Consider the following 72,089-nt stretch of genomic DNA (forward strand, 5'->3'; position numbering starts at 1 on the left):
TCCTCGGGATAAATCCATTTTAATTTCTTGCAAATGGAGATTGATTCCTTTTGGCAAACACAGCAGTTCCTGTATTTTAGGCTGATTTCCAGTGTAATAGCCACAGCTGACGTCACATTTCGCTCATTCGAATTCGACTTTGCCACAAAAAATCTTCTCGTGGTTCCTTTTTTTTTTCCTATAGTTCTTCTGGTTCCCGTGGTTCTTCTGGTTCTTGTGGTTCTCTGGTTCTTCTAGTTCTCGTGGTTCTTGTGGTTCTCATGGTTCTCTGGTTCTTCTGGTTCTCGTGTTTCGCTGGTTCTTCTGGTTCTTGTGGTTCTCTGGTTCTCCTGGTTCGTGGTTTTCGGGGTTCTCCTGGTTGGTTGCCCTGTTGTGCACTAGCTGCCAGATCTCCAGCGATTGGCACGACATGTGACCTTTCCCACTCAATTTCAAGATGGCTGGCGAGGAAGAAATTCGTTCCGTTCAGGATCTTGAAAAAAGGCTTTCCAGTGTTTCGTTCCCATTCGAAGAGGTCGTTCCACAAAGTGTTATGGAGTGGTTCGATATTTTAGCGAGAAGTCATGGCACCACCAGGGAGCTGTTGTTAGTCAGTACACTCGCATCGACGAGTGCTTTGATCGGCAAAACAACACTTGAAGTCTTTCCGTCCTACGAGGAAAAAGGAAACTTGTTCTTCATTGCCGTGGCACAATCAGGGTCCGGAAAATCACCCGCATGCTATCACGGGTGTATTGATCCCATTGTGGAACACTTGGAAGCTAAACTTGGGAAGAGCATCGTCCTGGACGAGACCTCAGCGAACGGTTTATTCAATCACTTCGTGTCTGGTGACTCAGTTCCAATATTGTGTATTGATGAGGCACATTCGTTTTTGACCAAAATCTCCGGTGCATCTAAGTCAAACCAAGTGAATTTCAGTATGGAGAGGCTTTGCAAATGCTTCGATGGCGATTGTTGGTACATCCTAAAGGAAAGCAAGGGCAAACGTAGCGGTGTTTCCTCTGCAAGGGCCTCACTTATTGCGTTAACTACTCCGCGACAGTTTTTTCAGAAAGCTTGGCCCAAAATTCTCGACGCAGAAAATGGACTTGCTGAAGGATTCTGTTTATTTACCAGAAGCCAATATCAAAGGATCTGGAAGAGATGGCTCAATTGTATGAGAAGCTAAACGACTTTCCCGTGAAATCGTTGAAGGTTGTGGTAGAGCAGGTATATAAGCTGAGCACAACAATGACATGACAATAAAATATTCGTTAAATGCTAGTAGTGCTCGGGGTGTTTTCAATGAAGCAATTGAAGATGTAATCCACGCATTATCACAGCCCAGGACAAGTGATCTACCAAACAGCGTGTCCCAGAAGGCAGTAAAAAAGCTCATCTGTCAGTTCTTAGTTCCCAAGACAAATATTTCCACAGTCAAGGCATTGAGATGGCGGCTCTTTACAAAGAAGCAAGCCAAATCAGAACGGCTTCTACCCACATTAGCCGCATTGCATCAGGCCATTCTTCGTGCCCACTATTAGTTACCAGTATGGAATAGTGACAGGAACTTCAACCCAGCCTTGCCATCACTGAAGGACTTCGGGTGTGAATGGAAAGAAGAGGACAAGGCGTGGATTCCCGACATGACAACACTAACCCCGCACCTGAGGCCATCATCCATCTTGTGAAGTACAGGTGTGTCAAGGAAAGGTGTACCACCAAGCGCTGCCAGTGCAGAAAGGTTGGAATGAACTGCAAAGACCTCTGTGGCTGTTCTGACATGGGTGAAGATTGCGAAAATATGCCTGAAGACGTCGGTGGTGACTGATTCTGAGGATAATTTGGATAGCAAATTTGAATAACATATTATTGCTAGTGAACTTACATTCCGCTCCCAATGATAACTACCCATGGTGATGCCTTATCTCCAATAATAGCTGTAGCTCCGAATTTGCAGCCATTATACAACGTTAAAACAAAAGACTTTATTATATCTTGCATCAAGTGTGAGTATTCACATGAGATAAAAACAATCTTAAAAAAAACAAAGGTTCTTCGAATTTTTGTACTTACTATTTTTTATAGGAACGAAAAATTGTGCTTCTCTAGGTTAGGTTACCTGTGGTTTTTCTAAGCTCTCATGCGAGAATGTTTATTATGAAAACAGGAAAAATGTGTGACATTCCTAAATGACCACGCTTAATAAGAATGGTTTTGTTTTTTACCCTTGCAACAAAAGAGCCAGTTGGCTAACGCAATGATGTAACCAATTGAGATCCCCCGCGATTAAGATTCTTTGTTTATTGCATTTGCATTTTAATGTAGCATTCACATTTAAATGACATGGAAATACTTAGAACAAAACATTTTATGCCCAAAGGATTTGAATTGGGTACAACATAAAAGTTTTCTCGATTTTGCTGGCATTATCGACTTTAGATCAACTACTCAGAGCCTCATTTTCATGTTAAATTGATCACGTGACCAAAAACAATACGTCAGATCGTATGTTATCGCATACTTAACACATTCTGATAATTTGCGGAGATTTGAGCCATGTGTATCGAAGATATGATACGGTTTTATCAATAGCCTCGTTTCCATGCTGAGGGTTTAACGTAATTTTTTTAAAACATCCCTTAAAACTCCTCCGTGCGAGATGCAAAGGTGGCAACATCACTTTTCTTATTATTTTAAGTCCTCTGAACACAACTAGCCTAGTGGCTTGCTTTCTTCACAAATAGCCCACGGGAATACATATGCTCCCAGACTATTATAGTTATTTATTGTGTTCTGCACAACATTTCAGGCTCCCAGGAGATTTGTGACTACTTTCAGTCACTTGAAAAGTCTGTTAGGCTTCTAATACAGCTTGTTACCGGCGTTGCCTAGCTCTTTTAGCTTCTTTTATTTTCACGTTTTCCCAATGGAAGAAGACTCGAAATCAAAGGGACAAAAGAGAAAATACGGTAAGTTAATGTAAAATCTTCGTGTAATACATACATACATACATACATACATACATGCATGGATACATACATGCATGCATGCATGCATGCATCCATCCATCCATCCATCCATACATACATACATACATACATACATACATACATACGTACGTACGTACATACATACATACATACATACTTGTATTCTGGGTAGAATGTGTTTCGTAGAGCGGTCAATTCGTTTGATTGAAGAGCAATGTATAATTCTTGACAGAAGTTCAGGCTTCAGGAGTTTTTATCGTTTATACGATGAAAACTCCTGAAGCCTGACCTTCTGTCAAGAATTATACATTGCTCTTCAATCAAACGAATTGAGCGCTCTACGAAACACATTCTACCCAGAATACAAGTATTTACATACATACATATACTTTATTTATCCTCGAATTTACAGAGTAGCTTTGAATAGCTAATATCTTCCTGTAATGTGTAACGGCCTGTATATAGTTTAGTAGTTTATTTGGGGAACAGAAACTTTCCTTGGCGATCAAAGTACCAATCGCCGCTATCTCAGGGTCTTATAGCCTGTTAGCTCCTGTTGAAATATCTGGGCAATGAACAAAAGTTCGCATCAGAGCCAGCATTGGTATGGACATGGGTTCCATGCCGACAAAAACTCCGCAAACTGAATTGAAGAATTAATAACCGCACTGGGAGCTACTGGGGAAAGGTACAGACTGCAACTGTCAATATTATTCTGTGGTAACTTGTAAATGAGTTACATGCAGTGTAAATTTTTGACCCACATCCTGATCAACATCTTTCTCTTGACCTGTCGTCTGTTTCTCGTAAGACGGCGTTGACTCCTCAAGCTCAAGAGAAAATGGTGATTGCAATCTCTGCGAGGTGTTCGTTTCATTCAGTGACTCTCTATTATTACTATGAATTTGGTCGCCACTTAGCACCCGAGGATAAAAAATATTACAAATTGTGATGCTGTTGCCGAATAAAGTGGGGAATTGCTAGGATTGTCTACGTCCATGGATGACAAAGGAAGAGCGCAATCCCGTGCTTTTCCTAATTTTATCGCCTAGTTTTATCATTCTGTCTCGTCTCTCAAAGATTGACAGTTATCGCCGTGATCTTTATATTGTTGAGCCTGATTTTTGGAAAATCTCGCAGTCTCTGCCGATTTTCACAGATAGCTACAAATCGTGCAAACCGGAAAAATAAGGGTTGCACTAGGAGCTACTAGGAGAAGTATTTTTTGACAGCTATTTTCCACAAAGTAATTAAATTTTCGCAGAAATTGGCTAATTGCGATCTAGTTATGTTAACACCGACAACCAAGTACGGTGTAGCATTAGCTAGCATTTGTTTCACGAGGGAGCTCAGTGGATGAACGGCCCCCTTTGTAACTCTTTCAGTGTCAGTTAGTCTGCTGTCGTGTCATGCTGTGGCTTAGCACAATTGAAAAAAATTAAACCTATTAATTTCACAACCAGAAAGATTTATTTTTGATCTGTCAAATTACAGTGCGTAGCGCCTTATCGGGGACAGGAAACAAATTTTTTTTACAAGTTAGCCTATCAGGATACGTTAATTTGATTAATGGTCACGCCTCCTTGCAAAGTCCAACAGACAAGTGATGCAACAACAAATTATTGCGCTTCAGCTGAATACAACCGAGCCTTGACCTTGATATTGGAAAAGACTCTGAATTACATCACGAGATTAAATCAATCAAGGACGCCAAATTTGCTTCTTAACGTGATGAGGTGCCGTTTAACTACAGTACTGCCGATCAAGCTCCTACCCTCACAAGAACGGTAGTCACCATTCCTGGTGACCTTACTCTCAACAATGCTGAGACCTCGGTGCTTAGCAAGGGTCTTACATTTGTTCCTGTGAACAATACGACCGATGAATACGAGGTTAGAGCCGACTGTGAGAGGCACTTCCGCCGTCTGCGCCTCAAAGCCCATTTCCATGACAGGGAGGAAGTAAACCAAGAGCCCGATGCTGATGATCCATTCAGTAAGTTTAATAAGAAGATCTCAACATGGACCCCCCTTAATGGAAAATTCTCTGCGCTGGATCACTACATTTATCACTGCCGCCGTGGTATTTCCGCACAAAATTACACGAGGCATACCAACATAACTAATTTATCACAAGAAGAACAGCAAGCCATACGAAAACTAAGAGGACGCAGTGACATAATAGTTAAACCTGCAGATAAAGGGGGTGCAGTGGTTGTCTGGTCGCGCGACTTGTACATTCAGGAAGCCAATTGCCAACTATCTGATGATCGATTTTATCAACGTCTTGAAGCAGATCCAACACAAGATTATCAAAAAATCGTTAAGGACACCCTGAAGGACATGGTCGCCACTTGTGAGCTACCACCGATGGCTCAACACCTTGTGGTCACAACCCCACGTACTTCGCGATTTTACATGTTACCTAAAATCCACAAGCCGGGTAACCCTGGGCGTTCAATTGTTTCTGCATGCAGTTGTCCTACAGAGAACATTTCAGCGTACCTTGACGAGGTAATGGCTCCATTTGTCAGAAACCTTCCTACTTATATCAAGGATACCAACCACGCTCTTCGTGTTTTTGATTCATTCAGTTTTGATGATTTGGACGCTCGTTCTCGTTTTCTGTTCACCATGGACATTAAGGCCCTATATACTGTCATCCCTAATGATGGTGGACTTGAAGCTCTCGCTCATTTCCTGGACCAACAGACCAACAAGGAACCACTGACGCACACACTGACCCGTCTGGCTGAGCTTGTGCTGACTCTCAACGCATTCTCTTTTAATGGGCAACACTATCGTCAGACTGGTGGAGTGGCCATGGGTACCAAGATGGGTCCAAGCTATGCTTGTCTATTTGTCGGGTTCGTTGAAGAACAGATCTATGCAAACTACACTGGCTTTCTTCCCCAGTTACACAAGCGCTACATTGATGACGTAGTTGGGTTGCTCAGTGCACTCGCCTGGAGTTGGAGCAGTTCATCAATTACGTCTGTAATTTTCATTCAGCTCTCCAGTTCACATTTACCATTAGTGAACTGGAGCTGCCGTTCCTTGACATCAAGTTGTCTATTAATGGCAGAGGGATACAAACGTCGGTATACTACAAGGAGACTGACACACATAACTATCTTCACCACACATCATTCCACCCACAACAGTGCAAACAGGCAATCCCTTACAGCCAGTTTCTCCGTCTCTGACGGATCTGTTCTAATGACGACGACTTCAATAACAAAGCGGAGGAGATAAGAAGCTTTTTCTCAAAATGGGGCTATCCGGAGCAGCGCCTGAACAACGATCTACAGAGGCTCGGGACCATCTTGCGGGACGCAGCTCTAAACCCAACACGCCTTGGCGAAACTACTGACAGCAGAGTGCCTCTCGTATTGACCTACCATGCTTTCAACACTGGAATCAGAAAGATCTTGTTGGACAATTTTAACATCTTGTTGACGGACCCTGAAACATGTGGAATCTTCCCTGAGCCGCCCCTCATCTCATATCGTCGTGACAGAAATCTCAGAGATATTCTAGTGCATTCCACTGATGACCCTACAACGCCCTCTGCTGCTGGATCCATTCCCTGCCGTCGTCCCCGTTGTCAGACATGCCAGTACATAACATCTCAGACTGTTCTTCATGGACCCAAAAGCACACACACCATCCGCGACTATTTCAACTGTCAGTCTGAGAATGTTCTGCACTGTATCACTTGCCGCCGTTGTACCACCATGTACATCGGAGAGACTGGAAGGCGCATACGGGAACGCTTCAGTGAGCACCTGCACAGTATTTGCAATCGAAGTCCTGGGCTTCCCGTAGCTGAACACTTTAACTCCACCTCCCACTCGATAGACGATATCATGGTCTGCGGCGTCAAGCAGTGCACAGGGAACAAGCTCCATCGAAAGCGGCAGGAAATGAAGCTTATCTTCACGTTTGGCACACTTTGGCCAAGCGGACTTAACATTAGTTTTAATTTCTTTTAATTTCTTTTAGTTTCTTGTATCTATTTTTATATTTATTTTTATTTCTTCTTCTTGTGCACGTATTCCACGTGTGCGCGCACGCGCTTTACAGTTACGGTTTAAATGTAATTTATGAGGATTCTTTTATGTGCGCACTACATTAATGGTTAGCTTTTTGGATGGCGCAACGCACCTTTTTCGGTACACTGATGAAGGGCTCAGCCCGAAACATTTGTACTAATGTACTCAGTTAACACTTTATTAACGTTTTAACGTTTATTTTCATATATTATTGAAAACATGTTGTTTTGTATTTTATGAATAAGGAGGAAGATATTTTGATTGGCTAACTTGTAAAAAAAAGTTTGTTGGGTGGTCACTGTAAGGTGCATCGCACTGTAGGAGAAAGATGGAGATTGTTTTAGGGATCAAAACTAATTATTACTATTATTATTATTATTACTCTCCGATGTTTGAGCAAAAATAAATCAGACATGGATAGTGCTGAGAAGGCTAGTTCGGGTGATAGCGAAAGTGAGAAGGTGAAGAAGGTGAAATGGAGGAAAAAGAAGTCGCGTAAAGAACAAAAGGAAAAACGTAAAGACGGTAAGTTTAATTATTACGGACCAAGACAGCTGATAGGGGCAATAACTGAAATCAGCCACTAAGAACACTTTATTGCCACGCAAATATAGAATTTAAATATAGATTTTAAGTATCGGACCAGGTAAAGTATCTAATCATGCCCAAAGCTCTAATTCGATAATAAAGTCGTGTTTTAAATCTCCTGGTAACCAATGTTACTCAAGACCGTACTGGGAGGATATCGCCCACAGTTCTTTTCTGTATAGATCACGTTGCGCCCTATGCATTTTGTCAAGAGCTAGGGCTGATCCTATTCCAGTACACCCCTCGTGCTTGGTTAATAAGAATACATAGAATAAATAATTACCGCATATTTGCAGTAAGTCCCTAAGTGCGCCATCATTGACTGATTTACTGATTTACTGATAGGGTACGTTTTAAAAAAAATCTGTTTATATCAATAACCGGAAAGTCGTTATTAATGGAGCTTGTCTTACACAAAAGCGTATATTGTTCCAGAAATATTCTAGAAGCTTTTAGATCTGGGTATTTAATTATGAAAATCACATGTCAGCGTGCACTAAAACCTAATCATCCTCCCAAGTAATCAAGATAGCAGTGAGGTCATAAGTACATGCACGTTTGTCAATGGGTAAAATCAAGTGTAAACAAAATAAATTAAAGCTAGAACACTGTTTTTATCCAGCAGCCTACAGGTGCTAAACAATTAAAGTATTTTTAATTTCATTTGCAGGAGATCAAAAGAAAGACAAAAAGAAAGGAAAAAAGAAAAAAAACCTCAAACATACCAAAGTGAACGACAGTAGTGAAAGTGAGGTTTCTTCCGTCGTTCCGGAGATCAATAGTATCACCTGTGATGGAACTTTCAAGTTTTCTAAAGTTGGAAAGGCGTCCCCATCTCTGGAGTTCACTACAATTCTCCGGCTGGATAAAAATGTGCCACTTAGTGATCTCCATTCGGACCTTGTGAAGCAGCATATGGTTGGAGTGGACATCTTCAGAAAATTTCCAGCCTATGATGTACATATTCACGTCGTAAAAAAAGATAAAAGATGTAGTGCACATACACCGCAGCAGTGGCAAGAAATCCGCGAACTGCTAACACGCAGTCTCTCGATGATAGGTAGGACAATAAGATACGACATATTTTCTCTATGCCTTTGATATTATAAACTAGCTTGCCATCACACTTTACCTTATACACTGGCACTTGATTATCGTGCTCGTTAAAATGATGTATAGTTTTTTAAAAAAAAAATAATAATAATAATTATAGCATCTTTCCAACTGTTATGCGCATGCTGGGAGAGCCTCCCGTAATTTACAGGCACACAAGAGCTAACTGCCACTGCAGGTTTATGTTGTTGTTGTTGTCATGCCGGAAACCCCCTTGCGAGTGGTATTAAGCAAGGAGAGGCAATAAATCTAAAATTATTATTATTATTATTATTTTGTCCTATCTAGTTGAAGTCAAAGGGAGACTATTAGAAGGTACGGCGAAATTTCCCGCATTTCACCGAAATAGGGCTTCCGTCAAGGAGAGGACAAGGAAAAATGATGAATTGGAGAGAAGGTCGAAAGATTTAAACCGCTTGCAAAATTCAGAGGCCTTTATAGACAGAACCCTACAGCAAGAGAGAGCATTGTTGAAAAGAAATTTCCCCAAGCGTCTTTAATCAATGAGATGAAAATGGTGTGCAATGTTTGCAAAATGACTATCCACCTCAATCGGATATACTACGCGGATTACTTTGAAAAAAGTAAGTGGAAGTAGTCAGGGTCAGTTGTACTCATAAACAGACATTTACTAAGAAACAGTATGGTATTGTTTTGATTGTATCAAAGAAGTTAACTATTTGCTCGATCGATCGCGTCACTTGCTTCAGGTCTCTAGTTTCATCTCCTCGTGTTCTCTGTCGCTCGTGTAGCTTTCTTCGCTCGTCACAACCATTGTAACCCTTTACAAGCATCTTTTATCATGTCCGCCGACAACCCAGTGAGGAAAACGCACAACAGTAGAAAGCATCTCGCTACCGATTTCGACTGGGAAGGCCTCGAAGCTCTAACACTTCCCACAGCCGACGACCTTTTCCCTGATCTTCGCGAACCACAACTCCGAGCCGCACGTCTCTCCGCTTTCTCACCGCCCGGCGAAGACACATCCCTCGATTCTCGCCCGCGAACTAAAGATGGCAAAGACCTTGGCAAAGCTGTCAAACCAAAACAGGAACTTCAGGATCAGTCGCCCAACAGGCCCATTCTCCCAGTTCTCCAAGGTCGCTCAAGCGACCTTCAGCGACTGGCACTTGTAAAACAGACGCACGAACTCGAGATTCCGAAGCTAGAACTGCAACTCGAACTTGCTAAACTAACTTCAGCTTCCCCACCCGCTTCCAAACCATCCACCTCTGAAGATTCTTCTAAATCTATGGGGGATCTCAAGGCTCCACAGAGGACCCGTTTTCCCCAGCCTTATCCTCACATCTTCGCTCCAGGTGAGCCTCAGTTGTATTCTGATTTATCCCTTCCCGCTTTTTGTGCCGGCTATATTGCCATTATGCAGCAGCACAAGGACAAACTAGCCCTTAACGAATCCTACATAAGCCATTTTCAAGATCTAATGGTGCTCTCCTGCAGCTACAAATGGTCAGCGGTTCGCGCCTATCATTATAAGGTTCTGCGTTCCATCGAATTGGGCCTAGTAAAATGGGGAGACTCTGGTCCCAACGCTTTCACCTTGAGAATTCCCGTTCCCTCGGCTCTTACCATCCCGGAATGGCGCTCCCGGCTTCGCAACTACTACGACCTCGAACTGTGTGATTTTCTCGAGTTCGGCTGGCTGGTCGGCTACGTTGCAGCCGATCTCCCGGTTTCATCACACCACAACCACGAATCTGCCCTCTCCTCTCCGCAGACAATCAATTCTTTCTTATATACAGAGTGTCATCTCGGGGCAACTTGCGGTCCCTTCATCACCAACCCCCTTTGCGTCGATCTCGTCACCAGTCCCCTTCAAATCGCCCACAGCCGCTCGGGAAAAACCCCTCAGCTTTCCCCCCGGTTCCTCCGTCAACAGCGGCATTCCTTCAGACACTTATCTCGGCACACCTTTTGTCCTACGGCTACCTGGCGTTGACGCACTCGTGGACATCATCCGTTCCAAAGGCGCGTGATGCCATCTTTTTAAAAAAGACTTAGGCCGTGCATATCGCCAACTCCGCATTGACTCTCACGACGCCCACCTGCTTGGCTTCCGCCTCAACAATCACCTCTACATTGACCTCGCCCCACCTTTCGGCCTCCGCTCTTCGGCCATGATGTGCCAACGGACAACCAACGCTGTCTCCTACCTGTACAAAACCCTCGGGTTCAGCTGCACCAATTACATCGACGATTTCGGCGGCGCAGAAACTCCTGACATGTCCACCCAAGCTTTCAATGCCCTTGGTAACCTCTTGACATCCCTGGGTCTTCAGTCATCGCCCGACAAAGACTGCCCGCCGACAACGTCAATGGTTTTCCTAGGCGTCCAACTCGATACTCTGGCCATGTCAATGTCCGTGACACCAGAGCGCCTTCAAGAGCTTCATCAGCGTTGCTCTTCCTCGTTTTCCTCCACTCGCATTTCGCGCCATGACTTGCAGTCACTCCTCGGTGTTATGCCTTTCGTCACAGCCTGCGTCCGTCCTGCTCGTGTCTTCATGTCCACTCTTCCCAACACCCTCCATCTGTCCCACGCCTCGCGTTTCTGCTTTCTTTCAGAGGACAACAGGTCAGACCTCCGCTGGTGGTGTCATTTCCTTCCACTCCACAATGGCGTGTCGCTCATCAAATCGGCCCCCTGGCTCGATGATCCATGGCATCTCTCCACCGATGCTTGCAACACCGGTGCCGGCAGGTATTTTAATGGCCAGTATTTCCACACACCATTCCCGGACTCAATTCTGCAACGTTTTGGTGACGACATCAACATCCTTGAGCTCCTCACTATCATGGTGGCCTTAAAGCTTTGGGGCCCCGCTCTAGGCGGCCAACGCTTCATTATTCGTTGCGACAACAACAACAGCGTGCTCGCACTTAACTCTGGCCGCTCAAGAACACTCGGCATGCAACTTTGCTTGCGCGAGATCTGGTTCTTATCTGCACTCCATGATTTCGAGCTAACTGCTGCGCATATCCCTGGAAACGACAATACCCTGGGAGACCACCTCAGCCGCTGGCACTTGTCTCCCTTTCACGAGGCCCAATTTCACAAGCTGACTGCCCACACTCTCACCACACACTTGGCTTGCCCCGCGCGCCTGTTTGACTTTGAAATCGTTTGCTAACTGCTCCTTTTATCCTTTCCATAGACATCAACCAGCCTCCCACGCCTACCAACCTAGCAGCCCTCCTATCTTCTACGCAAGCACACGCCTACACCCCTGGCACTGTCCGCAACCTACACTCGTTGTGGAAGTCCTTCTTGAACCTTTGCACCAATTATCGCGTCACTCCTTTACCCGCCACACCACACACCGTGGCCTCCTACGCATGTTTCCTCGCTGGAAAGACCTCATCTTACCAATACATTCTCAACCACCTCAACGCCGTCAGGCTTCTTCGCCGGTTTACTGGTTTCCCGGTTGACGCGTTCGACAGCTTCGACGTTACCTTGACCAAGCGTGGATTGAAACGCCTCTTGGGTACAATGCCTCGCTAGAAACATCCCATCACTCCAGAAATCCTTCTGCAGATGCGTCGTTACTTAAATACCAGCCTCCCTTCTCACGCCGCGATCTGGGCTCTCTTCTGCACAGCGTTCTTCTCTTTCCTACGCAAATCCAATTTGACAGTCACCTCAGCCAAGTGCTTCGACCCCACCCGGCATCTTGCTCCCCACGACATCAAGTTCACTACGACCGGTGCAGTTCTGTGCATCCGTTGGACGAAAACTCTGCAACACAAAGAAGGTCTCCTCCTAATACCACTTTCCAGCATCCCCGGATCTGCCCTTTGTCCCGTCTCCGCCATAGTACACTTCTTTGCCCTGGTTCCCGCTCCAACATCAGCACCACTGTTTTGCCTCTCCGCAGCTTCCAGCTATCGTCCCATTACGTTCTCTACGTTTACCGCTGGTCTGAAACGCCTAATTCCCAAAATTGGGCTAGACCCAGCCAACTACTCTCCTCACAGTTTTCGGCGTGGCGGCGCTACATTCGCCTTTCAATCTGGTGTGCCGGAACATCTAATCAAACTCCATGGTGACTGGCGTTCCGACGCTTTTCGTGCCTATCTGGCTCTTCCAAAGACTTCTCGTACCCAGGTCGCAGACATAATGGCCACTGGGCTGTTGCCCTCAAAACAGTGACTGCCTTCTGAACGTTCTCCTAGTTAAACCCCCCCCTTTTGTTTTTTTTTCTTTAATCCTTTCCATCGTACATTTTTTTTTTACTTTGTAATTTTCTTTTAACTTCCCACGTTTGAGCTATTTTTGGGGTCAGATTATCATTAAACTTCAATTTTAGCCCAAACGTGCGTGTCTTTATTGATTGATTTTTTCGAATAATTGTATTGTTTTGATTGTATCAAAGAAGTTAATTATTTGCTCGATCAATCGCGTCACTTGCTTCAGGTCTCTAGTTTCATCTCCTCGTGTTCTCTGTCGCTCGTGTAGCTTTCTTCGCTCGTCGCAACCGTTGTAACCCTCCCCCCCGCCCAGGGTCAGATTATCATTAAACTTCAATTTTAGCCCAAACGTGCGTGTCTTTATTGATTGATTTTTTTCGAATAATTTTGACAATAGGTGGCAGGTCAACTTTTTATTCTTGCGATTCTCATTTAATCTTGCAGAAACGCCGCGATTTAAGAAACAGATCGTGGCAATTTACGAAACTCCCTTGGATCTTCACACCACTGACCCTAAACACACATTTAGTTATCTAAGAATTGTAATAATAAACCTGCAATTTCACGCATTTTTCGGTATTAATAGTTATAAAGTACCCTATTGTATATTAATGCTTATTGTTCCCGTCAGAACATGTAGCCAATGGGCGTTGCAGCCACTTACAGAAAAAGACAAAAACGAAAATGGCACCATCATCAAGTGGGCAGAAATCCGTAATGTCCTGGCTCACACACACAAACTAATTTGCGATCGATTTCCGTTTTGTATGTAAAGCAATTCTTACAATTTTTCATAGCCAGACAGAGTTTTACATGATCACCGGTTTTGTGACTAAAATCTAGTTATGACATTTCTCTTCATGAATGTGGACCTAGCTTTCAAAAAAGTATATGTTTAGTGTTTCTAATATGCTATTTTGTGCAGGACAGTTTTGTCAAAGAAAAATGCCAGATGAGTTATTTTGTCAGTGTTCCGCAAAAGCTCTGTTGTCATATCATTTTTTTGAAGATACGTTATTAAAGAGATTTACAGAGCGAACACTTTCTTACATTCTATTTCTGTGTACTTTAAGATAGCTATCATATTTAAGATTAAAAAAGCTTGCAACCCACTCCCCCAAAAAAGGTCTTGAAAAATAAACCCCACTGTTCTTTCCCATCCAACTTAAAATCACTTGTACCAAAGACTACTGCGCAACAACGAATGACTCCACAATTTCGTGTCAGTGAAGACATCTCATAATTCAACCTGTGTTTTATTTCTGTTGTTGTAACAGTTCAACCGATTCAGAACAAGAAGGGTGGGATGAAACATCACAGTCTAGCACCACTTCAAAAGGTGAAACAACGTCAGATTCCAGCAGCAGATACGAAATTGACCCCTATCTAGTTGCAAAGCTCCTTGACGAAGTGGTGTGCTCAGGCCGGCTGCTAAAGTCTCATTTTTTCTATCGCCTTGTCCTCAAATTTGCTACTGAGGTAGGAGCCACTGAGCATGACCCCCTTATACGGAGTTTCTGTGACACCATAAAGTGAAGTGGCCATTGGCGGACGTTTAACCTCTTAACTGGAAAGCTTATGCTAGGCAAGGGCCGGGGATCATCCCATCAATTCAACTGGGAAGACTACAATATTCCCCTACCTATGCCATCTAAGAAGACCCACGGCTAAATATATGAAAATGGCCTGATCGAGATTATTTGATATCTTTTCCTGAAATGGTTTTTAGTTCAAGGAGTACAATGATGCCCCTTTTATCAAGAAACAAAATTCAAGTTGTGCCAGTTTCGTTGGCAAAAGATGGATTTGCACTTACGCCAGGGTTTCAGGTCGATCGCAATACCATGGTGATAGTGGGTGGCTAAGAGATGTTCTCTTTGGAGTATGTCAAAGATAACCCAACCTTGCCACATGAGTATTTTAAAGACAAGTTTGTCACAGAAGTTCAGATCTTCATCTTCTTGCAGAGTCTTGAGCCATCCTTTAGTCCCTATGAACGTCTTCGCATTATCGCTCACTATCAGTCGTGGGGCACCTCGTCTCGCCACAAATTCCTTCAATGCTTGTTTAAATTGCTCAACAGTCATGTCCGTGCACAATCTTAGGTGAATGGCACAAGTGCAAGCACAAATGAATAAGACTACATATGCCTTCCCAGGGTTAATCCCTTGTGTCTTGTGGTACAATGGACCAATGAAATCCACTCCAGTTGAAGAAAATGGATCAGTAAACTCTGCTCGAAATGACGGTAGAGCGGCCATCGGTGGTGCAGACAATGCCCCTGCTCTGAACTTCTTGCAGTGATTGCAGCTCAACCTTAGCCTTCTAGTAATATGTCGCAGTTGTGGAATCCAAAACCTCTCTTGCACCTTGTTCATTGTGGACTGAGCTCACCCATGCAGATTCATCTGGTGGCAATGTTCCACGACCAACTCTGCCAATCTGTGCTTTCTTGCCAGGAACATCGAGTGGTAGTCTGGGACTCGCCCATACCAACACCAGATCCCCACTGAGTCCTTCTTGATGGGAACTTTGGTTCTTTGCCTGTGTTAACTTGACCCACCACTGCTCAGCTTGTTCAATCTCAAAAGGGTTAAGGGGGCTACGTGTTTGAGCCACCTTCCAGCAGTTGCCAATAAATCTTCTAATGAATGCTGTGATCTTTAGAAGCTTCCAGTACTTGTGCTTCTGCATAAGTTCCTCGGTCCAAGTTTCTTGTGAGCTCTGATTTCCCTGTTTTTGGAGAACTGCAACATCCTTTTCCGGTAATGCTTTAGTTTGAGCTTCTGCTGTCTCCTTGACTTCTACATTCTCCGATGCTGGTCAGCCATTTAGGACCCTTCAGCCAAAACTGATCAATTCTCGCGGGAGGAACCCCCCTGGTTCCTAAGTCACTAGGATTCTCTGCTGTTGGGACGTCAGGCCACACAAGGATTCCAAGATCCCGTATCTTTGCCACTCTGTTCCCGACGTACTGTGACCATTTGCCCTTGTCTTCCAATCAGTAGAGTACAGTAGTGCTATCCACCCATGTGTGGGTCTCAACAAACGTGTTGGGGTCAAGTGCCTTAGTGGTATGATTCAGCAACTTGGCAAGAGTGAGGGCGGCAGTGAGTTCTAGGCGTGGAATCAACATGTTCTTAGAAGCAATTCTCGACTTGGAAACAAGAAGGTTTTGACTCACAGGCCCATCCAAGTACTTAGCAACAACGTGTCTGTCGACTTGTCCCACTGAGTGCGTAGTATTCTGGCCCTTTGATCCTCTCTCTGTGATCCCTTGTTCTCAGGTGTACTTTCAAGGCTGGGTACATTGCTATGCCACTGTATAGTGTGAACCCTCCTTTGTGCATGATCTGTGTTGCTTCCTCCTTAAACCGTGTGAGGGCTTCCACCTTGTTGCTCCCATATTGTATGTCGTCAACGTAAGTGTCATCCAGCAGCACCTTAGCTATGTCTGGAAATTCTTCATGATGTGCCAATAAGTGTTTCTGGAGAGTCACACCAAAATGTAAGGGCTAGGTGCTGCACCAAAGATCACTCGTGTAAGGCTATACTCAACCACCTTTCTCTCGTCCAAATTGTCAAACCAAAGTACTCTTTGGGCATCATGATCATCCAGGTTTTTGAGATTTCCTCCAGCTTCAAATTTGAAAATTCTAACAACTGATCGTGTTTCAATGTTAGCGCCATTTTGATTTTCTTATCTGAGCCCACCAAACTTGTGTTTGCGAGGATTATAAACAACTCGCCTTGTGTTTTCCTACCGAAGTTAAAGTCTCAAAAACGACCTAGTAACGTGTGAATGTACCTTTTGTCAATGAATTATTAGAACTGTTCCCTTGTCGCTTGTTCTCAACCGAAAATTATCTACAATTATCCAAGAGTCGTCGCTTTCTGTGTTCTCGGGCGAAATCTCCAATTCGTGTCCTGGCAGGGTCGCAACTTTCAGTGTGGGGAACATGTTAGAATAAGGCAGAAATTTCCCTGATGCACTGAAGAAATTCACCATTTTCCAGTTTACTGTTTAACCTGTTTATTCCGTCTTCATGCCAACCAGCCAATGCAAGAAAAACGCAGTGTTACAGTACAAAACCCAAAACCAAGTGCCTTTTAACGAGCACGTGTGTTCTAAAAACCTGAAAACCCTATTTCTAAATATGGTCATAAAATCTGACGCGTAATGCAAACTGGGGAGTTTACGACAAAAAACCTTTTCAATTTTTTGTCAAAATTATGAATGACATGCACTGGTAAATAAATTAACAATAATACAGTCACTCTTATACTTCCTTGTCAAATGACAAGTAGAAACCCCCCCCCCCCTCCCCCATCCTTGGAGAATAATTTTTTAGTGTAATTGCTCAGATGATTCTCACAGAAAATGCATTTATTTTCATTTTATTTGTTTCCTCTTAAAAGAACAACAAATCATGCCAAGGCCATTTTGAAAATGAGTGCTACAGTATATTACTCACCCAGCACAGAGTGATTATAATAACATGACACAAACCTAAAACAACTGTCCAGAGTGCGTACACTTACATTCATTCATAAATGGAATCACATATTTTGGTTAAAAGTAGAACAAAGAACAACCAAGTGTGATCTAACACACAATTAGCTATGTTAGGTTAGGTCGCATGCACCACCTGAAATGTATGAACATGTTCTCCAAGCCCTCTTTCTTTGACAATCTAGACAGAGGGGAGCCTTTCAAGGTATGTCAGTACAATTCGAGATGCTATTGTGTTTTCCCTCAAAATCACTCATAGGCATTAATTGGGTTTGTTTGGAGACAAAGTGTCAACCGTAATAATGTATCAAAAAATTACTATTCCCTTTCCACTACTTTTGGGAATATGTATTCATAATAAACTTGTTTTAAGCATGGAATGTTTACTGCCGAAGCGTCATCCCTTTCTATTTTCACAAAAGCTACATCTTTTGAAGTCCATACGACAAAAAACAAAAGAAGACCACCGTCTCAAAAGAAGGAAAGGCTGTCATTCTACGAACAAACAGAAACCTTTTTGCTAGATTAGTCTTAATTGGCCAAAGCAGGCAAATGGATCTCAGACAGTTGCTAGTCCATGAGCTGGGCCCCCTTCCATGGTTGCTGGCACTGTTTGATGGCGCACTAGTGAAAACCAAGAAAGCAGCTCTACCTAAACGTCTAGAAGATGGGATAGAGAATCTTCAACACTTGCCAACTCAAACAACGGCAGTGATCATCGACGTAATGGTGATGATTCAACCGTTGGGCAAGACACCAGAGATTCTTTACCGGATAATATTAGAAAGTCTGACAGCAGAAAATTATTCAAAAAACAAATAAATGAAATACTAATCAATATTTAAAAAATAAATTGCTCAACTTACACCTTCTTCAATTCTTGAAATAACGAAAAGCTTCTAAGTTTGTAACAATCCTGTAATTTCTAACAATATAGCTTACGAATCCTTTTTGTCCTATATATTTACTTATTTGTTTACTACTTATTAAAGTTTTATTTCAGCTGCTGCTGTTGCTTTGTTAATTATGTCAATTTGTATATGTTACAGGTCAAAATTAACTTTAGGTACTTTTTTTTAACCTAGGCAAATTTTATATTAACCTAGGTTATTTTTTTTTTAACCTAGGTAATTTTTTCCTATCAACTGTCTAAAAAAGGGCTTTCCCTTTTTTGGGGGTGTAGTAAAAAAATAGGGGCATGGTATTTTTGGGGGGTTCTGAAAAAGAATAAAAAAAATTGTATTCTCCTGCCTTCCTATCTCCCACATCCTACCCCGGTACCTACCCCGGACGTTCTCAGTAACCACCCCCCCTGGGCACATGTGACCATACCACCCCCACATTCAAATATCAAGTAGAATTAATATTCCTTTTTTTTTTTAAACGCACTTACCGAGATTCGAACTCTCAACCTTCCGCTCTGTAATCCTTCTTCATATCCACTTGACCACGCAAGCAATCGTTGCAAAGTACCACATATTTTTTGTAATGATTAGTTATTGGTCCCAGACTCCCCTTGAACAGAACTTTAATTTATTCATACCTGCGCGGTTACCTTTGTGCATGGACTTCTGTTCTCAAACGTTTCGAAATCGCCACGTGTGCAGATGAAACGGTATTTTACGAGAAATTGGACGCCTTAAAAGCTTCAAGCAAGGGAAAAGAAAGCAAAACAACATTGTTTATTTCCGACGACTTCTACGATAACGCCAAAATCTGGCTAGGACAAGACGAACACTCGTTCGAGTCAATGTCAAAGAAACAGTTTGCAACTGTCAAACGTAAACAGTGGACTCTGTATCAGGGAAAAATTCAAGATAAAAATGGAAGAAATGTTATTCCAAAAAGTGAGCTCTTCAAAATCTTGACCGATGCACATTCTGCTATTGCTCACCGTGGCAGGGATAAGACAGACCATTACGTGCGTGGACATTACTCAGGAATTAACCAAGAGGTAACTGAATTATTTGTGTCGCTTTGCACTCTACATCAATCTCAACGCAGTGTGACAAGCTATATGAAGAAACCTGTTATTAAACCAATTGCAGCCGATAGTTTCCTGAAGCATGTCCAAATTGATTTAACTGACTTTCGAAATTTGCCTTGTTCGTGTACTTCAAGTCATAAATGGGTGCTTCACATTAACGATCATTATAGCAAGTATTCTTGGTTGATTCCACTGAAGTCAAAGACATGCGAGGAGGTTGTGCAAGCACTGCAAAACGTTTTCTTAATGTTTGGATTTCCACACACCTTGCATAGTGACAATGGAAAGGAATTTACAGGCAAAAAAAATGAAAGATTGCTGAGAGACAAATTCCATTACACAAGTTCATGGTGCTCCAAGAACGCCCACTACACAGGGGCTGGTAGAGCGAGGCAATCATACTTTCAAAGAAAACTTAAGTAACATTCTTAGAGAGAAAAAGGCTGAGCTCAACAGTTGGTGCAGTGTACTGGGTGAAGCAGCTTACAAGAAAAACATAACCATACATGATGCAACCAAACAAATTCCATACGTTGCAGTCTTTGGAACAAAACCATGGAAGGAAACAGACAACAATGGTGTCTCAACAGAGGATAATGATGAAACATCAACAGTTGTCACACCGTCTTCATCATCCCAGAAAAGGCAGTTAGAAGAGCAATTGGAGCAAAGAAAAAAGATGCAAAAAACTGTAAATCAAAATCAAGAGCAATATAATGCAAAAATGAAACAAGCCAGGAGTAAAAAAACTTCCTTTAAAGTCGATGACATTGTAGCTATAAAAATTGATAAGGTAGATAAGACCTCGCCTCTTCATCCAAATGTCCTCATTGGCAAAGTTCTCCACGTTGAAAATAACTATACGAAAGTTGTTACAAGACATGGAATAATTTCAACTTTTATTTCAACAAATCGTTTAAACAAATGCACAGCTACTAGTAATGTTTTTGATTACTCCAAGGAGATTGCCTTTTCATCAGCTTGCAAACAAGAAATGAATTATAAATAAAAAGATCGGTAACATTGTTCGTGTCCAATTTACTGTCACTCTTCAAGACAATTTCTTAATTAAGTAGCACATTCCTCTGTATTGTTCTAGGTATCTTTTAACTTAAATGAGTCCATAGCCTTACTTAAGTAAAAGGAAAATCAATGAAAAGAAAATCAATGTAATGTGGCTTAAGGGTACCCCAAAACAAAACAACCCCAACCTTACACAAAAGCAAACTGAGCATTTAACTCTAATCACTAAAACTTACGGCTTAACCCTAATCACTGAAATACATCTAGTAGCCCTAACCTTCCATGAAAGCTAACCATTTGAAATAAGCACTTAACCCTAATCACTAAACTAAGGGCTTAACCCTAATCACTGAAATACATCTAGTAGCCCTAACCTTCCATGAAAGCTAACCATTTGAAATAAGCGCTTAACCCTAATCACTGAAATACATCTAGCAGCCTTAACCTTAATGTTACTTAAAACTAACTGAAACAGTATCCTTATGCAAAGACCCTAGGTAAAAAAGATTTAACCTAGTTAAAAAAAAATAACCTAGGTTAAAATTTTTTTAACCTGAATTGAAATTTGACCTGTAACATATACACCAAATTTATTTGCATTTCGTTTAGTATTGTCATACCTACCCACCTCGACTAGCTTTAGGTATTTGCGCGTAAGTATATACCTATCTTGTAACTTTCTGTTTTCAATTAAGTGTTGCTGTTGTGTTGTGTTTTAGTTGACCAATCACATCACATGATAGAACAATGAATTCCCGCCAAAGTCAATCGAACCAATCACGAGCAGTCAAAATCACAACGGTCAAAATCCGAAAAGTTCCAGTTATTTAAAAAAAAAAGGAACCAAAATTGTTATGCTGTGTCTAGATGTCCGGAAGCCAGACAGGATTTTCAAAATACTCTGTGACCGGCAGTCCGATAATTTCACAATTTCGGGTCTATGTATGCGAATAGTCGATTTATCCAGCGCCATTGTCGATTACAGTCCCCAAGTTGTTGTGTCAATTTTTCTTACCGCTCTGCACTATTTGCAAATTTCGGAATCATCAGACTTGTGAAAATTATTTATGAAAGTTTTTCCGACGATATCCAGTTCCTTGAGGGGCGAATTGCACTCGGCTGTAATATCAAGTCAACGAGTATGAGAGGGCCGCGCCCAAACGAGCAAAGACCTGCTCAAATTGTCATTTATCCGGGCATCAAAAGAACAATTGTAAAAACCCGATTTATCCTGGAATCAGTCAATGCAATCTCCAGAGTAAACACTCGGAAGTTAAATCTGAAATTGCAGTCTTCAAGCCTTGATAAAGGACCTGGAGAAAAGGTCTGAAAAAGCAAAGAATCAATTATGAATTTGAAGGCAGCCCGTGAAAAAGCAAGTAACAGCTTCTTTGAAATAATGAGACCACAACTGCGGTAGAGCAATCCAATGAGATACGCTGGGATGCATCACTTCATTTCAGATCGCAATCGCATGACTCTAAAGAAAATGATTGGCGATTGCCAATTATGATCGAGGAGTTCCTAAGTATGAGGTGCAATTACTGCCAAAATTCAGCCACTGTTATTTTTATTGTGCCTCTGTTTTGACAAATGGTGCCTCTAATATTCAGCGGTCTGGGAACAACTTTCGGTTGACTTAACCGAGGAAGACTGGGGACCAGTGTCCACATCCAAAATGGCCGACTCTGTGGCAGCTCTTCGCCAGCTTGTTGAAAGAGAATTACGAAACATCAGCAGCAGTGTATCAACAGACCCCATGAGGACCCTAGTGAAAAACGACCAAGTTGCCGTTCCTGTTAATTTCTTGGATTCGGTTGTGCGGTTGAATGAGGATATTTACAGAGACATTTTGGCTGCAAGACGTATTTTAGAAAACTTGAGCTCAACCTTCAGTACGAACTCTTCAAATCAATAGCAATACGCCAGGGCATCCTTCTCATGAAATAAGCGTCAACCAGTTACAGTCACTCATAGACTTAAGATTTACAGTTCCACAGATTACTTCATGTGTCCTCGAGAACCATTGAATGGTGTCTTGCTGAATATGGCATCTCATCAGGGCCATTCTCCACCATCACGGACAAGGACTTGGATGGCCAGATTAAAGACTTCAAGGTCTTTCATCCTAACTGTGGATCAAAGAATCTGGCTGGTCTACTTTTATCATCATAACAATAAATCAATGTTAAAAGTTTTCTTGGCTTTACTTTGAATATTAATTGTCTTTTTTTGCAGATATTGAAAAATTTTTGAAGTTTACAACAGGAAGCTCAACACCATCTCCAACTGACATTCACCAGTTGATGGTCGAGATTTCTGCAGAGGCCTCAGCAATTTTCGCCTCCACATGCTTGTTGAAACTTATCATTCCAGAGTCAATAGCTGATTTAAATTAAAAATCATTTAGTGCAAGTATGACGGCAGTAATGGATGGGCAGGGAACTGCCTTCACTGTGCCATGATTATAACTGGAAGTAGCAAATTTTAGTGTTCGATATTTTTGGTAACAATGTTTCCTTGTTGGGTTTGTTTTACAGTGTAAATTTTGTGATGGATCTACGGTATGTTTGGTTGAACCCTCTGAAATAAGTTAGGAAAGTCTGAAAATGTGCTCTCATGGTAAAAAAAAGCTAAAAAGGTGTATAATTCAAAAATACATAAAAAGAGCAAAAAGAATCATAAATTGACAGAAATATGCCCTACACTGAGTGGTCACTTACTCGCGTTCTTGTTTTTTGTTTTTTTGCATCAAAAGTAGCAAATATATCGTGGATAGGCCTGGTGAAATGCTTTTCAAAGAAAACTGTACTCGAAGGAAGAAATTTTGCATTTCAATGAGGGAGTTACGTGTAAGAGCAGTAAACAGCAACAAAATGACTGATTTTTAGAATGCCATCAGACTTCTTCAGTGTAAGCACAGGTGCAACCGCAATTCCCATTTAGCTTTTAATTCCCAAATCGCTCTCTATTTGATTATTGTATAATATTTATTGTTTCAGCAAAGGCATTTTTGTGAACAAGTTAGCCTAAAATTGAGTTGGTAGGAAAGTAATTTAACAACTTTAAATTACCCCACAAAATGCTGGAAATTGCATTACAGAGGAGCTACCTAAAATTCGAAAACAGACCCCTTTAAAGGTTTCTGCCTTTGACAGTCATTTTCCACCCCCTTCCCCCCTCTTCCCCTTACTCTCTCTCTTTTTCTCTTGCCTGGATCTACCAACTGGGCGGAAAAACCACTGTGCATGCTTGCTGAAAATAGTGCCTGTTAAAGTTTCAAAATGGCGGACAATGAATTGCATTTTTCCACATAACTCCCACATAACTGGGGACCAGTTTCTGACTGATCGCACATGTGTGCGTTGTTATCACTAATTTAACAGTCAGCTCAATTTCTTCACAAAATGAAGGGCTACTTTAGATGGTAACCGAATATTGTTTTCCAATACGTTTTGGGCATCGTTCTGTTGGCAGCTATTATGGCTGTTCTGGACGATGAGACTTCAGTGGACCTTGGATTGTCAAGGTCAGAATTTCGGTGACAGTAAGTTTGATTATTTTTGAAGATAACGAAATATGACTATTTTTTCCTTCCAATGACTTTTTAAACGCCATTCCAATGTGGTCATCTATTTCTTTGACACGAAAATCAAGTCAGTGTGTTCTTCCCGCATGTCGTTGAAACCTTCATGTCCGCTGTCCTCGGGAATGGTAGGCAATTCCGCCTGTTGTCTCGGCTAATTCAATTTGTTTATGTTTGTGTAAACCTGTCATGTAATTTTAAGTCAGTATTCTACTCCTTGTTTGAAAATGCTGTTTAAATGACTGTATTTAAAACCGTAAGTTATCGAGTTTGAAATAAACTTTTTGAAGAGTACCTTGATGTTGTTGTCATTGTGTTCAGGCTCCGCGAAGTTTGCGAATAACGGACAACTGGTTTGACAGGGTATCTGTAAAACGCGGACTGGATGGCTGCGCATGGCGGATGGGAAAATGCGGATGACAAAATAAAATAACAAATTAAAAAAAAAGAAAAAATGAAACAATATAAAAAGTATAAATATATAAATATACAGATTAACAAGAAGGAAAAAAATTGAATGGAAAATGACAACTTTACTGCGTGTTTTAAAGTCTAGCAAATCTCGTTCTATTTCGTGCTGTGGCACATGTCCGCGTTCTTTCTTCCAAGCAACACAAACGTCCAAAAGGTATGATTCATTTACAGAGATTAATTGATTAAAATTTTGTGGCCTGCCTGCAAATTTAAATCTCGCGACCATTGATATTTTCATGTGCGTAATTGACTAAAATTGTATTGTCTCATCCGAAAGTTTTAGCTATCCTGACGGGTCTTGCTGAAAGTTCGAGGACACGTAGTAGCAATTGTTTCGTAAGAAAATTTTAGGGGACGTTTTTCGCTATACCTGTGACTACAAAAATTAAGCGGGAGTCTGAGTGAATATAAACTGCTCATCTGAATATTATAGGCGTATAACCTATTCATCCAAAAACGTTAGGGGATAAAATTATACGCTCTGTCAGACCTAAATAATGTAAATTCCTGATAATACCTCATTTTCTCACCAAAAATTTTAGCAGCTTTTAGAATAGTTACGACAGACGAAAGTTTTAGAGGACAAAAACACCATCCGAAAATTATGTGAGTTATAAAACGTGTGCACATCATTCCCGAAAATTCTAGGGAAACTTGATGGTTTTCCGAAAAACCTCAAAAAGTCTGGTCTAGGGGATCGCTTGGCGAAAACTTTCGAAATTTTTAGGGAACCTTCCATCCGAACAGATATTTTACCAAAATATTCCTTTGGGTGCCCCTGTACATCCTTTTCTAGTTTACAATAAACGTTTTGTGCGCTTGTTTATTTTTTTAAGCGGACTGAATTATTATAACGTTTGCCGCTCGCCGAGGTGGCGTCTATGTGGTAAGTGACAGCCAAGTCACCGTTGCGTGCGGGAGACTCAATGCAAAGCTGTGAGCCATGATTAAAGCGTTTTTAATGCACCGTATGAATCTGTTTTGGCTTTTTTTTTCCGAGAACTTTCAGCCATTTACAAAAATTACAAACGATCAACCACATGATCATTTCGGCGGGAAAAATACCACAGTTGAGAAACCATAATGAAAATCGAGGTCCCATTCCTACAAGAGCCACAGGCGATCCAAACATGGCTGCAAATAAAGGGTTTGTTAGAGGAACGCTAGTGATAGATTCAATAACATAGTTATACCCGAACATTCTCAATGAAAAAGTCGCACTTTATGGCGTTTGTGTGTTTGTCTTTTTCTGAGTTAACGCCATTTAATCGATTTTTTTATTCCCGGTTAGAAGAAATACGAGTGAAAAACCGGGAAGCAAAGAAAGCGATACAACGAACGGAACGCAAGGAGTATTAACACGTCTTATGAAGACTACCGACTAAAAGCAGATTGATGATTGGTTTAGTGGTCTCTTTAAGAGGGAAAGTCTACTAAGACCGAGCGAAATCATAAAAAAGTGGCACATGATGAAAAAATGAAAACTCTGCATATTCCGTCCAGAGATACTCCATACTAGTTTTAAAAACGTGGTGGGATTTTTTTCCTGAAATATATTTTTTAAACAGGAAAAAATAGAAAAAACAGTGACGGCCCCTCGTGGTTTGAAAAACACCCGAAATAAACATTGTCATGATTGTTATGTAATTATCCAGTTGTCAAAGGTAGTCCATTTAATTATCCAATCAATCATACCATTATATCAGGTTACAGCTTTGTACTTTAAAGGTTAAGACACGATAGAATAAATTCATTCTTCTGTCCAAACTTGTTGTCCGATCTTAACATGGTGTCAGAAGTGGGATCTCTCTAAAATGGATAAATTAGACCCTCCTGATCCACTCTCCTTCGAAGGAAATGTACGAGAAAACTGGAGAAGGTGGAAACAAGAATTTCAGTTGTACCTAGTAGCAACTGAGAGTGATGGAAAATCCGACAAGATCAAGTCATCTATTCTACTCACTTGTATTGGGAAAAGGGCGCGTGAAATTTACAACACCTTCACTTTCCCGAGTGACGAGGACAAGATGAAAGTCAGCTCGATCCTAAGCAAATTCACAGCATACTGCAATCCTCGAAAGAACACAACCTTTCTACGTTATCAGTTCTTTTCCTACAACCAACAGGATGGACAGCCTTTTGATGATTTTGTTACCGAACTAAAAAAACGTGCTGAGGAATGTGCTTTTGCCAGTCTGAAAGACTCTCTGATTACTGACAGGATCGTGTGCGGAACGACTGACAACAAACTTCGTGAGCATTACCTACGAGAAACAGATCTCAAGTTGGAGAAGGCCATTCTACTTGGTCCCGCTGCTGAGGAATCGAGAAAACATGCTGAAGAGCTTAAACATGCATCGAAACCCACTCCGGTCGACATAGTCGGCCAAGGGGCGATACCCAAGACAATCAAAGGCGCGACATCAGAGTACTTTGCTAACTGCAAATTTTGTGGTCGTGGACATAATCGTGGAAAGTGCCCAGCATATGGAAAGACATGCAACGAGTGTGGTGCTGCCAAACATTTCGCACAATGCTGCCCTAACAAACCCCGTAGATTTAATCCGCAACAAGCAAGCAACAGGCCGATTCGTGAAGTCAATCGCCAGCCTGACATCACAGAGGATGAATGGGAGAATTTTGTCGGTGCGATAACTGTCGAAAGCCTAACGGAAGAGAAAGATGTCAACGAAACGACTCTACACTCAAACAATCCAGAGGATGAGGAACTCGAAGGGTCTGTCGTTTTGGAATCCAATGGAACTAACATTAACTATAAGCTTGACACTGGCAGTCAAGTTAATGTTCTTCCGAAAAAGGAACTTCGTTCTGTTCAATTCGCATCAAAGAAAACCCAGTTTTCTTCTTGAAAATTTACTTTTGAAGTGTTTATTAAGTATCTGAGTCCAAAAATACTTCAGTGGATGAATTTTCCTGGTCATGAGGAGCCACAAAAAAATCTCAAAAATTCGCTCCCTTCAAGTTCTGAATTTGGTGCACTTTTTTAATAGAAAATTTCGCGATCCGGTAAAATACTAAAACCCTTCAAATTTAGAATTATAGATTGAGGAAGTATCGCTCTAAAACCAGGTTTAAAAAATAGCTTCGGGCTTTTTACCAGCGCCGAGCATTAGCGGCCTCAAAAGCATGAAAATCGCAATATCAACGGGTAAACAAACTGCACATGACTGCAACCAGTATGAAGAGAAACTATTGAAATTTCATGTAGTTTACCTCGGCATTCGCCTTTAAACCACCAGTGAAAGGTCATGTTTTGCTAACTGCAATAAGGCATTGTCTAAATAAGATATTTGGTTGTGTGTGTATCCTTTCATTATTATATAGCCATCTTGATGTGTGAAGTCAACAAGAGAAATTATCATCGCTTATTGCGATGGAGCGACAATAAACTCAAATGACTTACCATCGGACCACTTCTTTTCGACTTGAAGATCGTTTAAAATGGAGATGAGTTGGATTTTCTTTGAATTTCGAAACGATTTTTTTGTTTCGAGCTGTCGCTTCGAGATCCGTTCGCAGGATTTACTTGAAGCGAAAGCGCTCGTGAATCAATTCGACTCTGTTTATGGCATAAGTCACGTAACAAAATGTCACGCTTTTTTTAATTCACGTGACGTTAGGTTTGACTATGTTGGGTGAAAAACACACGGGAAACGTGTGTCCTGACATGCTGAAAACAAAAACAAAAAAAACAAATTAAAAACAATGAAATCTTTACCAAAGTGTGGACAGGACCGATGATTTATAGTCGAATGTTTTTATCATCTATACACGCCAAAAGGACTGAGCCACAAAGCAAGCCTTGCTAAAGTATGATACTCTGCATTTTAACGAGGTAAAACCTAGGGGAACACTTTTCTTGTTAGAACCACTAACTATTAACGCCTTGGTTTTCGCCTTCATGCAAAAGTCACTACGGTCTCATCCCTGACTGTTCTCTTGAGGATGGGACAAAACAATGTTATCAGCCAGAAAAAAATCACTCCTCACTGCTGACATGCGCATCCTTGACAAAAAATAAAAAAATAATAAAAGGAAAAAAAAAAACTAGTACATTTCTTCGTTTCTTATTTTTTGTTATTATTATTGTCATTTGCTTCATATTTTATACTGTCAATCAATTTAGTTTAACGTAGTTCCGCTATTGCGCAAATATTTGTCTGCAGCTATGTAAGCCTATGTCCCAATGTAAATTTTCATTATACCTGAAGAAGGCTGGGTTGGCCAGCCGAAATATAGTAACCTTTAAACCGTAATTCTACGTTGTATCGGTCTCTGCTTCTTTTATCATTCTAGTTGGGATCTGAGCTATGCTGACATGTGAAGGAATATACCATGTTTACTGAATCGCGCACTTTGGTTTTCGGACAACCAAAACTGATAACAGGGGCACCCAACGGATGGTTTTGGTAAATTATCTGTTCGGAAGGCCCTTAATCCCCTACAATTTTCTGAGGGGAATTTTCACCTCGAACTTTCGTGATATGGAAAATTTAAGGCCTATTGTTTTCGGATTGATAAAAATGTCGTTTTGGGGAAAAAAGGTCAGCTAAGATTTTCGGAAAGGAAATAAGACCTAAGGTTTTCGAGAAATGGACAAAAATGCCCTAGTAATTTCGAAAAGACTGAAGTTCCCTAGAATGACCGAACAGATAAAAATATTATAGCGCAGCCTAAAATGAACCTACAGAACTTTAAAGGCACTCCAGATAGCCTAAAAAACCAACATTACCAAATTCCAATTCGACCTGGAAACAGTGGAGAGAAGAGCCACTCCGTGGATTCCACTGAATTTCCTATTTATTTATTTATTTTTATTTAAATAGCGTTTCAAAGGATCTAAGAGAAAACTGTCGTTGGGTGCCCCTGCTGATAACTCTTCAGGTCGCTCTAGGACGTCAACCCTTGCAGCATCTTGGTTGATAGAGCGCCGGTATGTGGGCCTCCCATGACGATGTAAAGATGTTTGCCTTTGCTTGCTTCACGGTCAATGCAAACTCCTCTTTAAGTTCGTTTAGCACATCAACGGTGTGCTGCGACATCAGAATGTTTATCACTAGAGAGCTGGCGACGCAGCGTGTCTGGTGAACGTATTGCGCGGGACAGGGCGCTTGTCTCATTTGGTGTTATTTCTTGGCATGTACCTGACAGGAGCCACCCCTTCTCCACCATCAAAGTTCGTCCGTTCGCATTTTCCAATGAGCGTTTTAGCTGAGATCTAATAGGGCTGACGTCTGTAGATGCCAAGTATGAATTCAGTGCATCTATAGGCCTAAATGTAACTCCTGATGTAATATAATAAAGTTATTTTATGTTCTGAATCTGAACTGTGCAAAAGGACAAGCTTTTCACACCTAAATTTTAACTCTTACTATCATTTCACACATACCGTGTACTATGAGTAGAGCCCCCCCCCCCCCCTAATCCCCTCGGGCTCGATCCAATGCTTGCAGTTTCTCGTACTTTTTTTGGTGTCGCCTCGGTAGCTTCCGCAATAGGCCTGCGGTCACGGCATATACCTATGCAAAAGATTGCTAAGCTCACTTATTGATTTATGTAGTGATTAGTTCAAAGTTCAAAACACCAGCGACGAAAAAGACAAATACTAGTCACGTTTGGGTTATACTCCCACGCAGTCGCTTTTAGGGGAGCAGGTAATACGATGTCCCCTAAAATGACGACTGCGTGGGTCCAGGCTACGTTTGGATTGCACTGTTTCCAAACTAAATTGCCCCTTTTATTCGCAAATCAGTTACAGAGGAGGCCAGCGTATATGACAAAATTAAGGTGTACTCAGTACACCAGTTTCAAGTTGTCGCAATAAAGCTAAGGACTCCGACTTGCCTATCCCACGGTCTGCTTTTCTCACCTTGTCAGTAGTGAGAGCCCAGTTAAGAGAGCCCATGCGGATCTCGTCATTGGTTAGCACTGGCTCTGCACCGGCCAATTTCCCACTTAGATGGGATAGGTTAGACTTTCTCAAAGTCCGTTTTTGTGGGAGTCCAGTCAGGCGCTCAGCTCATGACTCCGTCGCCTTGTTGGTCACTCTTTCGGTGCATAAGAAGACGACTTGTGGCAAGTCTATAATGGTCTACACAGAAATGTAGTCGAAGAAAGAATCACGCGCGCGCTAAGATAAGCTCAACTTCAGAGTAAACATCACTTATTCGAACATTGCTAGTGTTGTCCCGAAACGTGTTTGTCCTGAGAAATTTCACGAGGTATGCATTAAAGGGCCCTAGCCAGCCACGCCTATATATGTTTATATGCAAGAGTTTGGCTATTATATTTTATTCAGAGCATATCGAAATGAACGAAATCACTGTGAAACTACTAAAGATAATGACACATACTTTCAGGAACACAAAGCAATAAGATTTTGCTTCACCATGCAATATCAATGGAAAATCTCCAGATTCCCGGAACAATTTTGGCTTTCTCCCGAAACAGCATTTGTAGAGTTGTCACCCCCCGTGAAAATAGCGGAGGCTGACTAGGGTCCTTTAAGTTTATTGTTGTCTTAACGGTTTTGCACTAGACTTGCCCCAACGAAAGATTTGAACGGTTTACTAAAACACTTTTTTTCTGCTTGACCACCTTGTCAGATAATTGAACTGGCATTCGCAAATCTCACAAGCTGATTTCACCCAGTCACGATCGAAATGGCCGTTAGAATGATTGCAATCATCAGAAAATTCTTTAAACGCGGCGTAAATACAAAAAACTACAAGTGTTTTATAATATAGAAATTTTGTATATTTGGTAATTCTTTCAATCAGAACAACGGCGGTGTTTATAAGAACACAACAGATCATTGTAACTAAAATAAACACATTTAAAAAAACAAGTGCTACAGATCAGAGAAAATTAACGATTAAACAGAAAACTGAACTTTTTTAAAGATCTTGTTAACGAAGAATTGATGCACCCAACCCTTTTTCAGGTGCTGTTATCATCAGCGATCACGGAACTCTTTATCTGTCTGTATATCTTTTATCTTGTTTATAGCTGTTATTTATGTTGGCAAACCGACACATGCAAAAAGAACGCACGTCATTCTGGTTGAAAAAACTGAAAAAGTTCTCGTTAATTCAAAATTTTCTTATATCACCTTCTACCGGTATCTGTTCAATTTCCTCTCGTTAAAACATCATTCAAGTAATTATCTTTGCTGAATAAACCATTCACGCACACGCCATGACCGTCGTGAAATAAACAACCTGAATCGATCACTCAGTGTTCACGGAGAAATTCAAAAGCCGCGTTAATGCGTGAACAGTCACGTTTGCATGTTCAAATAACTTTAAAGGAACTAGTTTCAGGCGCCCTGATGTTTGGAATTTTTTTTTTTTTCGTTTTTGGCCGTATGTAAGAAAAACCAATCACTCCGAAGGAAGCCGTTGCGTGACCGAAACAAGTACAGTCAAAAACAGTCGAAGACGGAAGATTATAAAGTCCGGCGGTTTCTGAGATGACTGTGGAGAACTTTAAAATTAGATATTTCTGTTAATATTTACTATGAGCCGACAGGGTTTTGTTACCGTCAAAGGATTTTTGCCCCTTCAATTGGCATTTGCCAAGTGACGTGAATGCGATAGCAGAAGTCATTGGTCACTTAAGGAGATCAATTATCAACCCTTCAAGCTATGATGGCTTTGTGTGGTACACTAAGCCAAGAAACTGATACTTAGATGACATCTTATTCAAGGTGAGCTAAATATGAGCTTTCTGTTGTTTGGTTCATCGTAATATTGAGGGAAACAAGAAAAAAAAAAAACAAAAGTCTTAGTTGATTTTGACAGAAACAACATGTGTATCGCTTACAGTTCTTGACAGATAATGTTGCAATTATCGGGATTTTGAGAGCGTTAGTTCTCAGCGCTGATAGAAAGCCCGAAACTGATTTTTAAACCTGGTTTTAGAACGGCATTTCGTCAATCAAGAATTCTAAATTTCAAGTGATTTGGTGTTTTACCGGGTAGGGAAACTCTCTCCTGAAAAAGTGCGCCAAATTGAGAATTTCGACTGAGCCAATTTTAGTAACTTTCGGTACCTTCCCCACGACCCTCAAAACTAAAGCAGAGATCTATTATTGGCCTCAAACGATTCGTAAACACTTCAACTGCACATTTCCAAGCTTAAAATGAGTTTTTTGTCGATGCGAATTAAACAGAGCGAAGTTGAGAGAAGGTATGGGACACGTCTACTTTGGGTGCTTTTATAGACACTAATGGGCCCGAACAGATTTTATTCAATTTTTCTGGGTTAGAAAAAGAATTCCGAGAAATCAAAACCACCACATTACTAGAACTACCATAGGGTATCCTTAGTCAATTTGTGACGGACTTTCACTTTTTATCATGTGCCACCCCTCGCTCGGTGTTAGTAGACATTCCCTCTAAAGTCCCAGCGCCGTTCTTTGCTTACTGGCGGTTTTTTTCGGGTAACGTTAGTCCTTTGTTAATTAATTGTTGTTGTCATTATCCATTCAATGTTTTTCTTCTATATTTATATATTTATACTTTTTATTTTTTTTTTTATTTTTTATTTTATTTTGTCATCCGCATTTTCCCATCCGCATCCGCCATCCGCAGCCATCTGGTCCGCGTTTTACAGATACCCGGTTTGACAGCCCCATTAACTGTTGGGGGAAAATTTCCTGTCTCCGCAAAATAGACTGCGAAAAATATGGTTTGCTAGAAGGAGTGTGTTTGTTTGTGAGACACCTCCAGGACGAAAAGCAAAAGAAAGGGTCTCTGTGCTGCTTCCCAAAGCGTTCAAATCTTACGTTTCACCAAGAAAGGTAATTAAAACCCGGGTACTTGAATTTCCCTCAAAGTTTTCGTTGTTAAAGGTATTAAAGAGTGAGCAATTCGACTTGAGAAGCCTTTTGTTGGTCTTATTACTATTATTAGCGACAACGCTCCTGTAAAGGAAATGAAGCTGAACCTAGTGCAAAGATTGCCCCAGAGACTTCACCAGACTGGGAAGAACTAGTAAAAAAGTTAAGTGAATTGGAAAAGGAAAACCAAGAACTGAGAGAAAATAATTCACACCTTAATAACCAAATCAAAGAGGTGTTTTTAATAACATTGAATTTTGTCTTTTTAACATGTTTTATTTTCAAGTCAAGTTTGCATTTGCAACAGTTGAAATTCAAGCGGCAACTTACTTATTGAAAATGGTGTAACAACAAAAACTGAGTTTTCATTTGTAGTTACAGCATTTTCTTGTCATACGAAAAAGGTTTACTTGGTAAAAATACACATAAAGAAAAGTAATAAATAACATGACAATGGATGCCCCCAACATTTCCAGATATGAAACAGGAGAACATCGGCCTTCAAAAGAACATTGATGAGCTCAAAGCTGCCAAAAAACGCTAACTGAGAAAATCATGGCTATCAGTAAGTTAACATTGCCTCAAGCATATGTTTTGCTTTACAAAGCAGTATTGTACTGATACATAATTAAATTACTTTTACTGACATTATTTTATTATAAATACACAAAGACAACACAAAGACTAAATAAAATTAATAAGAAGTTGAACTTTCCCCTTCCACAAATCTTAAAACAACCGCTTGGTCAAGGTAACATGAAAAACATTGTGCTACAGTGACACCGGCACCTTGAAAATTAAATTTATTATATATGAATCGCTCCATTTAATTATGGTTCTACACATAAGTTACTCTCAGCATTTTCAAGTTACATGCTTAATAGTAGAAACTCATGCCAATAAGACATCAATAATAATTTTCACCTGCATTTAGTGAATTGGTGCACAACTTCCATAAGGCGTTTACTATACATTATTCAAAGGGAGACCATCTCCTGTACAGCCCTAAAGTAATGGAGGAATTTGCGAAAAGAACACGCCGAGATTTACAGTGCCATCCTCAATGAGTCCAAAGAAAAGCCAACAGCAAAACGGGAGGAGCTACATAGAGTTAGAACTGTGGCAATAATGCAGAGTCTGAGTTTTATCAAAATCAGGTGTTTCTCCTTCTACAGATACAAGGAAATTAAGAGTTCACAAGCTTATTGTACATACAAGCAACATCATGTTTAAAAAGCAAAAAATCTCTTCACATTTCCAGTAGCTTCAGCTATTACAATGAAAACGAGTGAAAAAAATCCTGAGATGAGATATACAATTAAGTTTATTATTCAAAAGTGGAAAGAGGGGGTGGGTGCTTTTGAATGAGGTCAAGCATTCTATAATAGTATTATAATAATAATTATAATATTACATGGAAAAGAAAGAGCTTTTTCCTACTTCTTTCTTTAACATGGGCTTTTTCAATCAAGGAAATCATGGTATATTGCATCACATCCCTTGAGTTAAGAACCAGTCAGACTATTTAGACTTTGATATCCTGTGGTGAGTATATTATGACAAGTTTTAAAACTGTTCTTGGAAAAAGCAGTTCTTACTCCTGATTAAAGATGATATCCACTTCATCTACGCGATTCTCCAGCTCACAAGAAGCCAAACAAGTACTGCCTGGCATATGTGCACAGATTTATTGGATGTACAGGAAAAAATGCCAGCATTATCCACGCCATCTGACTTGCCTAACTCGACAGAAGGGTTCCAGTCACCATGAAGAGTGGTGTGGTAAGGCAATACAGAGGAGGAGCAGATGTTCAATCAGTCCTGCAGTACTTTGATTTTACATTACGAGAGTTCTTTGCTTCAAGTTATTTAGGCACCCTGCCCACAGAGCACAGAAGAGTGGATATTAGCAACATGTGGCAAAGCTGTGAAAACCTAAGGTTGGAAACGAAAAACTGTTAATGAAGTTGTTTTCTTAGCAACCATTAAAATACGATGGACTTAATAAATTAGATCTTGATAAATTCAATCTTGACAAAAATGAATGCAAAGAAACAAGTTCAAAATTTAAATTAAAATAATGGCCAAAAAACTCAATTTATTTTTGGAATATAATTTTGATTTTGTTTTATCACCCATCAAGAATTGAAACTGTTACTCCCTTCCATCCTTGCAATTCTGTCCACACTCTTTCCTTAAATCACAGTACATCTAACCTTGTTCTTTTCCTACTTTGCTTACAGGAATTTTTTTTTACCAAATTTAATTGGGTGGCTTTTGGCTGTATAAAATGAAGATTATGTTTTGGCTGAACAGTATCTCTCAAACTGAGGGGGACGGGCTGCACATGGGAATATGACCAAACATTTGAGATCCAAAAGCACTCCAACAGCACCAAATACAAATGCAAACCTGACCTAACACAGACAAATATTTTATCTGGCCACTTGAAAACAAAATTATGAAATGGTGTTATACAAATTATTTTGCATTGTAATGCCTGTCATATAAAAGAATCTCTAAGTCTGCAATGTTATTATCAGTACAAATTCAAACCTGTTCATATCCTACGAAGCTCAGGAACATTGTCAAAACCTTTCCAGACCCTTAAAAATAATTTTAAATCATATTCCAAGGACACTTGCGCACTTTTGAAAACTTCAACTCCTAGAACACATCTGTAAACTAATTCCCAGAGCGCCAGTACCGGTCAGCGGTACATTAGTTATAGACAGGGGCAGTAGCGTCTCTGGCTCAGCCCTCGTGTTCTTGTGTGTATCAACTCTTTCTGTGATCGCTCAGGCTTATTAAAGGTTCCAGTTGCATAACAAATCGTGTCATCAATTTACCTCTGCTCTATTCACTGGCGTGGTGGCAGCGTCCTCGAACTTACGCCAAGAAATCGGCACATTACACGCTAATTTCAAGGAAAAGCTACTCACTTCACACAGGTACGTCGATACTTCGAACATTCTCGTCGTTCAAGCACGATTTCATCGTAAAACCAATACGCAACAACATTCATGGGAACCACAGCACGGGCTCTGAAACAATGGAGCCTCTCAAAGAACAAGACAATCAACAGCTTCGAGAATTGGCGGCAGAATCTGGTTTATACTCTGTTGCTCGACACTAACTTCGCTCCATTTCTTGCCAATGGCGCCACTTGGGAAAAAAAGACTAGGGCCAGCCCTTACGCGGCTTCACTGATGACGGAGAAACAGTACCGCTATCCCGACGTAAAACAGCTTGACAGAAAGTTAATTTTTTGGAACTAATGCTCAGGCAGATAGCCAGCTATTGCCCCGTTACATCGGGAAACACCTTGCTAAAGAATTCAACTTCCATTCAGTCTCTTTGGAACATGATATGCTAGCATTTTGGCTTCCAAATCACAGGAGCCCACTCCCTGGATTTTGCAAACCTACATCTGGAAGCCGACGAATGCCCTCAAGACCTCTTCCAGAGAGTAATGGCCTTTGTAGAGGGCACCCTACTCCATGCTAACAGCCTTTCCCACCATGATGACGTTACCACTGAGGATGAGGAGCTAACTCCTACACTGGAGAATTTTATCGTACTGACCATGCTCAGACTAATTAACCCTGAGTTGCCCAAGCCAGTGAAACAACGATACGGCACCGAATTACAATCACGAACTCTAGCATCCATAAAGCCAGAAATATCTCAGGCACTCACCTTCCTACTCGATGAGATACGCACCGCCAACGACGCTAAGATCACGCACACCGCTGTTAATAATAATAATAATAATAACATTGTAATAATATAGTATTGAAATGATGATTAGTGGTTAGTGGTTATCGCAAACCCATTGGCAACAGATCCCAGTACAAGGAGAGCACACGACCTAACCGTTTCTCCAGGTCCTGCCCGCTATGTAAACAGGCTAACCGGCCTGAGATCGGCCATTTCCTTAGCGAATACAGTGTCCTTCCAGAACAGGATCATAGGTACATAGCTAAGGCCAGACAAATCGCTGACATCTTTGATGACCCGCCGATCCTGAAACCAGACCCCATGCAGACGAGCCAGGCAGCAACACTGATGACCCTGGTCCTGGTCCCTGCACTCATGTCTTCCGCATACAGACCCGCCAGTCACCATACCTTGATACGTTCCATGCACACCACCCAGCGTGCATAACCATTGACAGTGGCGCCACAGAGAACATGATCCGTCACACCGTTGTCCAGCGTCTCAGTTGCCACGTAATGCCCAGTTCTCAATCCAACCACCAAGCAGATGGCTCTTCTCCCTTGCACACGGTTGGTGAAGACTGGACATTTACCTTTGAAGGCCTCGTCGTTTAAAATCTCGACGTATATGTACTGGCAGGGACCCCCTTCATGGAAACTAATGACATTGCAGTACGCCCAGCCAAGGGACAAGTAATCCTTGGAGACGGCTCCATCCACCACTACGGGTCGCACCAAGCTGCAGCAGTCAGCTCTGCGGCACATCGTCCCGTGGTACTATTTCCCCTCCCTCGCCAACAACTATCTGGCCTGGAGAATTCCTTGAAGTAGACTTACAGAGTGATGCACCTCACGACTCAAAACAAACTGACACGCCCAGCATAAGACAGCTATCAGCTTCCCAAATGTGGCCAACCCCGGCTATCATCTCCAGCGTCGCAGGAAAGATACGCATTCCCAATCTGTCTCCCTAGCCACATTTCCTCAAGAGAAATGAGCACTTCTGTCAGGTATGTGCCGTGTACGCACCAGAAGCCTGAAACGACAACCCACAACTGCAAGCCGCGCCAGAACACAGGCCACCTGTACTTCAGACCGGCACGAAACACTCTGCAAACGTTTGTCTTCACCCAGACAACTTACTTCCTCGCCATATCAGAGCCAAATTTACCTCACTCCTGGATGAGTATGACCACGTCTTCGACCCAAACTTCAAAGGTTACAATGGCGCAGCAGGTACATTTGAAGCCAGGGTAAACATGGGTCCTGTGGAACCTCCCCAATGGAGTTACAAGAGAAGTTCAATGCACTAGAAACATTGGGCGTCTTTAGACGCCCCAAAGACATCAACAATGCAGTATCTATACCCATCCTTCCTCATCAAGAAAGTTAACGGTGGTCACTGCCTACTCACCGCATTTGCTGACGTTGGTCGTTACAGCAAGCCTCAGCCTTCTCTTATGTCAGATGTCGACTCCACCCTACGTCTTATTGCCCAGTGGAAACACATCGTCGCGACAGACCTAGCCAGCGCATTCTACCAGATTCCACTTTCAGGTGACTCTATGAAATATTGTGGTGTTGCCACACCATTCTGGGGAGTGCGTGTGTATGCGTGGTCTGCCATGGGCATGCCAGGGTCAGAGACAGCCCTCGAAGAGCTCATGAGCCAAGTGCTCGGTGACCTGTTAGAGGAGGGCATCGTCGCTAAAATTGCTGATGACCTGTACTGCGGAGGCGACTCCCCTGAAGAACTCCTGCAGAACTGGACGAAAGTCTTACAAGCCCTCCAAAAATGTGATCTTCACCTTTTCGCATCAAAGACCACCGTCAACCCACAATCCACAGCAATACTAGGCTGGATTTAGAACTGTGGCACCTTAAGTGCCAGCCCACACCTCATCGATACCATTGCCTCATGCTCTGCACCCGACACCGTAGCCCGGATGCGGTCCTTCATTGGAGCTTCCAAGGTGCTCTCCCGCATCATTCCTGGATGCTCTACACTCCTCACTAAACCTGACAACACTGTCGCTGGCCGCGAATCTAACGAAATGATCCAGTGGACAGATGACCTCAGAACGTCTTTCCGCAATGCCCAGGCAGCCCTGTCCACTACCCACACTATCTCGCTCCTGAAACCTGGCAAACAACTGTGGATCGTGACAGACGGCGCTGTCCAGAAACCTGAAATAGGCACCACCTCACATGTCACCCGTAATGGCAAACTGCACTTAACTGGATTTTTCAGCGCCAAACTACGCGGCTCACAGACAGCGTGGCTTCCTTGTGAGGTGGAAGCTTTAGCTATCGCTGTTGCCACCAAGCACTTCAACCCTTACATCTTACAGTCTCTTCAGTAGGCCTGCATACTGACCGACAGCAAACCATGCATCCAGGCATACGAAAAACATTACCGAGGAGAGTTTCCGCGAGCCCCCACGTGTCTACATTCCTGTCTGAGAGCCAATACTGGGTCTCTGTACGACACGTATCCGGCTCTGCAATACTGCCTTCGCATTTCTCCAGTCATAATGCTGCCCCGTGTGAAGATGAAGCCTGCCAGGTCTGCGCATTTACGAAACTCACCCAAGAATCAGTTGTCAGACACATATCTACCCAAGACATACTTAGTGGCACCAAGCACCTCCCATTCACCAGCTGCACCACCTGGTTGACTACACGGGCCAAAAGCACTGATTTACGACGCACTCGTGCACACCTACAACAGGGAACGCCTCCTTCAAAAAAGCTGACGAACATGAGGGATGTTAAGAGGTACCTCAATGTGGCAACCATCGCGAAGGATGGCTTGCTTGTTGTTAACCGAGATGAGCCTCTCGCACCAACACGTGAATAGAGGGGCTCTTAAGAGCACCTTTTTTTCATGACCGAGTGAGTGGTGGCACAGGGTTCAAACATTGACTACCCTGATATTTTGCTCAGACATACTCTATGATAAGTTAATAAACGTGGTGTATTTCTTATGTTCAGATCTGCTTTTATTTTCCAGAAAATTACCAATACCTGTAACGGGCGCCGACCATCATAAAATGGCAGAAATTAGTGCGCCGAGTAACAACACAAGAACTTCGCTGGTGAAAAGCGCAAAAGGACGCACGGTTTTTTTCAAATTGGTATATTTGTGTAAGAAACACTGGCAAATGATTCAAGTCTAAAACCAGGATTGTTTACTTAAATGGGAATGCACGGCACGAGTTTGAAATCACCAATATTTCATTGTTTAAAAATCTCATTTTGGAGCAGTTTTTCAATAAACATTTTTCCCATGCAGTATAACTCAGAAGCACGTGAGATTACGGTTGTGATTAGTGGAAATGGTCTGCTTTTCAAGGATATAAAAATTAGTCTGGGGCTTTTAACTTTGCACGAAAAAACACGCTCTATGTCGAGAAAATAACAAACTCCACTTGTCAACAGACACAAATAATCGAATTAGTCTCTGTTATCAAAGCCAATATTCCACGCAAATCTTAGTGCTTAGCACCTATTTGATTAGAAGGTCAACATTGCAAGTTTACCTTGCTAAAACAGTGGCTGTAGATTGGTTTTCATTCCTACTTTCTCCTCAAAATTACCATCTTCCCTCTGACAGCGAGTTTGCGAAATCAACAACTATCTAAGCGATACCCGGGTGGCTCTTGTACAAACATTGGCGCTATTCTTGGCAGTTTCAAACACCCCATAGCTGCTATCTTTCTCTAAGTAAAACTGAGCTTGTTTCATCGTAAAAAAATTACCATTGAGCGAGATTTCTGATTACTGAGCGACACTGTCGTTTTGACTTCTTCAATCCATGCATATCATTTGTATGTCACGCAATGGCATATCACACGCCTTACAAGGAAGACTTGCTTACCAATATTCCTTCAGGTGATACGAGAGTTTTGAGGATAAGGAAATAATTTTGGTTTGTTAAAAAAAGGCACTCTGTGATATAAAATTCTTAAAACAAATGGACAGAAACGCCAAAAAAAACGAGAGAGGTTAAGGAGGAAAGACCCACCCACTGACAGACAAGCAGCCCAAACGATAGGAAGAAAAATAGAAAGAAAGAAAACGAACAAGCAAACAATGGAAGAAATGAAGGAAAGAAACAAATGTAAAATTTAGAAGAAGGAAAGTAGTAATAAAATAATGGGAAGGAAAAAGCGGGAGAACTCAACTCAAAAGAAAACCAAATTTGATAAGGTGAACCAATCCTAATGATATAATGACCATCACGTCATTCAAAATTTTTAAACAAACAGATGATCGCGCAGCCATGTTGTCCTTCCAGATAACACATGAAATGGATATCAATTGCTCTTTTCAGAGGTTAGCTGGGAGACAGTGCTCCCAAGATAAACCAAGTCAAGCAAAAGAAAAATGTGCCCTTATCCTCCCGTTGCTTTCACGTGGAAAAAGCATCTCAGCACACACACAGTCTGTTGGCGTAAGTGATGTTGAGTCGGAGATCGACTTAATTTTTGCACGGGCTTCAATTTTCACTGCACCTTGTGACATTTCAGGCATGACCATCTGTCCAGTTCATCCCTCCTCTTTGGGCATTGGGTGGTGGAGAGGTTCCCAACGATACCTAGCCATACCTTATCGAGCCACGCCAAAGGGAAATCGCGCAAGGCTGACCGTGGTATTAACAAGGCGCTTTCGAAGACTATCTAAGACGTACCAGAGCCAACAGGTACAAATTTTCCCGTAAGGCAACGTAGTTTTGCTAATTCATGATAGGGGAAGGTCAATATGAAATTTAAAAGTTGTGTCTTATTTTAAAACTGAGCGAAAAGTCGTAAGTCGGAAAAAATTAACATATACTTGCAACAAGAAGCTCCCATTTTTAATAACCAGCCTGTTTTTGGTGTGAGATAATTTAATTAACATGTTTATCACGAACTTAACTTTATTCTGTGAATGAAACCAACATGCTTATCTTCCTGGAAACCCAACTATAAACGCAACGCTTATGCTTTTTATTATCGTCGTCATCATCATCATCATCATCAGCATCATTATTATTATTACTATTATTATTATTATTATTATTATTATTATTATTATTATTATTATTATGGATACTATTTATAGCCGTAGCTACTAATCTGTGAAGAACTCCATTAAGTTCTTTCAAATAAACTGAACTCTGACAGTTACACAATTTTGTAGTCTCATTATATTCCCTCAGAAGCCCTTCAGACTAACCTCTGGTACTGAGAGTGGTCATATCCAAGCTCATTACAGTGGTTATTTTACATCTCCAAATTGGAGACGGGGCCGCCATAAAGATTTCAACGTGGCCATCCGAACCATTTGAGGGTCTAACCTTCTTCTCTGAAAATTCCTGACCCTGAGTATGGGTGCGGTCGTGGTTCGAACCCTGCGGCGCTTAATATTATTCTCATCATAATCATTTAGAAACCTTTTGTTATTTTATGTTCAGGAGCACAGTTATCCTAATAGGTATCGTTGCTTTGGGTAGGAATATGCTGTGACTGTAAATTGCTATTAATCCGGATTCATCGGCCATATGGAACTGTGTAGCCCGCCTTGAATAGCTCAAGCTAAATGCGGGTAGTGTACATCTGAATAATGTAAAAGACGATTTTAATAAATGATTTATTTATTTGAGCGTAGCTTACATAACACGCGAAAACTTTCTTATCGTAAAGAAGTAATTGCCAAAGCCTTAAAATGCGGTTCTTTCTCTTCTCTAGTCTCGTCGATAAAGCCAGGCAAGGCCAGGCTATTAAGCTGGACATGGTGAGCCATTTGACACTAGTGGTAAAGTGCACGATGTACAAAGCATCTGCTTGTAAAAAATTTGTACTAAAAACTCCCATTCTAAAAGATAACAAGCTGGTAACAGATTTAGTACCATGTCAGCTAGGAGATTTTAAGCTTGAAGTGGGTAGATGCAGACAAACTGCCGTGGAAAAAATATAATCTGGTTGTTAGTTTTGTTGGGTGTCCTGCGCGCTCCGTCTCATTGTGTGACAAACATGATCGTCTCATTCTACAGACGATTCCTCTTAAGTGCATCTTCGGCCTGCAAAATTTCTTCTTCTGCGACTATAGATAATTGAATCATCGTTCTTAATCGTACAATTGAGTTACCATATTTGTTATAGCTGTGTGGAGACTCAAATATGGTTGAATCTGTCAGGAACTGTAATGTTTCATGCAGGAGTCATACGTATGGTTGTTGATTACTTGTGCTTTGGTAAACATGGTCGAAGGGAAGATAACAATTTTGAAGGGAGAGTGGCGATAAAAAGCAGTCTACAGCCACAAGTTTTGCAAGGTAAACTGGTAATGTTGACTTTCAAATCAAATACGGTGCTAAGCACTAAGATTTGCTTGGAATATTGGCTTCGATAACAGAGACTAATTCGATTATTTGTGTTTGTTGACAAGTGGAGTTTGTGATTTTTCTCGACATAGAGCGTGTTTTTTCCGTACAGAAGTCAAGAGCCCCCGACTAATTTTTATATCCTTGAAAAGAAGACCATTTCCACTAATCACAACCTTAATCTCAAGCGCTTCTGAGTTATACCGCATGGGAAAAATGTTTATTGAAAAACTGCTCCAAAATGAGATTTTTAAACAATGAAATATTGGTGATTTTCAAACTCGTGTCGTGCATTCCCATTTAAGTAAACAATCCTGGTTTTAGACTTGAATCATTTGCCAGTGTCTCTTACACAAATATACCAATTTGAAAAAACCCGTGCTTCCTTTTGCGCTTTGCACAAGCGAAGTTCTTGTGTTGTTACTCCACGCACTAATTTCCGCCATCTTACGACGGTTGGCGCCCATTACAGTTTTTGAGAATTTTCTTGAAAATACAACCAGCTTTAAACAAAAAAAATATATTACGTTTGTTGGCTTATCATAGGGTATCTTTGAGCGAACTATGAAGATTTTGAATTTTTGAAGCATGTGCTACATTTTACTGATATCACGCGGTCTTCATGGACATTCTCTCTTAACCACTTTACACATCCAACTCGGCCACCCATCCAGTCATCAACTCAAAGCTGTAACCAAGCGCTACCTGTTTTCCCTGGACATGGACAAGGCCATTGACCGTGGGAATCAAGCTTGCCACCAATGTGCTTCCTGCGCCTAACCCCGCAAATGCGAGAGGAGAGTCATCTTCCTCTCTACCTGATGCCGTTGGCGTATCGCTCACCGCAGATGTATCAAGCGCTCGAGACAGCTCATACTAGTTTTCCGTGAGTGTGTGACCTCCTTTACAGCCACAACCCTGCTGGAGGACGAACGACAGGAACACTCTACATGATGCCCTAATCCGCCTTTGTGTCCAAATGGATGCACTAGATGAACCGTCAGTCATCATACGCACTGACCCTGCCTCAGGATTCAAAGCACTAACAGAAGACGTACTACTAAAACACCACAGAATCACCATAGAGATTGGAAAGGCCAAGAACCAGAACAAGAAGCCTGTAGCCAAGAGGGCAGTTCAAGAGGTTGAAAACGAGTTACTCTGACTCTACCCACTAGGCGGTCCTGTGTCTCCTGTGACCCTGTCAGTAGCGAAAGCCACCCTTAACGCATGCATCCGCTCACGTGGCCTTTCTGCTAGAGAGATGTGGACACAGCGAGATCAATTGTCAAACCAGCAGATACCGCTGCACAACTCAAACCTCATCGTTCAACAACACGAACAAGTATCGCCAACCACCATCACACTGAGAAGGCTAAGGCCCCCGTCACCAAGAACCGCCTAGCTGAGCACATCACCATCGGTGACTTAGTCTACCTGTACCTTGATCGCAACAAGACTAGAGCACACAATCGCTACTTGGTCATAGAAGTCACCAGATCCTTCTGTAACATCAGAAAATTTGTCGGCTCTCTGCTTCGAAGCCTTCGTACCACGTGAAAACCTCAGATTTCTATCAAGTTCCATCCGAAGTAGCAGACTGCTGTCCGTCAGCAATCTACGATGATGCAGACTCATCATCCGATGAAGCCCCTCCAGCACAGCCAGGCCACTCTACACCTGTTGTACCAAATACAATCTCGACACCTGCTACTCAAGAAGTTCCTGATGTCAACCTTGCTGCTGGTGGACATGGGCCCCGTGAGGACACCCTTCCTGATCCATTAATAGACTCCCCTGATAGTGACTCTGATACCAGTCCCCCGCCCTGCAGATCCACACGTTTGCGACGTCATCCAGCACGTTACACTCACTTTGCTCTAGACTCTAACTAACTTACCAAACACAGTAGCACACAGAACAATAATAGTTTTCATTAAAAGTTTTATATTCGTTCCCGTTTGTAATTAGCATGTAGCTCTAGGTTAGCTCGCTACACACTTGTAAGGCTCGAGGGGAGGAGAAAAGGAAGTCACGCCAGTACTGGTCAGCGGTGCATTAGTTTGACAGGGGCAGTGGCGTCTCTTACTCAGCCCTTGTGTTCTTGTGTGTACAGTTAACTCTCTCGTAAGCGACCACCCTTGGTGCACGACAAAGTGGTTGCTTACGGGAGGTGGTCGCTTACGGGAAAGATCAACAAAATAAGCGTAATTTTACCTTAGCAGCTAAATTAGGCAAATAGAAACTAATTTATTTGATTTTTTCACATTTATTCATTCTTCTGATGAAACTTTGTATAACATTTCGGAACAGATCTGTCCCGTTTACCTACAGATCTAGTTATAGCCATCTCCTCTGTCTGTAAACTGTTATTATCTGTCAGCATTCCGGAGTAGCGTCATTGAAAATTGAACTTTTGTCACTTCAAGTAATTATTTACTAACAATCATACGTGATTATGTTGGGTGGTCGCTTACCGGAAATAGAAAACAAAAGAATATGTGTAATTTCTGGCCTAAAAAGTGGTCGCGGTCTCTTAAGAAATTGAGTGGTGGTCGCTTACAAGAGAGCTCTTGAAACAGTATTTAACTGAGAAACAAAACGGTTGTTTAAGAAGTGGTCGCTTACGGGAGGTGGTCGCTTACGAGAAGTGGTCGCTATGAGAGAGTTGACTGTATCAACTCTTTTTGTGATCGCTCAGGCTTATTAAAGGTTCCAGTTGTGTAACGAATCGTGTCATCGATTTACCTCCGCCCTATTCACTGGCAGGGGAACATAATGTAGCATCTTGTTGTCATTTCTTCTAAAGTATATTCAGATGAAGCCAGACACGACTCAGAACTACTAAGGACAACTTGGTTAATCGATGAGTTCCAACAGTCTCAAAAGTGTGGCAAACTACCATGCAGCTCTTTCTCACATTCTTAACGAGGGCCCTGAGCTAAAAGACTACCTAAGACATTTCCTTGCGATATTATCAGGGGACTTTCCAACTTAGAAATACAAAAAGAAGATTATTGCAGAGGTTTGTTGAATTGACAATAAGGGGGTTAAATATTTAAAAACCAAACCACCTATATATAGTAACAGGCCATTCTTTTACACATTGCATAAACATGAAGAGTTATCCTTTATAAATATTCGATTATTATTATTATTATTATTATTGTTATGGTTATTATTATTATTATAGTTATGGTTATGGTTATGGTTATTATTATTATTATTATTATTATTATTATTATTATAATGCCAGATCAGAACCTTCTTCAGTTCCCTGGCAAGGCCCATTCCATGTGTCACTGAATGCCGAGGAGTCAACAGTGTTGCTGTTCAGACCGGTTTTTAAAAAGCTTTACAGGAAGCTGCTTGGAAGAAACAAGGCAGTCATATCTACTGGCTTTCCCATTTTCTTTTTTTTTTTTTTGTCTTCTTCCCTACCTCTCTCTTCTGCACACAAACGTTTTCTTTCAGCCGCTCCAAGCTCCGGTAAAATCTCCTCTAGACGTTCAGCATTTACAGTGACTGGCCAAATTAGAACTTCAGCTTCTTTGGCAAAAGTTAACAAGTGAGCGCTACACTCAGTCCACAAAGTCTCCTTTGTTTTGGACAATGACCACTTTCCTCCTTCTATCTTGGTTGCTGAAAGCACCTGGAGGCAAATAGAAAATTGAAGTGTTTCTTTTTTTTAGTTTGTTTTACCACTTGAATACCAGTACTTCAGACTTAGCTGACGTCTTACGCAACAGTCGCAAAACTAGACCGTACCTCACTCCAATGCATGGAACACAGAATGCCCCAATATCTTCAAGATAGAGCCCTGAATCTGTCTTATTTGGCGAGACAAGTTTCTTCACTCATTGATAGAAATCGTTTCTTGAAAATGCCATCCAGTGAGACATCCTAGATGCTGAAAGGTTCTATACTTTCCCTTGCTAAAGGGATAAAAATTCAGCAATGTGATAGTATTTGCCTTCGTATTCAACGTAATTTGGGCGCACCATCTGGTCAGTATGCAACAAGGAGCCTGCTTTGTATTGCGTTCTTCTTAACCACTTTGAAGGTGGCTCACCCTCAGATTGCTCTTCTCCTAGAATAGTAGAATCTGCTGTTGTTGCAGTTACTTTATTGTTAAATAAGTCGTTAACACTGTCATGCATTTTACATACAAATGCATAGTTTTCCTGTTCAAGATCAGAGGCGAATTTAAGTCCAAGACATGATTCGTGAGACCAATTGTCGCACCCAGGATAATAATAACCCAACCAGTAACTTTTTGAAGGTGCCTTAAAGTTCTCATCCACATACTTGCATGTCCTCGATTCAAATAAATGACAGTAGCTAGGGTTGTCATCATCCTCGTCCTCTAGCAGTTCTGTTTGTGCAGCTATGGATGTTTGGGCAGATGCAGATGCAGATGCAATATCTTACAGAGCATATGGTGAACATTGGTTGTTTCCTTCGGCAGCGGAGCACAAATTGTCACTTTCTGCCTCTAGCAATGCGTGTACCAGTATAGAATCCAGTTCATCTGGCTCGACACCAATATCTGTTAAAGTGGATTCCATCCCAGGATTCAGATAAATTATTTAACCTTCCTTTTCTTTCCTAAGGATGTTTCCAGCAGTAAGCAACAGCAACATACTTAATTACTCAACTGTTTTAAGAACTTCCCTCTCGCCCTCTTGTAACCCGCTCAATATTTCTTATTCTGTTCTGTAGTCGTCGACCAAGACATCAGAGTTTGTTTGTTCTAAAACTGCCTCGTGAATGAACCTTTTCATGCTTTCATTATCACTTTGTAGATGTCTGGAATCATCCTGATCATCATTTCCCCCGTGAACAGATTCCACTTCATTATCAACCATATGTAAGACTACATATGCCTTCCCAGGGTTAATCCCTTGTGTCTTGTGGTACAATGGACCAATGAAATCCACTCCAGTTGAAGAAAATGGATCAGTAAACTCTGCTCGAAATGACGGTAGAGCGGCCATCGGTGGTGCAGACAATGCCCCTGCTCTGAACTTCTTGCAGTGATTGCAGCTCAACCTTAGCCTTCTAGTAATATGTCGCAGTTGTGGAATCCAAAACCTCTCTTGCACCTTGTTCATTGTGGACTGAGCTCACCCATGCAGATTCATCTGGTGGCAATGTTCCACGACCAACTCTGCCAATCTGTGCTTTCTTGCCAGGAACATCGAGTGGTAGTCTGGGACTCGCCCATACCAACACCAGATCCCCACTGAGTCCTTCTTGATGGGAACTTTGGTTCTTTGCCTGTGTTAACTTGACCCACCACTGCTCAGCTTGTTCAATCTCAAAAGGGTTAAGGGGGCTACGTGTTTGAGCCACCTTCCAGCAGTTGCCAATAAATCTTCTAATGAATGCTGTGATCTTTAGAAGCTTCCAGTACTTGTGCTTCTGCATAAGTTCCTCGGTCCAAGTTTCTTGTGAGCTCTGATTTCCCTGTTTTTGGAGAACTGCAACATCCTTTTCCGGTAATGCTTTAGTTTGAGCTTCTGCTGTCTCCTTGACTTCTACATTCTCCGATGCTGGTCAGCCATTTAGGACCCTTCAGCCAAAACTGATCAATTCTCGCGGGAGGAACCCCCCTGGTTCCTAAGTCACTAGGATTCTCTGCTGTTGGGACGTCAGGCCACACAAGGATTCCAAGATCCCGTATCTTTGCCACTCTGTTCCCGACGTACTGTGACCATTTGCCCTTGTCTTCCAATCAGTAGAGTACAGTAGTGCTATCCACCCATGTGTGGGTCTCAACAAACGTGTTGGGGTCAAGTGCCTTAGTGGTATGATTCAGCAACTTGGCAAGAGTGAGGGCGGCAGTGAGTTCTAGGCGTGGAATCAACATGTTCTTAGAAGCAATTCTCGACTTGGAAACAAGAAGGTTTTGACTCACAGGCCCATCCAAGTACTTAGCAACAACGTGTCTGTCGACTTGTCCCACTGAGTGCGTAGTATTCTGGCCCTTTGATCCTCTCTCTGTGATCCCTTGTTCTCAGGTGTACTTTCAAGGCTGGGTACATTGCTATGCCACTGTATAGTGTGAACCCTCCTTTGTGCATGATCTGTGTTGCTTCCTCCTTAAACCGTGTGAGGGCTTCCACCTTGTTGCTCCCATATTGTATGTCGTCAACGTAAGTGTCATCCAGCAGCACCTTAGCTATGTCTGGAAATTCTTCATGATGTGCCAATAAGTGTTTCTGGAGAGTCACACCAAAATGTAAGGGCTAGGTGCTGCACCAAAGATCACTCGTGTAAGGCTATACTCAACCACCTTTCTCTCGTCCAAATTGTCAAACCAAAGTACTCTTTGGGCATCATGATCATCCAGGTTTTTGAGATTTCCTCCAGCTTCAAATTTGAAAATTCTAACAACTGATCGTGTTTCAATGTTAGCGCCATTTTGATTTTCTTATCTGAGCCCACCAAACTTGTGTTTGCGAGGATTATAAACAACTCGCCTTGTGTTTTCCTACCGAAGTTAAAGTCTCAAAAACGACCTAGTAACGTGTGAATGTACCTTTTGTCAATGAATTATTAGAACTGTTCCCTTGTCGCTTGTTCTCAACCGAAAATTATCTACAATTATCCAAGAGTCGTCGCTTTCTGTGTTCTCGGGCGAAATCTCCAATTCGTGTCCTGGCAGGGTCGCAACTTTCAGTGTGGGGAACATGTTAGAATAAGGCAGAAATTTCCCTGATGCACTGAAGAAATTCACCATTTTCCAGTTTACTGTTTAACCTGTTTATTCCGTCTTCATGCCAACCAGCCAATGCAAGAAAAACGCAGTGTTACAGTACAAAACCCAAAACCAAGTGCCTTTTAACGAGCACGTGTGTTCTAAAAACCTGAAAACCCTATTTCTAAATATGGTCATAAAATCTGACGCGTAATGCAAACTGGGGAGTTTACGACAAAAAACCTTTTCAATTTTTTGTCAAAATTATGAATGACATGCACTGGTAAATAAATTAACAATAATACAGTCACTCTTATACTTCCTTGTCAAATGACAAGTAGAAACCCCCCCCCCCCTCCCCCATCCTTGGAGAATAATTTTTTAGTGTAATTGCTCAGATGATTCTCACAGAAAATGCATTTATTTTCATTTTATTTGTTTCCTCTTAAAAGAACAACAAATCATGCCAAGGCCATTTTGAAAATGAGTGCTACAGTATATTACTCACCCAGCACAGAGTGATTATAATAACATGACACAAACCTAAAACAACTGTCCAGAGTGCGTACACTTACATTCATTCATAAATGGAATCACATATTTTGGTTAAAAGTAGAACAAAGAACAACCAAGTGTGATCTAACACACAATTAGCTATGTTAGGTTAGGTCGCATGCACCACCTGAAATGTATGAACATGTTCTCCAAGCCCTCTTTCTTTGACAATCTAGACAGAGGGGAGCCTTTCAAGGTATGTCAGTACAATTCGAGATGCTATTGTGTTTTCCCTCAAAATCACTCATAGGCATTAATTGGGTTTGTTTGGAGACAAAGTGTCAACCGTAATAATGTATCAAAAAATTACTATTCCCTTTCCACTACTTTTGGGAATATGTATTCATAATAAACTTGTTTTAAGCATGGAATGTTTACTGCCGAAGCGTCATCCCTTTCTATTTTCACAAAAGCTACATCTTTTGAAGTCCATACGACAAAAAACAAAAGAAGACCACCGTCTCAAAAGAAGGAAAGGCTGTCATTCTACGAACAAACAGAAACCTTTTTGCTAGATTAGTCTTAATTGGCCAAAGCAGGCAAATGGATCTCAGACAGTTGCTAGTCCATGAGCTGGGCCCCCTTCCATGGTTGCTGGCACTGTTTGATGGCGCACTAGTGAAAACCAAGAAAGCAGCTCTACCTAAACGTCTAGAAGATGGGATAGAGAATCTTCAACACTTGCCAACTCAAACAACGGCAGTGATCATCGACGTAATGGTGATGATTCAACCGTTGGGCAAGACACCAGAGATTCTTTACCGGATAATATTAGAAAGTCTGACAGCAGAAAATTATTCAAAAAACAAATAAATGAAATACTAATCAATATTTAAAAAATAAATTGCTCAACTTACACCTTCTTCAATTCTTGAAATAACGAAAAGCTTCTAAGTTTGTAACAATCCTGTAATTTCTAACAATATAGCTTACGAATCCTTTTTGTCCTATATATTTACTTATTTGTTTACTACTTATTAAAGTTTTATTTCAGCTGCTGCTGTTGCTTTGTTAATTATGTCAATTTGTATATGTTACAGGTCAAAATTAACTTTAGGTACTTTTTTTTAACCTAGGCAAATTTTATATTAACCTAGGTTATTTTTTTTTTAACCTAGGTAATTTTTTCCTATCAACTGTCTAAAAAAGGGCTTTCCCTTTTTTGGGGGTGTAGTAAAAAAATAGGGGCATGGTATTTTTGGGGGGTTCTGAAAAAGAATAAAAAAAAATTGTATTCTCCTGCCTTCCTATCTCCCACATCCTACCCCGGTACCTACCCCGGACGTTCTCAGTAACCACCCCCCCTGGGCACATGTGACCATACCACCCCCACATTCAAATATCAAGTAGAATTAATATTCCTTTTTTTTTTTAAACGCACTTACCGAGATTCGAACTCTCAACCTTCCGCTCTGTAATCCTTCTTCATATCCACTTGACCACGCAAGCAATCGTTGCAAAGTACCACATATTTTTTGTAATGATTAGTTATTGGTCCCAGACTCCCCTTGACCAGAACTTTAATTTATTCATACCTGCGCGGTTACCTTTGTGCATGGACTTCTGTTCTCAAACGTTTCGAAATCGCCACGTGTGCAGATGAAACGGTATTTTACGAGAAATTGGACGCCTTAAAAGCTTCAAGCAAGGGAAAAGAAAGCAAAACAACATTGTTTATTTCCGACGACTTCTACGATAACGCCAAAATCTGGCTAGGACAAGACGAACACTCGTTCGAGTCAATGTCAAAGAAAGAGTTTGCAACTGTCAAACGTAAACAGTGGACTCTATGTAAAGTATATGAAATGATTCATATATGAACTGCGGATGTAGATGAAAGTGAGAAGTGATCATCGCAGTGAATTTTCCAATTTATGCAATTGGAAATTAGAAGCCTGAAAAAAATTCAGGCTTCAACGGGATTCGAACCCGTGACCTCCGCGTTACCGGTGCGATGCTCTACCAACTGAGCTATGAAGCCACACATTGGGAGCGAGGTCAATTGTAGGTTCCCATTTTCCCGTGAGAGGAGTGAAACGATGTAAAGTATATGAAATGATTCATATATGAACTGCGGATGTAGATGAAAGTGAGAAGTGATCATCGCAGTGAATTTTCCAATTTATGCAATTGGAAATTAGAAGCCTGAAAAAAATTCAGGCTTCAACGGGATTCGAACCCGTGACCTCCGCGTTACCGGTGCGATGCTCTACCAACTGAGCTATGAAGCCACACATTGGGAGCGAGGTCAATTGTAGGTTCCCATTTTCCCGTGAGAGGAGTGAAACGATGTAAAGTATATGAAATGATTCATATATGAACTGCGGATGTAGATGAAAGTGAGAAGTGATCATCGCAGTGAATTTTCCAATTTATGCAATTGGAAATTAGAAGCCTGAAAAAAATTCAGGCTTCAACGGGATTCGAACCCGTGACCTCCGCGTTACCGGTGCGATGCTCTACCAACTGAGCTATGAAGCCACACATTGGGAGCGAGGTCAATTGTAGGTTCCCATTTTCCCGTGAGAGGAGTGAAACGATGTAAAGTATATGAAATGATTCATATATGAACTGCGGATGTAGATGAAAGTGAGAAGTGGCTTCATAGCTCAGTTGGTAGAGCATCGCACCGGTAACGCGGAGGTCACGGGTTCGAATCCCGTTGAAGCCTGAATTTTTTTCAGGCTTCTAATTTCCAATTGCATAAATTGGAAAATTCACTGCGATGATCACTTCTCACTTTCATCTTTCACAGTGGACTCTGTATCAGGGAAAAATTCAAGATAAAAATGGAAGAAATGTTATTCCAAAAAGTGAGCTCTTCAAAATCTTGACCGATGCACATTCTGCTATTGCTCACCGTGGCAGGGATAAGACAGACCATTACGTGCGTGGACATTACTCAGGAATTAACCAAGAGGTAACTGAATTATTTGTGTCGCTTTGCACTCTACATCAATCTCAACGCAGTGTGACAAGCTATATGAAGAAACCTGTTATTAAACCAATTGCAGCCGATAGTTTCCTGAAGCATGTCCAAATTGATTTAACTGACTTTCGAAATTTGCCTTGTTCGTGTACTTCAAGTCATAAATGGGTGCTTCACATTAACGATCATTATAGCAAGTATTCTTGGTTGATTCCACTGAAGTCAAAGACATGCGAGGAGGTTGTGCAAGCACTGCAAAACGTTTTTTTAATGTTTGGACTTCCACACACCTTGCATAGTGACAATGGAAAGGAATTTACAGGCAAAAAAAATGAAAGATTGCTGAGAGACAAATTCCATTACACAAGTTCATGGTGCTCCAAGAACGCCCACTACACAGGGGCTGGTAGAGCGAGGCAATCGTACTTTCAAAGAAAACTTAAGTAACATTCTTAGAGAGAAAAAGGCTGAGCTCAACAGTTGGTGCAGTGTACTGGGTGAAGCAGCTTACAAGAAAAACATAACCATACATGATGCAACCAAACAAATTCCATACGTTGCAGTCTTTGGAACAAAACCATGGAAGGAAACAGACAACAATGGTGTCTCAACAGAGGATAATGATGAAACATCAACAGCTGTCACACCGTCTTCATCATCCCAGAAAAGGCAGTTAGAAGAGCAATTGGAGCAAAGAAAAAAGATGCAAAAAACTGTAAATCAAAATCAAGAGCAATATAATGCAAAAATGAAACAAGCCAGGAGTAAAAAAACTTCCTTTAAAGTCGATGACATTGTAGCTATAAAAATTGATAAGGTAGATAAGACCTCGCCTCTTCATCCAAATGTCCTCATTGGCAAAGTTCTCCACGTTGAAAATAACTATACGAAAGTTGTTACAAGACATGGAATAATTTCAACTTTTATTTCAACAAATCGTTTAAACAAATGCACAGCTACTAGTAATGTTTTTGATTACTCCAAGGAGATTGCCTTTTCATCAGCTGGCAAACAAGAAATGAATTATAAATAAAAAGATCGGTAACATTGTTCGTGTCCAATTTACTGTCACTCTTCAAGACAATTTCTTAATTAAGTAGCACATTCCTCTGTATTGTTCTAGGTATCTTTTAACTTAAATGAGTCCATAGCCTTACTTAAGTAAAAGGAAAATCAATGAAAAGAAAATCAATGTAATGTGGCTTAAGGGTACTCCAAAACAAAACAACCCCAACCTTACACAAAAGCAAACTGAGCATTTAACTCTAATCACTAAAACTTACGGCTTAACCCTAATCACTGAAATACATCTAGTAGCCCTAACCTTCCATGAAAGCTAACCATTTGAAATAAGCACTTAACCCTAATCACTAAACTAAGGGCTTAACCCTAATCACTGAAATACATCTAGTAGCCCTAACCTTCCATGAAAGCTAACCATTTGAAATAAGCGCTTAACCCTAATCACTGAAATACATCTAGCAGCCTTAACCTTAATGTTACTTAAAACTAACTGAAACAGTATCCTTATGCAAAGACCCTAGGTAAAAAAGATTTAACCTAGTTAAAAAAAAATAACCTAGGTTAAAATTTTTTTAACCTGAATTGAAATTTGACCTGTAACATATACACCAAATTTATTTGCATTTCGTTTAGTATTGTCATACCTACCCACCTCGACTAGCTTTAGGTATTTGCGCGTAAGTATATACCTATCTTGTAACTTTCTGTTTTCAATTAAGTGTTGCTGTTGTGTTGTGTTTTAGTTGACCAATCACATCACATGATAGAACAATGAATTCCCGCCAAAGTCAATCGAACCAATCACGAGCAGTCAAAATCACAACGGTCAAAATCCGAAAAGTTCCAGTTATTTAAAAAAAAAAGGAACCAAAATTGTTATGCTGTGTCTAGATGTCCGGAAGCCAGACAGGATTTTCAAAATACTCTGTGACCGGCAGTCCGATAATTTCACAATTTCGGGTCTATGTATGCGAATAGTCGATTTATCCAGCGCCATTGTCGATTACAGTCCCCAAGTTGTTGTGTCAATTTTTCTTACCGCTCTGCACTATTTGCAAATTTCGGAATCATCAGACTTGTGAAAATTATTTATGAAAGTTTTTCCGACGATATCCAGTTCCTTGAGGGGCGAATTGCACTCGGCTGTAATATCAAGTCAACGAGTATGAGAGGGCCGCGCCCAAACGAGCAAAGACCTGCTCAAATTGTCATTTATCCGGGCATCAAAAGAACAATTGTAAAAACCCGATTTATCCTGGAATCAGTCAATGCAATCTCCAGAGTAAACACTCGGAAGTTAAATCTGAAATTGCAGTCTTCAAGCCTTGATAAAGGACCTGGAAAAAAGGTCTGAAAAAGCAAAGAATCAATTATGAATTTGAAGGCAGCCCGTGAAAAAGCAAGTAACAGCTTCTTTGAAATAATGAGACCACAACTGCGGAAGAGCAATCCAATGAGATACGCTGGGATGCATCACTTCATTTCAGATCGCAATCGCATGACTCTAAAGAAAATGATTGGCGATTGCCAATTATGATCGAGGAGTTCCTAAGTATGAGGTGCAATTACTGCCAAAATTCAGCCACTGTTATTTTTATTGTGCCTCTGTTTTGACAAATGGTGCCTCTAATATTCAGCGGTCTGGGAACAACTTTCGGTTGACTTAACCGAGGAAGACTGGGGACCAGTGTCCACATCCAAAATGGCCGACTCTGTGGCAGCTCTTCGCCAGCTTGTTGAAAGAGAATTACGAAACATCAGCAGCAGTGTATCAACAGACCCCATGAGGACCCTAGTGAAAAACGACCAAGTTGCCGTTCCTGTTAATTTCTTGGATTCGGTTGTGCGGTTGAATGAGGATATTTACGGAGACATTTTGGCTGCAAGACGTATTTTAGAAAACTTGAGCTCAACCTTCAGTACGAACTCTTCAAATCAATAGCAATACGCCAGGGCATCCTTCTCATGAAATAAGCGTCAACCAGTTACAGTCACTCATAGACTTAAGATTTACAGTTCCACAGATTACTTCATGTGTCCTCGAGAACCATTGAATGGTGTCTTGCTGAATATGGCATCTCATCAGGGCCATTCTCCACCATCACGGACAAGGACTTGGATGGCCAGATTAAAGACTTCAAGGTCTTTCATCCTAACTGTGGATCAAAGAATCTGGCTGGTCTACTTTTATCATCATAACAATAAATCAATGTTAAAAGTTTTCTTGGCTTTACTTTGAATATTAATTGTCTTTTTTTGCAGATATTGAAAAATTTTTGAAGTTTACAACAGGAAGCTCAACACCATCTCCAACTGACATTCACCAGTTGATGGTCGAGATTTCTGCAGAGGCCTCAGCAATTTTCGCCTCCACATGCTTGTTGAAACTTATCATTCCAGAGTCAATAGCTGATTTAAATTAAAAATCATTTAGTGCAAGTATGACGGCAGTAATGGATGGGCAGGGAACTGCCTTCACTGTGCCATGATTATAACTGGAAGTAGCAAATTTTAGTGTTCGATATTTTTGGTAACAATGTTTCCTTGTTGGGTTTGTTTTACAGTGTAAATTTTGTGATGGATCTACGGTATGTTTGGTTGAACCCTCTGAAATAAGTTAGGAAAGTCTGAAAATGTGCTCTCATGGTAAAAAAAAGCTAAAAAGGTGTATAATTCAAAAATACATAAAAAGAGCAAAAAGAATCATAAATTGACAGAAATATGCCCTACACTGAGTGGTCACTTACTCGCGTTCTTGTTTTTTGTTTTTTTGCATCAAAAGTAGCAAATATATCGTGGATAGGCCTGGTGAAATGCTTTTCAAAGAAAACTGTACTCGAAGGAAGAAATTTTGCATTTCAATGAGGGAGTTACGTGTAAGAGCAGTAAACAGCAACAAAATGACTGATTTTTAGAATGCCATCAGACTTCTTCAGTGTAAGCACAGGTGCAACCGCAATTCCCATTTAGCTTTTAATTCCCAAATCGCTCTCTATTTGATTATTGTATAATATTTATTGTTTCAGCAAAGGCATTTTTGTGAACAAGTTAGCCTAAAATTGAGTTGGTAGGAAAGTAATTTAACAACTTTAAATTACCCCACAAAATGCTGGAAATTGCATTACAGAGGAGCTACCTAAAATTCGAAAACAGACCCCTTTAAAGGTTTCTGCCTTTGACAGTCATTTTCCACCCCCTTCCCCCCTCTTCCCCTTACTCTCTCTCTTTTTCTCTTGCCTGGATCTACCAACTGGGCGGAAAAACCACTGTGCATGCTTGCTGAAAATAGTGCCTGTTAAAGTTTCAAAATGGCGGACAATGAATTGCATTTTTCCACATAACTCCCACATAACTGGGGACCAGTTTCTGACTGATCGCACATGTGTGCGTTGTTATCACAAATTTAACAGTCAGCTCAATTTCTTCACAAAATGAAGGGCTACTTTAGATGGTAACCGAATATTGTTTTCCAATACGTTTTGGGCATCGTTCTGTTGGCAGCTATTATGGCTGTTCTGGACGATGAGACTTCAGTGGACCTTGGATTGTCAAGGTCAGAATTTTGGTGACAGTAAGTTTGATTATTTTTGAAGATAACGAAATATGACTATTTTTTCCTTCCAATGACTTTTTAAACGCCATTCCAATGTGGTCATCTATTTCTTTGACACGAAAATCAAGTCAGTGTGTTCTTCCCGCATGTCGTTGAAACCTTCATGTCCGCTGTCCTCGGGAATGGTAGGCAATTCCGCCTGTTGTCTCGGCTAATTCAATTTGTTTATGTTTGTGTAAACCTGTCATGTAATTTTAAGTCAGTATTCTACTCCTTGTTTGAAAATGCTGTTTAAATGACTGTATTTAAAACCGTAAGTTATCGAGTTTGAAATAAACTTTTTGAAGAGTACCTTGATGTTGTTGTCATTGTGTTCAGGCTCCGCGAAGTTTGCGAATAACGGACAACTGGTTTGACAGGGTATCTGTAAAACGCGGACTGGATGGCTGCGCATGGCGGATGGGAAAATGCGGATGACAAAATAAAATAACAAATTAAAAAAAAAGAAAAAATGAAACAATATAAAAAGTATAAATATATAAATATACAGATTAACAAGAAGAAAAAAAATTGAATGGAAAATGACAACTTTACTGCGTGTTTTAAAGTCTAGCAAATCTCGTTCTATTTCGTGCTGTGGCACATGTCCGCGTTCTTTCTTCCAAGCAACACAAACGTCCAAAAGGTATGATTCATTTACAGAGATTAATTGATTAAAATTTTGTGGCCTGCCTGCAAATTTAAATCTCGCGACCATTGATATTTTCATGTGCGTAATTGACTAAAATTGTATTGTCTCATCCGAAAGTTTTAGCTATCCTGACGGGTCTTGCTGAAAGTTCGAGGACACGTAGTAGCAATTGTTTCGTTAGAAAATTTTAGGGGACGTTTTTCGCTATACCTGTGACTACAAAAATTAAGCGGGAGTCTGAGTGAATATAAACTGCTCATCTGAATATTATAGGCGTATAACCTATTCATCCAAAAACGTTAGGGGATAAAATTATACGCTCTGTCAGACCTAAATAATGTAAATTCCTGATAATACCTCATTTTCTCACCAAAAATTTTAGCAGCTTTTAGAATAGTTACGACAGACGAAAGTTTTAGAGGACAAAAACACCATCCGAAAATTATGTGAGTTATAAAACGTGTGCACATCATTCCCGAAAATTCTAGGGAAACTTGATGGTTTTCCGAAAAACCTCAAAAAGTCTGGTCTAGGGGATCGCTTGGCGAAAACTTTCGAAATTTTTAGGGAACCTTCCATCCGAACAGATATTTTACCAAAATATTCCTTTGGGTGCCCCTGTACATCCTTTTCTAGTTTACAATAAACGTTTTGTGCGCTTGTTTATTTTTTTAAGCGGACTGAATTATTATAACGTTTGCCGCTCGCCGAGGTGGCGTCTATGTGGTAAGTGACAGCCAAGTCACCGTTGCGTGCGGGAGACTCAATGCAAAGCTGTGAGCCATGATTAAAGCGTTTTTAATGCACCGTATGAATCTGTTTTGGCTTTTTTTTTCCGAGAACTTTCAGCCATTTACAAAAATTACAAACGATCAACCACATGATCATTTCGGCGGGAAAAATACCACAGTTGAGAAACCATAATGAAAATCGAGGTCCCATTCCTACAAGAGCCACAGGCGATCCAAACATGGCTGCAAATAAAGGGTTTGTTAGAGGAACGCTAGTGATAGATTCAATAACATAGTTATACCCGAACATTCTCAATGAAAAAGTCGCACTTTATGGCGTTTGTGTGTTTGTCTTTTTCTGAGTTAACGCCATTTAATCGATTTTTTTATTCCCGGTTAGAAGAAATACGAGTGAAAAACCGGGAAGCAAAGAAAGCGATACAACGAACGGAACGCAAGGAGTATTAACACGTCTTATGAAGACTACCGACTAAAAGCAGATTGATGATTGGTTTAGTGGTCTCTTTAAGAGGGAAAGTCTACTAAGACCGAGCGAAATGTTATCTCAATATCATTCTTGAGCAGCAGAATACTAATAAAACACATCCCTTAAACTTAAAACTTGTAAAAAAAAGTCGTTTTTTTAACTGTTGGGTTGCCTTGTTGTTTATTTAGGTCCTCATTAATTTAAATTATGCAAACGTCTTATTCTTTGTACATCAGGGAAACTGTTCCATTTTAGAGGCTGTGGTTGGTCAAGAAAAAAAGTGGTGTTGTGGTCAAAAGATGACATGGCCTGGATTGCCAGTATGAATGACTTGTTAAACAAAATGTTTGGCAACGATTTCCTTTCTTATGAATGGGATAGAGGATTAAAATGAATGGTGATGTCACCAGAGTATTTCCCTACCTATCAGTATGATCATGCATTGTGGGAGCAGATGTTCCCTACAGTTTTGACCAGTGTCACTTCCTTTTTGGAAAAGCCTCAAATTCCTGCAGCCATTCCAGGTAGCAGCCCAGCTAACATGCCAGCTACCAGCCCTACTGGCCCAGCCAGCAGCCTTGTCACGAGTTCAGCAACAAGCCCTGCTTCTGGTCCTATGAATACATGTACCAATCTCAGCTCTACATCTAGTCACACATTTGATACTACCAACTCTACTGGCCTAGTCAGCAGCCCTTCCACAAGCTTAACATCAAGCCCTGCTACTGGTCCCGCAAATGGCAGTTGCAGAACTACATCCAGTCACATAATTGACGCTAGAGTTGCCTTTTAACCTTTTCATGATTTAAGAATCTGTGCTGCAAAGAATAGTTCCAGAGGCCGACTTGCTATCCTGAAGCTTCCACCTGTAATGCAAATTGCAGATGATGACATCGAGTTGGTTGTTGATCCTGGGTGTCTCAACAATCTGTTACAGTCCCCAGTCAGGCCTTCAGAATCAACAATCAAAAAGGCATATAAACTAATGAATGAGGGAAGCGGTGAAGACAGCAATGACGAGGACCTCAACACTGCAGTTAAATTTGGAGATTGTGGGGTCTTCAATAGCAGAGCTCTACGCATTTGGATGGAAGACTCACGAGCTGCCTCCATTAAGTTTAGAGTGCAAGAAGAGGAAAATTGGCTGAACAGTACAAGCACCACATTAACACCTCAACAGATTAATGAAATTAGAACCTTGCTTTTTAACAGTGAACCTCAGAGAGAAATCCTTAGAATTGGTGACATGATTGTTGATGCTGAAGCATTGCAACCTTAGCTCCTGAGAGGTACCTTAGTGGTTTGTAATTGATGCTGCATGTCTGAGGCACAGCAAGGAAGCCATGTCAAGAAAGTCACATTCATTATATCTACCATCATTTACACAAACGTGAGCTTCAAGAAGGAATCTTCGCTTTCTTGAAACATTTTGAAGCCGTATCTTTCAGGCAGAGATCTGAGTAATGTCATATGGATCCTTACTCCAATCCATGTAAATGGGAATCACTGGGGTCTCCTTTGCCTTAATATGGCACAGCAACAAGCAATCTATGATGATGGGCTAAAACAGAATCCTCCAAGAAACACTGTTGAATTTGCTCATTATCTACTGAAGGCTGTCTCATGTAATTCAGAAAATAAATGGAACATCACCTTACCAATTGAGCGTTTTGGAATGCCCAGACAGCCATCATTTGGGGAAGGTTGTGCTAGCTGTGGTGTTGGTGTGATCTTGGCAGTCTATGATTTCATAGACAACCCTGCAGATAACAGAATTCCTAAATTACATTGGCATTTTCCTGGGAAGACATCGCCAGATAATTCTCTATCGCTTTACACAATGGAAATGAATAATATTATTATCATTGTTTATTGTCTACATTTTATTTATCTTTATGTCCGGAGTAAATGAAATTCACTTGCAGAAACATTCATGATGTTTTTTTAATGTATGATGGTTTCTTAGAAACTATTTTGATGTAAAATAAGCGTGAAATATTTTTGAGAAATAGTGCTGATAATCCATATCCGCCAGGAAATTGAGTGCTTTACGAAATTTTGTGATGGTTTTCAATAGTTTTCGACTGTCAAACGAAAACATTGTATTATAGGTTACACGAATATATGACTTGTACTCTGAACGTGACTTCAATCGACCAAAGTTTTTCTCACCTTGTTAAGCACCTGAAATTACGGAAAGGGATGAAAGAAGTCTAATTAAAAATTACATGTTTTGACAGCTGTAGAACATGTTTTAAGCTCTCTTTGTAAACTTGAGCCTTCGTCCGCAACAATAGGAGTTGACACATTACATAATTATAATGACCACAAATATTCTATGAATGCGGCTTTCAAATCCCCTTTAGCACTAAAATCGAGCCTCTAGCTTGTCATGTTTCGAAAAGCATTATTGTAGGAAAGTTTGTTTGTCAACTGCAAAGGTCTGTAAGTTGTATTTTATATTTAAAAGTTTCTAATTGCTACATTGTAATTGTCATTTTCCTTTTTGGTGGCAAAATTGTATTAGTTTTAACTTGTGATTCTGTTTAGTACCTGTCCATAACTTTTCAAGTGCAAACTTTTTTCCACCATTTTGTTAAACAAGCAAAGTTATGCTGAGTACAGAATTGTAAATAATTATATGGCCCATTGTTCAAGGAATGGAAGATACAAATGAATTTTCAAATATGCATTTTAAAAACCTCTATATTTTTAAACAAATGAAGAGCTCCCAGACATCTTGCAAGAAGAAGGTGCTTATCCTTTTCTTGCAGAGGTGGGTTATCACGGGGTGCCTGCAAGGGAGACAAAAGAATCAATTAAAAATGTTGTGAGGTAGGTTTATGCAAGAATAATTTTAAGTGTTAACACAAAATATTGATGAAAATTAAATTAGTTAACTAAAGTTGGCTCACAACAGTTTTAAGTTTACTTTGAAGGTTAGCAAAATTAAGTATAATTACGGTGATGTGAAACTTGAACACTGTTTTCAGCCACCTATGAATTAAATGTTCAGATAAAAGAATCATTTTACCGGAAAAATTGCAGCGCATTTTTCCCGTTGTGTGGCCATGTCCAAACTGTCCACAACATTGAAAGTGATGGCCACAAATGAATCTGTTGGAGCTTTTAAATCAGGCATCAGAGCCTACCTCCTTTTGGCCCTCACCTTTTTTTTGGGGGGGGGGGGAGGGGGGGTTAAACTTTTCTTAGCATGTCTGCAGTGCTGGGATTTCTTAGCACATTTCCATAATTTAGATTTTGTTTGTGACCTTTTATTGAGGCTTTACTATCACATACAATGAAGAAGTCCTGACTTTAAGAACGATGGTTATACATGGACTGGTCCTTTAAAATTCCAGAAAGAAATATTCTTCTTATGTATATTTGGCACCAAATCATCTGTTCATCCTCTGGTCTGATTCAGATCAATCTGCATAAATCGGCAAGTGGGGGAGGTACTCCCACAGTTGGTGCAATTACAGGAAGGTTTGTCCACATGTGGTGTCCTTGGTGCAGTGCAAAAATCACCTAAATTGTGGGAATCAGCATTTGTTGCTGGCGCTGGTTATAGTGTTACAGCCAACAACTTGATAGACGAAATACAACCTAAATTTAGTCTTAGCCAGCTGAGGAAAGACAAAGAAGCAGACAGTTACCACAATTTGTGTGAATGTATTTACAGCCTTGAAGCAAACTGTAAGTACCAAAGATAAAGTTATGTGGTCAGGCTAGTTACCTTGTCCACTAAGGCTTGAATAAACTTTAAGAATAGGACATCAGTGTTGCCATAGAAACATAGAGATGATGGCACGTCTTTTACACATTAAATAAACAGTAATCTTTAATTTTATTTCATTTTTTTTTTTGCTTTATTGCTTTGCAAGGCTGCCATGTGGCCAGCAAGTAATGCGTTATTGTGTAATTTGTTGCTTGAATTTGTAGTTTTAAAAGCATCATAAGAATAGTAAACATCGTTAGTACTGTATTGTAAGTAATTAGTATCGTATTGCAAGTAACAATATAATTGTTAGCAGCGGTGTTAGCTGTATTGTAAGTTGTGTAGCTAGTTTGTCGTGTAGGTAACTATAGTTAAGTATGCTTCTTTTTTGTTTTGTAATGTAGTATCATATAGTAATATAATTAATGAAATGCATTGGTCTGAAGTACTCAATAAAGTGTTCTTACAAAAGAAAATATTTTTATATATTCTTTTAATTAATTTTTTTATTTTTTTTAATAATTTTTTTTTAATTTAATTAAAATAAAAAAAATTAATAAAAAAAAAAAAACAGTAATCAATTTTTTGATATGAAGATCTAAACTGTTAAAATTACCTATTGTGTAACTTTGCTTTAGCCTACACCTACAATCCTGGCCAAAAATAATGGGAGGATTTGCAAAATTCATCACAAACTGTTCCCCCTCCCCCAAGCAATGTTGTTACGATGCTGTGTTGATCTACAGGCTGAATGATTCCAGTTGCTCAACATTGTTTGGGGGGAGGGGGGCTTTCCAAAAAATGCAAAGATAGCTTAATAAAAATTTTAGAGACTGGTTTAAGATGTGCAGAATAAAAATGTTCATTGGCAATGTTATTTTGTGTTCTGTCCCAGGAATTTTTGGCCAGGATTGTAGGTGTTAAGGGCTTTAAGCCTGAAATTTAAAATAAATCTTAATGAAAACAAAAGTAAGCAGACCTTTTAATTTCTTCAGAAACATTTTATCTTAGTTTTTTGGAATTATGATTGGGAAATTGTACTTGTGGGATAGTAGAAGTCAAATTCTTCCAAATATATATGGATTTAAAAAGAAAATTGCTGTAAAATATGAAACGGAAAAATATATAAGTCTCCATAGTAAAAAAAACAAAGGATTTCTTTGAAGCTAAATGGATAGTGTCACCTCTTGTAAATGCTTAATTATTTAAAGGCTTTAATATGCATTCGCTTTCTGTATGTGACATATGTAACACTAATTAATATGTTACTTACATTATACATAGACAAGTGAAAACAAACGATAAAAACGAGCGATGTTTTGGGGAGCAGGGTTGGCGCAGTGTTTGAGCACTCGCCTTCCACCTATGTGGCCCGGGTTCGATTCCCGGACTCGGCGTCATAAGTGGGCTGAGTTTCTTGGTTCTCTACTCTGCTCCGAGAGGTTTTTCTCCGGGTACTCTGGTTTTCCCCTCTCCTCAAAAACCAAGAATTGATTTGATTTGATTTGATTTGTAATTAGCTTTCTTGGATTGTAAAGCGCCTTTGATCATTTAGATGTTAAAGGGCGCTATATAAGTATTAAAATTTAATTTAATTTAATTTAACCTTTACTTACTTACATTATATTTCCTAAACATTTAGTTCTAGTTTGTTTGAATTTTTTTTTCTTACCGTCTATTGTTAGTGATATTGGTGTTTTTAGTGTTGTAATAATTTTAGCTGTAGTAGTATTATTAGTGTTAATTAGTTGTATTATATTGCTAGTATGAGTAATATTAGTTGTAATATTATAATTATGTAGGCAAGTAACTAATTTGCTGCATTAATATCAATTTGTGTCATTAAAAAGCATTTTCCACTAAAAAAAGCAAATCAATTTTTTCAGTAAGATCCTTGATCCGCTTCGTTGTAATATTACCAGCAAGATCTTGGTAGGTGGCGACTTTAACTGTCCAATGCCGGCTTTTGATAAAGTGGGTGGCAAAGACGTCCTCCATAAGAAAAACGTAGTCCAAGTGATCCAAGATTTTTGTAACAACCTTGATCTAGTCAATGTTTGGCAAACTAAACAGGCAGATGAGACGTGCTTTTCCTTGGCGAATCGCTCAGGAAAGTCAAATGTCAACTAGATTTTTGGTTAATTTTGACACAACTTTTAAACCGTGTTACCAAAACTGACATTAATGCCTACTATGACTCTGATCACTCACCTGTCACCATCTTAATCAGTCCAGAAGAAAAACAAAAACAAAGATGGCCAGAATTTTGGAAGTTTAATAATTCACTTCTACAAGGCAAAGAGTTTGTTTCAAAAATAAAGTTTATTATTAAAATCGCTAGGGAAATACATAACGATGTCACCGACAAAAGGCTCTTTTGGGAAATGGTGAAAATGTAGATCAGGATTTTCTCTATTCGATTCGCTAAGAATAAAGCTAGGGAAAAAAGAAATACAGAACTGGAACTTCTTCGAAAACTTGAGAATCTGAACTCTTGTATTGATGCGGCTTAAGAAGAAAGTCATCTCGCATGCAAAGCTCGAATGCTAAAAATTAAATTAGACCAAATTGCTGTGCAGAAAACTAAAAGTTCCATTGTGCCAAGCAGAACTCGATGGTATGAATCGGGAACAATAACAAAAAGCATATAAAAAAACTGAAATGTGCTGAAGGTTCCTCTTCAGAGGACCCAAAAATCATATTGAATGAAATGAGAAACTTTTACCAGCAACTATACGTTTTTCAAAGTTCCTCCCCCGCTCGTTTTTCAAACTTTCTCAACTCCGAATTGTTGCCAAAACTAGACAATGTAAGGCAAAGCCTCTGTGAAGGTCTGACTACTGAAGTAGAATTTGTCTCCCCTGAAAACAGTGCAACATAATAAGACCCCCGGCACTGATGGTTTATCAGCTGAGTTCTATCTTTGTTTCTGGAATGAGATCACTAGTCCCTTGATTGATTGTTTCAATCATGGGGCGCTATCGGGAGAACTCTCCATCTCCCAAAGACAATCGATTATTTCTTTGATTCCAAAAAAAATAAGGATCCTCTGCCTCCTAAGTGCCCCATCTCACTCCTAAACACGGATTACAAACTTGCAACTAAATGTATCGCAAAACAGCTCGAGAAAGTTATCCCGCATCTTATAGGAAGGGATCAAACAAGATACATCAAACGTAGATTCATAGATGAAAACATCCGTCTAATTTCCAATATTATCAATCAATACGAAAAAGAAGAAGGAATGATTCTCTTCCTGGATTTTGAAAGGGCTTTTGATTTCTTGGAATGGGAATACCTCTTCGAAGTGCTTGATGCAATGAACTTTGGCCCAAGCTTCTGTAACTGGGTCTGTACATTTTATCATAATATCTCGAGTTGTGTTGTTAATAATGGATACGCATCAGATTTCTTTTCCCTGCAAAGAGGGGTGAGACAAGGGTGTCCTCTCTTAGGGTTGCTTTTTGTTCTTGCTGTAGAACCTCTTGCTAATCAGGTCAGAACAAATGACTCGATCAAAGGTGTCAAGAATGGGAATAAGGTTTCTAAACTCACTTTGTATGCTGATGATACTACTGCATTTATTCACGACGACTCCTCGGCTGTATCCTTATTTTCTCAACTTGAACAATTTGGTAGCTTTTCTGGGCTGAAATAAACGAGTCAAAAACTGAAGGTCTGTGGCTAGGATCGTGGAAAATTGGATTCGGAAAAGATGAGCCTTTTGGCATTTCATGGCCGAAGCAGTATGTCTCTACACTTGGGGTAGTGTTTGCCTATGAAAGGCGCGTTGGATGTAAAATCAACTTTGACGAACGGCATGATAAACTGAAAAAGGTTTAAACCTTTGTTCAGGTCGGCACGTAACAATTTTGGGAAGAATCTCCATTGTCAAAACACTAGCACTTTCTGGGCTGAAAATAAACAAGTCAAAACACTAGCACTTTCAAAACTTATTTATAATTGTTCTGTCCTCGAAGTACCTGCTGAGTTTGCCAAAAAGGTCAATAGCATAACCTTTCCATTTATATGAAACTTCAAACCAGACAAAATCAAAAGAAATACGCTGACTGGTCCCATATCCAAAGGTGGCCTCAATGTGATTAATTTTGTGGATGTAGAAAAATCTGGATCCCTATTGTTCGTCGGAGAATAGTGACTGGTGTGCGTTCCTCAATTCTATGCTCCAAGAGTTAGGAGGCTCTTTCTTGTTTCAATGTGAGAGAGATGGAAAGTCGGTATTTTATAAAGCCTGGGCAAACAAAGGCATTAGGAAAATCAACAACCTCCTGGTTTCTCAGGGTCATTTTCTCTCCTTTGAAAACTTAAAACGCAGTTTTAGAGTTCATTGTACCTTTCTCGATTATGCCGGTCTTCTTGCCGCAATTCCTAAAGATTGGAAAAGCGCTATCTCAGCAAGTAACCAGACAACTACCAACAAATCATTAGAACCGTCTCAAAACTTAGCAAAACGTCTCAGCTAAACTTGCTCGCCTGTTTCTCGCCCAAATGTCTTTTTGTCCTCCACTAGCTGAAGCTTTTTTAAAAGAACAAAAATTAAACCCCGGAGCTGTTAATGAACTTCTTCTTTTTTTTAAATTACTATTGACAATAAACTACGAGGCCTCCAGTTTATGCTTATACATAATATTATTCCCACCAATAGATGCCTTTGCAAATGAACATAACAACTTCACCCCAATGTGAGGAGTGAAACTTCCCTACTGAAACTACCATCCATAAGTTTTAGAGTGCCTTGCTGTAAAACTTTTCTGGAAGGATGTCTTAAATTGGTGGAACTTCTAGCGTTCTGATGAAATAAATCCCGGTGCTACTGAATTTTTGTACGGTTACAAACCAAAATCCACCTTCTTTCACGCTTTCAATCATTACCTGCTAATTGCCTGGTATTATATCTATCTAGCTAGATACAAGTCTGAGACCCCAAAACTAGAGAAACTGCAATAAAAAACGACAACTATACTAAATATAGGAACAAGTGGACCTCTCTGTGCATTCCTGATACGCGGTTGTGACTTCTTAACTTAATTTAATCTTCCTTTTGTTTTTCTTTTGTATTACTATATTGTATGTAAAGGTTTCAGTCCGGAAGCCAAGACATCAAAATTAGGGTTTGGTACAATGATGGGGTCAGAAAAGGTTTGATAGCGGATTTTGATAGAATAAGGCCTGATGATCAATGTCAGGTAGTTTGTACAGTTCAATTGTGGTATAGGTCACGAGTAAAGGGGGTATTTTTATATGCCACCCCTTAAAAAACGAGGCTCAGCCATTTGACTACTGATAATGCCTAAACTTTAATGTTTATTATGCCTGGAATCTTCAGACGTAGTTACATCTTTGTGATGCGAATCCCAATCATGCTCAAAATATGCAAAATAAGGTCACATGACTGAGCACGTGACAGCCGAGAGGCCAAAACTAGCATTTGAGAGCTATAAATAGCATATTCAAACGTCTGCACTTCCATAAATTTATCAATTGTCGATTTATTTTCTGTTGTTTTCTTTGAACAGATCGTATATTCTACAGTTTCAGTCAAATTCTTGCTTATTCAGCCTGGAACAATAAAAAGATTACCATTTTTGTCCATCTACAAGTCAACATGAAAACGAGGCTCAGTCAGGTAGCTACTGTTTATGGCTGTATCTAAAGTTGTTTATGAAGAAAATCTGATATCGTTACCTCTTAATGATATAAAGGCCAGTCATGCTCAAATTATGCAAACTAAGGTCACGTGACTGAGCATGTGACCTCTGAGAGGCCAACAATTCTCTTTTAGTGCTAGAACTAACCTATAAAAAATCGTCCTCACTGCCATGAACGTATAAATTATACGTTTATGGCTACTCAAAAGTTTTCAACTTTATACACATTCTTGTCAGGGTTTTTGAACTACGATTTGTAGCCATCTATATTAGTTTTACAACTTGATTTATAAATGAAATAAAAGATTTTGTGGCTAGAAATTGTATCCTTTATTCGCTTTTCAACTGGAGTGAAGCAGCTCATTGTTACAAGTATCCTCGTTTCCATGGAGAACCAAATCGAGGCTGTATACTCGTTTTCAAGAATTTCCAAATCTAGGCTATAATGTCTAATGTGGTGGCCTCCATGGTCGATGCTGTGCAATCTCTGTATGTACTTTTATCTAATAGCTATATCTCGTTTAGCTTAATTCAAACTTTTATTAGCCAAGAAAACTTTTTTTCCACGTCTCTCTCTTTTTTCCACTTGTTATAGTCACATTAGTTATTAGGGTGTGACAATCCTCGAAAAGACACAACCTTAAACAATGTTTAGATTTGCACGCCATGATATTCTTTTAGACTCTTAAATTTTTTTTCATATTTCCCTTTAATTTTTCTTTCATATATCACTATGCAATTCGTTATTAGATTGAAGAATGGCTAGTGAAGATAGAGAACCCTTCCCTGATAGCTTCGCCATACCATTACCTCCAAAACCAAAGAAACGAAAGGTAATCTTCGTTAGTAAAGTATGCGTTATTTGTCAGGCTGACCACACAGGCGTACCAATATTGCAAAAGTGACCAGAGCGTCTGAGCAACGTCGTGATCAGGAAGTGCGGCAAGGTTTGTGAATTCTACTACTGACTCCAGAGTACCTTGGCACTCAAATTGTTATGCATCATATACAAGCAAGCAAAATATTCGCAATACATTTTCTAGTGATCTTTTGAAGCAGTCAAGCCAAAACGAAGATGACGCCGTCTCTAGTAGGACATTTCAGTCAGGGATGGCCCCGGTGGATTAATCTAAGTGTTTGATACGTAAGAACAAGACTTATAAAAAGAGTAGAGATCTTACTAACCTGCACACATTCGAGGCCTGTCAAAGCATCCGATTAGCAGCAGAAAGAAAAGGAGATAGCTCCATGTTACACATTTTGAATAACGTTAACGGAGACCTTATTGCAGCGGAGGCCAAATATCACAAGAACTGTTTCACGACTAATGTCAGTAAGAAAAGCACGCTTTGTCTAGCCAAGGGTGAAGCCGTAGATTCACCCTATGAAAGGGCTTTCCAAGAATTTGTAATTGATCTAGCCGCTGGTATTGAACAGGACAGAGCATACGATATGATGTCACTACTAGGCAAATATTGGGATATTCTCACACAGAAAGGTGCCGCTAATCCAGAAAGCTACACCACCCAAAATCTCAAGATACACCTGCAGAAGCATTTCTCCAGTTCGACTGTATTCCATCAACCAGCTGACCAGAGTAAGTCTGAAGTTTACTCAAGTGGCATTAATATACAGGATATTCTTAATGCATGGGCAGTATTCCAGCCCCCTGCAAATGGAAATGTAACTGTTAACGATGACTCACCACAGTTTAGTGAAATACATCGTGTTGCAACCTTAATCAAACAAGAGATAAAGAAATGCACAGGCATTCTGACCAAACCTCTTAACACTCAAGATGTCAGTATGGAGACTGCCAGACAACTCATTCCAGACTGCCTGTATTTGCTAATCAAGCTGCTAGTCACAGTGGATAAGCATGGTAAACCATCTGATGCGCTGAGCCAGTCAACAAACATGGAAGACGAATGACAAATTATGTGATACAAAGCATACGAGCCTGGCTATGTGTGTTCACCATCTCACATCATCCAAGCACCTTATCGAACTGTTGAACAGAATGGGACATTGTGTTTCCTACGATGAGATGCGTGCAGTGAATACGAGTATTGCAGAGGAAGTTCGTGCTAAGGTAAAAGCATTTAGGACTGTAATACCAACTAACATTAAGCCTGGTAATAATAATTTGAATGAGGAGACTCAATGGCAAGAATACTACGGATGCTACTATGATGGCGATCTATCAGATGAAAACGTTTGGTCCTGATCAAAGCCCCACCCTAGTAGAACAGAGAACCAAGCGATGTTCATTACAGGCAACCGGCACCGTGTATGACATTGAAAAGCGTCCTCTTCGAAGATGTCCAGCTATTACTGATCACATTGGCTCTGGTTACATGGAGTGGTGCAAGGATACAAATGATGAAATACGCACCGCTCGTACCGCTGATTTCATCTGGGCTCTTCTTCGACTTTGTCCAATGAAATTGGGGGAGGCTGTTATTGTAGAAGCATTGCACAAACAAGAGATTCCAAGCCGGGGAGAATTCAACGCTATTCGTTATCCAGAGATGCCCATAGTCAGCCATATTG

General features: G+C 40.5%; 3 protein-coding genes and 8 pseudogenes across 3 annotated transcripts; 9 read left to right on the forward strand and 2 right to left on the reverse strand.

Annotated features, from left to right (window-relative positions):
• Window positions 1-18, reverse strand: part of LOC146471057 (uncharacterized) — a 2,282-nt pseudogene extending 2,264 nt beyond the window's left edge.
• Window positions 19-379: 361 nt separating this feature from the next.
• Window positions 380-1,526, forward strand: LOC146471058 (uncharacterized; annotated as a pseudogene).
• A 4,271-nt stretch (window positions 1,527-5,797) lies between these two features.
• Window positions 5,798-6,969, forward strand: LOC146471059 (uncharacterized; annotated as a pseudogene).
• A 3,902-nt stretch (window positions 6,970-10,871) lies between these two features.
• On the forward strand, window positions 10,872-11,882 carry LOC146471060 (uncharacterized). Its single transcript, XM_085121210.1, has one exon. It carries the CDS (start codon window positions 10,872-10,874, stop codon window positions 11,880-11,882), a length of 1,011 nt encoding a protein of 336 aa, XP_084977336.1.
• Window positions 11,883-14,699: 2,817 nt separating this feature from the next.
• LOC146471061 (uncharacterized) lies at window positions 14,700-15,203 on the reverse strand. The gene has a single exon (XM_085121211.1). It carries the CDS (start codon window positions 15,201-15,203, stop codon window positions 14,700-14,702), a length of 504 nt encoding a protein of 167 aa, XP_084977337.1.
• A 2,804-nt stretch (window positions 15,204-18,007) lies between these two features.
• LOC146471062 (uncharacterized) lies at window positions 18,008-20,468 on the forward strand (annotated as a pseudogene).
• A 13,475-nt stretch (window positions 20,469-33,943) lies between these two features.
• On the forward strand, window positions 33,944-35,459 carry LOC146471063 (uncharacterized; annotated as a pseudogene).
• Window positions 35,460-36,411: 952 nt separating this feature from the next.
• Window positions 36,412-45,369, forward strand: LOC146471064 (uncharacterized; annotated as a pseudogene).
• A 5,906-nt stretch (window positions 45,370-51,275) lies between these two features.
• On the forward strand, window positions 51,276-54,714 carry LOC146471065 (uncharacterized; annotated as a pseudogene).
• A 6,417-nt stretch (window positions 54,715-61,131) lies between these two features.
• Window positions 61,132-61,996, forward strand: LOC146471066 (uncharacterized; annotated as a pseudogene).
• An 869-nt stretch (window positions 61,997-62,865) lies between these two features.
• On the forward strand, window positions 62,866-63,952 carry LOC146471067 (uncharacterized; the record flags this gene model as incomplete). The annotated part of the gene is made up of 2 exons (XM_085121213.1): window positions 62,866-62,981; window positions 63,574-63,952. Coding segments are annotated over 2 exons (405 nt in total), but the record flags the coding sequence as incomplete, so codon positions are not given.
• Between the last annotated feature and the right edge of the window lie 8,137 nt (window positions 63,953-72,089).

This window comes from Pavona decussata, unplaced genomic scaffold (assembly GCF_977016875.1).
Source record: "Pavona decussata unplaced genomic scaffold, jaPavDecu1.1 SCAFFOLD_106, whole genome shotgun sequence".
In the NCBI taxonomy this organism is placed as follows: Eukaryota; Metazoa; Cnidaria; class Anthozoa; order Scleractinia; family Agariciidae; genus Pavona; species Pavona decussata.

Coding starts and splice junctions, on each gene's coding strand:
- LOC146471061 (XM_085121211.1), bottom strand. CDS start 15,203: ATGGCCGCTCTACCGTCATTTCGAGCAGAGTTTACTGATCCATTTTCT.
- LOC146471060 (XM_085121210.1), top strand. CDS start 10,872: ATGTGCCAACGGACAACCAACGCTGTCTCCTACCTGTACAAAACCCTC.